General features: G+C 37.1%; 1 long non-coding RNA gene across 4 annotated transcripts; it reads right to left on the bottom strand.

The window, feature by feature from the left end:
* Window positions 1-14291: 14291 nt before the first annotated feature.
* On the bottom strand, window positions 14292-60949 carry LOC144291381 (uncharacterized). 4 transcript variants are annotated; one of them, XR_013358643.1, is made up of 6 exons: window positions 60781-60949; window positions 55503-55583; window positions 49702-49840; window positions 28931-29004; window positions 18608-18657; window positions 14292-14480 (listed from the first exon to the last, which is right to left on the bottom strand). It is a non-coding gene; the product is annotated as an uncharacterized LOC144291381 (long non-coding RNA). The 4 variants fall into 4 exon arrangements; XR_013358635.1 differs by lacking the exon at window positions 14292-14480 and adding an exon at window positions 51756-52094 and having other exon boundaries at window positions 18442-18657; XR_013358634.1 differs by lacking the exon at window positions 14292-14480 and having other exon boundaries at window positions 18442-18657.
* Between the last annotated feature and the right edge of the window lie 11140 nt (window positions 60950-72089).

Genomic DNA, 72089 nt, shown 5'->3' with positions numbered 1-72089 from the left:
ATAAAATACTGTAAAATGTTTAAGCTATTTAATCAAAGTAAGTGTGAACCCGAGAGTGTATATTTAGCAAAACTGAAGAGCATAAATAAACCAGATTAATATATAATAATTCAGAGAAAGCCAGAGATTTTTCTAAAGAATCAACTGAATTCAGAGAGCCATAATGACTAGAGCTATATCTACATCAAAACCAATGGTGATAATTAATTTTATACATAATTAATAACATCTATTTTATATGTATTATACATATGTAATTGAAAATAAACAAGAATTATAGGGGAAAGATTTAAGTGTTTAATGGATATGTGATCTGATAATGTGGATTTAGACAAATAATAAAAAGCAAGATTAAGGATAACATATGCAAAACAATTAATAGTTTTCAGTAATCATAAATGGTATGTTTACCTATTTATCTACCCACCTACCTATCCATCAACAGTGGAAACCACAGTAGTAGTAAGTATCTTTGAACCCAGATTTTAGTCTTTGTATACTATTTCTTAATAAAGTAATTTGACCCTTCTTGGAAAAATCTGGCTGAATCCAAGTTTAAAGGAAAAAAAATGAACAATGAATCTGTAATATCTTCACACTCAGATAGCAAAGAAGCTATCAAAGACTACTAGGGTGATATCAATAGACTCAGAAAAAAATTTAAAGAGGCCATCACTGACTACAGATGGGAAAAACTAAGCTTCAATAATGATAAGAATAAGAATATATCAAACATACTTAAATTCATGAGTTTATTATGATTAAAAAACTAATTCATCTTTTTTGATGATGGCAAGGAACCAATTTATTACCTTGCAAATTGAATAAATGATAAAAACAAATAGAACATTTACCTTTTCTTTCCCATATGAACTGTATAACTGATTAAACAAATAGAAAAATAGAAGGGAAGGGAGAAGAAATGGGTAGGAAATATCAGAAAGGGAGACAGAACATGAAGACTCCTAACTCTGAACTAGGGGTGGTGGAAGGGGAGGAGGGCGGGGGGGGGTGACTGGGTGACGGGCACTGAGGGGGGCACTTGACGGGATGAGCACTGGGTGTTATTCTGTATGTTGGCAAATTGAACACCAATAAAAAATAAATTTATTATTAAAAAGAAAAACAAATAGAAAAATTAAAAACAATTTAATAAAATCATGAAAATTAGGTTTCAGAATTAGAATGCCAACATTTTATAATCCCTAATAGAGTAATAAATTAATGAATTTAGACATTGAATATCATTGGCTGCTAACAAAACAAAACCAAGGCATTATGATGGAAGGATCGATCCATCTATAATTTTACCATAGGGATCAAACTTGAGTCTGATGGAGTGTCCAGATAGAGCAGACAATTTAAAGCAAATACAGAAATGAGAGGAATACATTGAATCACACTATGAATGTGAAATCAATAAAATCCAGACTGTGAGAAACTCTGTAAACAAAATGTCATGGGTAGCTAAGGGATAAACTGTAATGGAAAAGAAATAGAGTTAGGGGAACATATAGAAAGAGAAAAAACAGGGACACCTGGGTGGTTCAGCAATTGAGCACCAGCCTTCAGTTCCGGGCATGACCCCAGGGTCCTGGGATCGAATTCCACATCGGGTTTCCTGCAGGGAGCCTGCTTCTCCCTCTACCTGTGTCTCTGCCTCTCTTTGTGTCTGTCATGAACAAATAAATAAAATATTTGAAAAACAGAGAGAGAGAGAGAGAGAGAAACAGAGAGAGAGAAAACAGTATCAAGTTTTAAACAAAAAAAAATGTACTATTGCCTGAGGTGAAAGAATGGTCTGGAAGGTCTTGAAGTTACACATGACATCCATACTGTTACTAATTATAGTTTGACTTATTTCCAAGGAATTCAGTAAACAATGTAACTTTCTTAAATTAGGAGGTAATTTTTCACCTGTAAGAGTTGTTGCTGAAATATTATAGTGAAAAGTTTTAGGGGGAAAATGACTATGTTGCTATTTTCTAAAAGAAAAGAAAAGAAAACAAAAAACTATTCATTTACTTATTTGAGAAAGAGAGAGAACACATGCATGAGTCAGAGGAGGGGTAGAGGGTGAGAGAGCACCTCAGGTAGACTCCCTGCTGAACACGGAGCCCATTGCAGGGCTCTGTCTCATGACCCATGAGATCATGACCTGAGCCAAAATCAGGAATAGGACACTCAACTGACTGAGCCACCCAGACACCCTCATGCTTTTAACTTCATTTGGTCCTCTTTCCCACCTCTGTATTTGCAAATATCCTATTTTGTTTTATAGCTTGTCATCCGTCAGATCTGGGCCTGACACATCAATTCCTGAGGCACTATGTCCTGATCATCCTTTTGCACTTAAATATTTCCTAGCTGAAGAAATTTATATTCCTTGGGAAAAGAAATTCTTGTTTTGTTCACCCCTGGATTATACTATATAGAGTTGCTGATGTGAAAAGGGTTTGAAAATCAGGACTCATAACTCAATCAGCAGTAATTCGAAGGATCTATATCAAACCGCCATTTGTTTTATCCGTGGCATCTGAATATCCATGAATATGTCTGAAGGATTCTTGTGATTCCTTATTTTTAGCAGCTCTTGAAATATTTTTCTTTGGTGTCCTCCCTCTCCTCCCCTACATGTACACAGAATCTGAAAAGGCAAGACATTTTTATGCTGTATAGCATATATTTAAACTCATACCATCTCTAGATATCCTCCAAGTCTGCAATGATTTGTTTAGTCATGTTTTTCCTATATGATAACATTGGAGCATACAAAGAATTTTTCATTGCTTTTTTATATGTTCAATGTCTGGTCTCCCCACACATTAGACATCATGGTTCATGAAGATATTAACTATATTTTCCTCTTCATTAAACCCAGTGCCTAACATCCTACTTGAGACATAAAAGGCACTTGATATCTACTAAGAAAATGCCCAAGTGACTAAACAAATACAGTTTGCTAATATCTCCCTCTAAGTGCATCATCCAAAGTAAATACATGATTCTAAATGTCATCTAACTACTACAGAGTACAGTCATTGTGTATGGTTCTGGATCTGGGTATTTCATGGTCTTAATGCAGCCAGTAAATTACTGAATTGTTTTCTCCTTCCTTGCTAACAAGTGTGTCACAAAGTCAGCTCATACTTAATCTACTGCCGGTTAAGTCTCATGTCACAAAACTTGTACTTCTCTCTCTTCCCCAAGCAAGTTTTATTACTGACATTTTTAAAATATTGCAATTTGCTTGTAAGAGGAAACTTAACAGGAATAAATACTTTTTCCAGTCCAAGAATCTAACTGTTGAGATCTTTCTGAATTTCCCAAAACATAAGCCATCTTCCTCGGATTTACAGCAGCAATAATCTATCTTCTTCGTAAAAGGCATCAATCAAGATGTGGCAAGATGAAGCCCCCTACAGAACACTGAAGACCCAAGTGCCCATTTTCTCAGATTGATGTGGATCTGAAAATCAATGACATTTTGTATTCTTCCTTAGTACTGTTACTAAACCTACATTCTTCCTGTTTCCAAGCATAGCTTGATAAACCTTATAAAAGTTGAATCCTAGGCTGAAGACAGAGTAAGACCAGATCGAAAGAAAAAGAGCAAGTAGAGATGAAAGAGACTGAGAACCAAAGAGAGAGAGAGACGAGAGAGAGAGAGAGAGAGCGAGAGAACCATTGACTAATCCATCATTATCAAAATGATAAGAATCATTTGATATTGTTTATTTTTCAAAAATGTATTTTGACTTCTTGTGAACCCTCTTTTACTTATGAGTCCTCACAAACCATCTAGTTAGTATTTTTCCAGAAATTTGTAGAACCAAATTATTTTTCTTATTTATAATTTCTGAAATGTATAACTTTATAAATTTTAAAATACAGCTTCATGGATTACAATACCCTCTAGAGTAATAGGGTAAGTGTAGTTTAATAAAAAACAAGTATTAGATGCTGATTTTGTCAGAGTATTAGAAAACTAGTCAGGATCTAATGATATCACATTTAATAGAGATTTGATATAAAATGTTTTTGGAAGTCTACCTATTGTTGGATTTGATAGCATCTACAATTCTTATTTTAAATGATTCAAGTTAAAAAAAATCTTATATTAGCAAAAAAGTCAATCTGTGGAAGATTGATGGATGGAATAGACAGTTCCAAAAATGAAAATGCTTATATTGTCTCTGTAGCACTTAGAGAAAAAGTGGCTACAAATATCAGGGACTTTTTCATCAAGTCTAATAGCTCAGACTTTGGACTTTTTCATCTCTAACCATATAACTGTCACTTTCTAGATATGCAAACCTTGACACATTGACACATTGACACTTTTCTTAAAATCTTTCTGGGCCTTCCCCCTCATTAGTATTAATGAGATAAGAACACTTTATGTAGTACAGCTGGGGAATATTACAAGAAGGTGGTAGATTTAAAGCACCTGTGATAGTACTTGACATACAAAGATAGCTCAGCCTATGTTCCCTTTTCATGGGGGCTCTGATAATGACTAAGCATTCAACTGGCCCTTATTTTGCATGTGAACAATTCATCTGTTAATTGTAAATGAGCTATAACGGAATATAAAATCACAACAGGTATTTTTCTGTGTGCACATCTGTCACCCTGCTGAAACAATTTTGGATCACCCAGTGTAATTCAACCCAGATTTGACAGAGGCAAAGAAAAATTAGATTAGGTGGGGCCTTATAAATTTCATAACAGTAGGGGGGCTGTTTTTATACTATTATTTCCTTGAGCCAAAGAAGCCCAGTTCTGGAGGAACAATGGGATATGTGCTAAGACTTGGCCCCAAAGACAACAAGCTTCATTAATTCAGTGTCTTGACCAAAAACTCAGCAAAATAGGTTTTGTTACTTTTCCACAGAACTCAGAACAGTCTGTAACCATGCTTATGGGAAGTGGAAGAGAGACCCAGATTCAAATAGGAAAATAAAATGAAATATGGGAAGCGAAAGACCTGAACCAATTGTGGTTTATCTACATTTTATAATAAAGAGGCTTAAAATTACTGAGATTTTTTCTATCAGGAAGGACTTCACTGAAGTAGCTGAAAGAAACATTGTCATTAAAAATAAAACATATGGTGACCACATTCAATAGGAAAAAAAAAAACCCTACAGTTTCACCATTTCTTAAGAAAATGTGTCATCAGGCTTGATTTTGCCTCTTACTTCTGGATTATGGACTAAAAAGAGAAACCTAAGTATAGTTTATGACTTATTTTGTTTTGATATCATCTTTCTATTTTTTAGAGAAAAAAAATCAAGAAAAATGCCACATTGTAAAATTGGACGTCCCTTGAGAGTTCTCTGAGAACCCTCTATAATTCTATACAATCATACTCCAAAGAATACTTAACAAACTGTTTTCTCTTAGATGACAGCTTAGCCTGGCTATGATCAGAGTAAGTGGCTTTGATTCCCAGCTATATGACCTCCTAACTCTGTGATTGTGGATAAATTACTTAATCTCTCCGAGGCTTAATGTTATCTGCAGAAGGGTGATAACAATGTAATTGTGAAGGATAAATATGATAAGGAATGTAAAGTACTCAGCACAGGTCTGGTACATACTCTCTCAATAATACAAATACTAAACTTATATTTATAACATATAAATACATTATTTATGTAGTATGTATGCATTTTCAAACATAGTGTTGTTATTATTTGGAACCAGGCTCCCTAGTTCTAAATCATCCCGACTCTGCAACTTACCAGCTGAAAAATCTTAAAACAAGTGACAATCATTTTATGACTTGATTTCTCTGCTGGTAAATAGGTTGTAACAGGCCCTCCCTCTTAGAGCTGTTATAAGGATTAAATACTTTAAGATGTTCACGTATAAAACCTTGGCATTTAGTAAGTACCACGCAGGAGTTAGCAAGTATTATTGATATTGTTTTCATTACGGAATATTGCTACTTGAGATTTTCATCTTATCCTACCAAATCAAAGTGTTGATACAAAGTGGGAGAAAAGTTGAACAGGTATTATAATACACCTAAAAATAAATGAGTGTTGTTCGATTTCCTCTTTCAAAAGAGTTAGCTGCGGAAAGACATGGACAGACACTTTCCAAAGAAGACGTCCAGATAGCTAACAGACACGAGAGAAAGCTCTCCACATCACTCAGCATCAGGGAAATACAAATCAAACCCACAATGAGATATCACCTCACACATGTCAGAGCGGCTAAGATTAACAACACAAGAATCAACAGATGTTGGCGAGGATGCAGAGAAAGGGAAACCCTCTCACGCTGTTGGTGGGAATGCAAGCTGGTGCAGCCACTCTGGAGAGCTGTATGGAGGTTTCTCAAAAAGTTAAAAATAGAGCTTAAAGGGCAGCCCGGGTGGCCCAGCAGTTTAGTGCCTGCCTTCAGCCCAGGGCCTGATCCTGGAGACCAGGGATCGAGTCCCACGTCGGGCTCCCTGTATGGAGCCTGCTTCTCCCTCTGCTTGTGTCTCTGCTTCTCTCTGTGTGTCTCTCATGGATAAATAAATAAATAAAATCTTAAAAAAAAATAGAGCTTAGAGCTATCCTATGACCCAACAATTGCATTATTAACAATAGCCAAACTACAGAAAGAGTCCAAATGTCCATTAACTGATGAATTGATAAAGAAGAAGAGATGGAGTGTATATACATATACACACATATATACATGGAGTGTATACATATACATTCATATATATAACATATATTATATATATTTATAATTATATATTTTACATATATTATATATAATTATATATTATATATTATTTATACATTGTATATATATGCATATATAATATATACATATATATTGGAATATATACTTAGTGGACTATTACTTGGTCATCAAAAAGAATGAAATCTTGCCATTCACAATGACGTGGATAGAGCCAGATTGTTTCATGCTAAATAAAATAAGTCAGATGGAGAAAGACAAATACCATAAGATTTCACTCATACGTGGAATTTAAGAAGTGAAGCAGATGAACAGATTGGTGGGGGGAAACAAGAGAGAAACAAACCTTAAGAGATCTTAAAGATAGAGAACAAAATTAGGGTTCATGGAAGGAGGCGACTGGGGTTGGGCTAGATGGGTGACGGGTATCAAGAGGGCGCTTATTGTGATGAGCACTGGGGGTTGCATGTAAGGGATGAATCATTGAATTTCACACCTGAAACCAATATTGTGCTGCGTGTCACCTAACTAGAATTTAAATAAAAATTTTTAAAAAGAAAAGGAAAAAAAAAAAGCCATGTCTTGCCTCCAGAGCTCTATCGGATTTCCCTTCCACCTCCTCTCACCTTAGCTCCCTGAACTTGTCCATGTCACATCTTACTCTGGGAAGCCTCCCTGGACCTCCTCCTGTCCCACACACACCCTGGAGTGTCCCGTGTTGTACCGCCTGTCACGACCTTGCTCCACAAACCGTGGCCTGAGTAATTACCACTGCCTCTTACAAAATGATAACACCTTTGCAGGAAAGGTCCCTATTTATTTTGTTTCTCATTATATATCCTCCGTGATATAATACATTGTGAAAACACATTGCCTTGGTATTCACTAACTTAACAAGGGGAATTGGAACGGGTCAGTGTGTAGCATTTGCATGGCCTGGGACAAAAGTACAAGTCAGTGAATATCTCCATATCACTTTAACAAACATTCACAGGAACGTCTACTTTCTTACTCTGATATGCTTAAGGTTCCTGTTTTTCTATAGCTAAAATTTAGGAAAAAATTAAAAATTAATATATCATTCTAAATGTGTGGGTATTTTACCGATGCTCTGGATATATCTGGAAGAAAAACAAAAAGCAAAAAAAAAAAAAAAAAAAAGAAAAAAGAAAAACAAAAAGCAGTGGAAATATATATATAAAATCCTGTATTTTTATTTCAGGAAATCAGTATGCTGCTATAAATGACTTCATATCATGTGTGTTCAACTACAGATATTTAAAAGATGAAGGTAAAATGGAAATGTATCTAAGATGTTGAAAATCTGAATATATAGTCACTAAAAATAACAGCTGCTGCAAAAACAAAAAAAAATTAACTTTATGCTTTTCAAAAAAGAACTTTTCTAACAAAACGCAAAACTAAAAGGCTAAATACAGATGATCCTGGCAAATTTTAAATTAGACAAAACCGAAATTCCAACTTTCAATTTTAAATTGATTACTACATATTTTATATCATAATTATTAGAATTATACTCATATAAATATGTAACACATGTATCATGTATGTTTACATACGTATCCACGAAACACATATTGGGCCTTTGAGACATACAAATAATGGACATTCTGATGTGCAAGCGTATGTTCCATCCACGCCATCTCAGAGCAAGGATTTGACCAGTTAACCAATTTGTCTTTGCTCTCGTTTAAGCACCACGCGGTCAAGTCTTCCCTGAACTCAAAAGCAGACATCAGAGGCATGACGACGACAGTCTTTTACAGAATTCAGATGCGGTTGTCTTTCATTTTAAAGACAGAGGGGCAGAGGAGTGAAGAAATATTTCTCTAGGGCCTCAGTGGGTCAGTCCTGACAGCAGATGTTTAGGGCTTCTGGATTGTGTTTCCGTGTGCTGAGCCCCGCACCCCAAGTCACAGAAGCATCCATGAGTTCCTCAGTACCTGTACTTACTTTCTCTGTGATGACTACGTTGGGAGCCCTAAAGAAAGGAACACAAGGAAAATTCCTCTCTTGCCCAGACCTGAAGATGTACCAGCTTTATTCTGGTTTGCTGTGGAGAGAGTTGGGGAACATTCTGATTCAAGGAATTCTGAGAAGTTTCTCCATAGAAATTGTAGTTTAACTTTATCGAAGCTTTTCATGAATTATGCCTAGATGTTTCATGAATGTGCGTGTGATGGGACTTTCCAGCGTAGATTATTAAACTTCTTTTTGTAGCAAAATTCAGGTTTCGACGTCTTTGAGTGTGGTCCCAAATAGCCAAACTAGGCCAACAAGAAGCACCAAAGTCCGTGAACGTACTGCCTGCTCAGCAGAAATACTTTACGTTTTAAGGTCATCACCGGACATTTTGTATCTGATGACCTAGAGACAATGATAGGTCGTAAGTGAAAAACTAGATCGGCCGTACACTCACACGTGCGCGCACACACACGTTCACTAGGATATTGTACTTATCATTTAAAAAAGTTCACACACATTGCTCTGTAGTTATTGTGGCCAAATAGTAGTCTCCCATTCTCGCTCAGTCCTTCCCTCCTTCCCTCTACCACCCGCCCCCTCTCCCCACCTCTTCTTTAACTCAACAAATCATGCTAAATATGTGCCAGGTGTTATTTCCGATTCCAGGTGGCAGAGTGAGAATAGTACTTAGGATAATCAGGGCCCCTGACGTAAGGGAGTTTGCATTTGAAGGCAGGAAAGGTGGCCTAGTCACAAGGAAGCGAATTAACAGGTCAGGTAAAGTTAGGGAGTGATGGGCATCAGGAAGAAGATAAAAGACGATGGAGGGACAGAAAGTCACTTGGGGGACCCAGGGATGTCAGGTGCGATGGACAGGGAGGACCTGTCTGAAATGACAAGGACGTGCTGCTTCCTGTCTAAAGCTGATTGAAGTCTTCCTCTATTGATTTAGTACTTCCCTGACCTGTATTTTGACTTCTGTACTGCATTCTATTATTTTTATTTATTTTTTTATTTTTTTGTTTTTGCCACCAAGCCTCCTATTTTCCCTCCTCCTGGGAGCGCCAGCCATTGTACTGAGAACAATCCCTTCAGCATCTCTAATTGTTCCCATGGGGTTCCCAGGCACAGTCCCAGCCTGGCCCTATAGCGGTACATGTCACAGGCTTTCTCAATTACAGTTCACAATAGGCGGTGGCCCCCAGACAGACAGGTGAGCACAGTCTGGCCAGGCAAGGTCTTTCTCTAGGATTGTACATGCTGATGCTGACCGAGAGAATTTCTTTTTATGGAATGTGAAATGGTATCATTTGGACTCTCGACTCAGCCCCAACTCTGGATGTCACAGTTTGAGTTAGTATTTACATTTTCTTCCTAAAAGTTTTTTGATAATGGTCATTGTCACTTGCAGCCAGAAAAGTCCCAAATCCACCTGCCTGCTCTGCTGATTCCTTTCTGTTACGTAAATATACCCAAGCTTCCCTTGTTAAAAACAAGACAAATTACATTTTCTAATACCATGTCCTCACCCAGATACCATTTCTCATTCTTATTCTCTAGTCCTCTGTCTTTTTTTTCACTACCTCCTTATTAAATTGTATGCCCTAAATCTATTCTTTCTTTCTTTCTTTCTTTCTTTCTTTCTTTCTTTCTTTCTTTCTTTCTTTCTTTCTTTCTTCTTTCTTTCTTTTTCTTTCTTTCTTTCTTTCTCTTTCTTTCTTCTTCTTTCTCTTTTTCTTTCTTTCTTTCTTTCTTTCTTTCTTTCTTTCTTTCTTTCTTTCTTTTTCTTTCTTTCTTTTCCTCCCTTCCTTCCTTCCTTCCTTCCTTCCTTCCTTCCTTCCTTCCTTCCTTCCTTTCAGATTTTATTTCTTTATTCATGAGAGACACAGAAAGAGGTAGAGACAGAGGCAGAGGGAGAAGCACATTCCCTGAGGGGAGCCTAAAGCAGGACTCGATCCCGGGATCATGACCTGAGCCAAAGGCCAACACTCAATCACTGAGCCACCCTGGTACCCTGCCCTAAATCTATTTCTTTACTTTCCATTAACCAGCCATACTTCAGTCTGGCTCTGTTTCCACCACACAACTCTGAATTTGTTTTTAGCAAAATCACTGCAAATAACCCTGTTGCAAAATCCAATAGATACTGTCCATATATTGCTCGATATCACCTAAAATAGAGAGATTTTTCTGCTGTGCTGGCTAAACCATCATTCTGACTCGGTTTTCCACCTGCCTCTCTGATGAGTCTTCATCTTGATTACTATTCTGCTTTAGTATCTGCGTCTTTCTCAAATATTGCCGTTCCCCACTGGTGCTCTCTTTGGATCTCTTCTCTTGATGCTCTTTCACTCCAGCCCATCCTAGGCATTCTCCGAGCTTAATCGCCACACATTCCCAACAATTCCCAAGTCAATATTTCCTGTTCAAACTTGACATCAAAGATCCAGACAGACACATAGAGTAGCCCGTTAGACACTACCTGGAGTTCAACAGAACCCTCACAGTCAATATCTACCAAACTTAGATCACATTCTGCACGAAGCCCCCTCTACCTGCTGCGTTCCTCAACTCAGTAAAGAGTACCTTAAGCCACCCTGTGTTCCAAGCCAGACCCTGGCATCATGAGACAAGCAAGCGTGTAGGGCTATCCTGAGCATGAAACAAATTACCTAACACACTGGCCTGCACTGATCAACAAAGAGTAGGCATGAGAGACATATTCTTAAGGAATGAAGAGAATCAAACCCATTTTAAGGAACTGTGATATATACAACACATACATGACTTGTATACAGGGTAAGTAGGCACAGGACCCCACTACCTCATTTATTTATTCTTCTATTAAAAGGAAAAAAAAAATAAAACTCATCTTTACTTCCTCAGCACAAAATCCTCCCTACTGCTTAACATAGGCTGCAGGGGGCCTGAAAGATGTCTGCTCATACTTCCCTGGCATGTTAAGCATTATCTCCCCATGGAAGCCTCTGGGCATTGCTTGCTGCCTCCTGAGAGCTCCCCCAGCTTCCTGTGTATTCCTCTGCATGAACATTTATCACGTTGTGTAGTTACTACTTGTTTATGAGACTCTCTCCTCTATAGGCTTTGAACTTCTTAAGTTTGAGGGCCCTGTCTTAACCATGACATCTCTAAGTTTAATGCGATGTGAACTTCTCTGTGAAACATGCACATTTTAAATAACCTATAAAATCCTCCCTCCCCTAATTACAAACTTGTGAACTGGGAGGCATTCCCAGAAAAACAAATGACTACAGCGCTCAATGTGTTGTCTCCTTTGTATTTTGCAGATATGAAGCAAAGCAACATCAGCTTACCTTCCTCCCAGAACAATAAATATATGTAAATTTGGTGAATTTAACAATTAGTCTTTCCTATTGAATACCTGCAGACTTGTACTGAGGATTGGCCCCACCATCGACTCAGATTGAGAAAATTTGTTATGAGGAACATTCCCTTATCTCAGCTGTCTTTGATTTACTCTTTAGCTTAACTCCCAAGTGGAATCTTTTGATTTTAGTTCATTTCATGACTAATGCTGTAAGATGCTGATTGCTTGAGTTAAAGTCTCTTTGCTTCTCAAGCCATTCACATGTAATCACTAACCAAAGAACAAAACAATGTCGGCTTTCCAAGATCTAAAGCACTCTGTGTAGTGTTCCCAGGTTGGCTACATACGAAAGAACTGAGAGTGATAGTAGGAAGGTGTCTGGCCTCTTGAGCTTCCCTGAAGGGTGTGTTCTAGGTCTTGGTTCAGATTTTTGAACCTCTTTTGTAAAATTATCACAATATGAGAATAAAAGGCTGTAGCCTACTATTGCTCAATGACCACCAATGTCTTCATGAAAACATGAGTATTACTTTCCTACAGCTGCCATTAAAAAAAAAAAATAGAGTCTGAAAATCAACACTAACTTATTATCTTATAGTTCTGGAGGTCAGAAGTCCAACAAATCCTCACTGGACTAAAATCCAGATGTCTGAAGGGATGAATTCCTTATTGGAGGCTCTATGTGAAAATACGTTTTCTTACTTTTTCCAGTTTCCAGAGGCTGCCCACTTTCCTTGTCTCATGGCCCTTTCCTTCATCTTCAACACCAGCAGTGTTCAGCCAAATCACTTACACTTCCATCTTTCTGGTTCTCTCTTTTGTCTCTATATTTCATTTTATACGGACACTTGTGGTTACCTTAGGCCCACCTCGGTAGTCTCCCTGTATCAACATCAGCTGATTAGCAATCTGAATTCTATGTGTAACATTAGTCTTCTCTGCCGTATAACCCTACAGATTCTAGGCATTGGGACATAGACCTCTTTGAGAGGCTGTTATTTGGCCTACCACAATTCGTAAGAAAAATCTTGATTGAAAGTTGCCGGGGAAAATACAGGATGCCCCAACAAGTTTGAATTTCAGATAAAGAATATAATTAAAAAAAAAAAGAATATAATTTAATAGTCTAAGTATGAACTATGCATTTTTTTAGTAAATTTTAAATATTCCATGGAACATACTTCTATTTTTTAAAATTCATTATTTATATGAAATTGAAATTGAACTGGATGTTTTGTATTTTTGTTTGTTAAATTTGGCAACTCCACCAGGGATAGAAGTAAGTAATCCTGGTTTCTGTTCTAGCAACAAAAGCATCATAGGACCTAAAAGAGTCCACTAACTGACACTCATTACAGTGTTGTATTTAAAAGTGAAATATATGATTTCAACCCTATGGGAATTGTTAAGTAAAATGTAAAGGATCTTTTTGATGGAATAACTGTGCCAACTAACATGTTATCTTCTTAATTCTCTAACAGAAAAGTCATGTGACAATGTCATAAAAAAAAAAACAGAATACACATTTGCATACAAGTCATAACAACATACACAAAATAGTTTAGGCTCATGGAGATATTGGAAGCAAATGCTCCAAAATCTTAAGAGTGATTTTTTGCTTTCTTGGTAGGAATAAAGGTGATTAAGTTTTCTTTGTACTTTATTCCTCCTTCCTTATTTCATGTATTACTCTCATTATATACAGATATAATAATATATGATATGAGCAGATAATGGTAAAGTGTATCCTGCTTCTCCAAGAAGTATTATTTTTAAGATAGAGCTAGTTAGGCTACACGTATGCTAAGTATCATACGTGAACTTTGTTCACCATTTATGCGTGGAAAATATTACACATTTTGTATCGTGGCCATTCTTCAAGTTTTTTACACTCCATTCTGTCCAAAAGTAAACACCAAACTATAGTCTGTTTCTTTTAAATTAAATTTATTCAAATGCCTGTTGGCTTAATAACACTTGAGAAAACATATCACATTGGGGGCATTTAAAGCTGTGATACAATCATGCAGATAACAGCATCAGGAATCATTGTCACACAACTTCAATGCCTTTGTTAATTAGCAACATTTGTGAGAACCTGGTCATTTCCAGCAACTTGCTCTTTTGATTAATGTCTTGAAAGTAAAGCCAGCTGTTAATTATGTTAACAACCAATTCCTTGGGAATCATCATAATCCATTTTAATGGACTGACAATTATTATTAATCAAACCCAGAGACCTGAAGAAGTGTTACAAATTTGAAAATTCAGCTTTACTGAGCATCAGGGGATAAGACATGTATGCAAGCAAAGAATGACAGAAAATTTATTCTCATTTTTTTTTAATGAAGAAAGCAGGGCTTTTTTTCTAATTATGTGAGTCGTCCTTTGATTGTAGTATTCAGCTAAGCCTCCTTTCATGATGCAAAACAGCGAGCTACGGGGTGGAAAAAGTAATTCAGAATTAGTTGTTTGGCATGCTGAAGAAAGAAAAAGGATGTTAGACAGAATTCAGCAAGAAGCAGAAAAACAAAACATGATATTATGGGCATAAGTTCAGAAGAAAGGTCGTTGGAAGTAGTAATAAGCTAGAAAAGAGGACCAAGGGGAACTCTGGGCTTCCCTTCCTATCCTCATCCTCTATCACTCGCTACTTTTAATCATTTGTTTTGGCAAGTGGATCAAGAGATTTATGACTTTCAAACCACTGACATCATAGATAATGACACAGGCATTAATTCCTGGTTCTGGAGCCACAGGCTTTATTGATGATAAATATTTGGTACATTTGAAAAAATTAAAAACTCAAATGAAAGAACCTTAGCAATTCTGTTTTGCATTTCTGGGTAATAGATCTATATGAGTAGCATTCATTCATTCATCTATCCAGTGCTAATTATATAGCTTCTACTTTGTGAAAGACTCTACTGAAAATCCTGCAGACATTCAGATGAGCAAGACAGATAAGGCCTTGCCCTCAAGGAGCTTACTGTGTTTTGAAGGGAAAGCAAACATGTAATTAAATAAATAAATACATAATTTAAATAACTTTAGTTTGGTAATAAGAATTGTAGAGAAAATTAAGAAGGGTGATGCGATAGAGATTTAGTAATGGATGGGGAGGGAACCTTCACTTAATGGGATAAACAAGGGAAGATTCCCTGAGAATGTGATATTTGCACATAAACCTGAAGGACTGGAAGGACTGGCAAAGACCTGGCGGAAACAGTATTCTGGGCAAAGGGTGCTAGCACAAAGTTTCTAAGGTAGTAAGGGGCTTGGTGTCTTTAAGGAACCAAAAGACCCGTGAGCTTGGAGCATAATGAACACTGAAGTGAAGAATGGGAAAGTTTGAGCTGTAGCCCTGCGAAGCCCTTATCTCAGAGGAACTGCATGGCCGTGGGAAGGGTTTATTCTGATTGCACTGGAAAGCCACTGGCAGAGTGTTTAGCAGATCAGAGACATGATCTGAAGTCTGTTCCTAAGAGCAAAGTTTTTTTGGGGTGAATAATGACAGACAATTGATGACACAACCACAGGAGTAGATTCTAAAATCAAATTGTATATTTCTCACATATTTCCAGAAAAAAAAAAACAGTTAACATAACAAAAAAGAATTTGGTTTTGAATTGATAGGCGTTAACTCATTGAATACTCTTTTCTTTGTGAAGCTGATTGATTATTCCAAAAATTTCTGCCCTATTATAAATACCCAGCCATATAATCATAATAGTAATCCATCCTAATTTGCTTGTCTCTGAAGCTAGAAAGAAGTTTTCTGGTTATATATTTATTCAGGGTTCACAGCACAGACAGGGCATTGGAATATGGCAAAGACAAGGGCCCCCAGATATTAGGCAGGAACTATGTCCACTACAGGCTAGTTCTCCACTGACCACTGCCTTCTTATTGTGTTTGGTTTCCAACCTTACTCTCTATCTTTTTATCATTAGCTTAAGATCTAAACAGTCTTTGATAATTATCTGGACAGCCTGTTAGAAAGAGCCCCAGTGGGAAGGTTTGAGGAATATTATTACCAGGAGGTTTAAAAAAAAAAAAAAGATGATGAATTCCTATGGATTTTGTAAACAAACAAATGAAGAGCCTGATATCTGGAATCATAAAATAACTTGCTCTAGATACTTGAGCTAATTTGGGACAGAAATATAACTAGAATTCAAGTCCTCCATCTTTTATATCATTTACTTTCCAATGCACCACAGGGCACTTCCTGGTGTGTGTTTTCATGGAAATCCAGTCTTATCCACAGGGCTAGAGCTTCTTCCAGGAACTTTGTTCTTCTTTGCTAATATATACAATAAGCCACCTGAGCCTATGCCTATCAATCAAGGTTTAAAACAAGCAAAAAAAAAAAAAATTCTTTACCTTTTGCAGTTTTCAGGATTTTAGGAAAACATCTTATGTAAGACACACACACATACACTCAATACTATGTGTGAACTAGAAGTTTTAATCCTTTCATTGGCTTTGTTGTAGATCATTATTTCATAGGAAGATGAATAAAATGGATAAGAATCTCAGAGAAATTCTGAAAACAAGACTGAACACAATTAAGAAATTATGTGCTTTTATGATTGACAGTTACTTTCTTCTCCTGGTAGAACAAAAGTAGACTCTGACTAATATTTCAATAATGTAAAAATATTGGATCAAGTTTTACTCCGATACTGCTGGTACTAACTGTGGTGTAGATGAGAGCTAGACTAACTTCTTGCTTTTGCACGAAAAAATGTAATGACTTGGATGCAGGAGTCCTGGCTGCTCATTCCAGCCTAGTTCTAGAGAGTTCTGTGATCTAGAAGAAAATACTGGGTTATGCTAAGTCCTCAACTGTGGATTGTAGAAAAAGCTTTCTAAAGTCCCTCTTTATTTCTATAATTCTGAGAAGTTGCATAAATGGAAAAAATCATGGCTTGTGAGGCTAGTCTTAACTGCAGCACTAACTAGCTGTGTGTCTTTGTGCACATGTCCTTCCCTCTCTGAATTCTAGCCTTTTCATCTATATACATAAAGGACTATGACTTGCAATTTCCCGTATGGATTAAAAATTCAACTTAATGACTACAAAGAAGATAAGGCTTTTTGAATTATGTTGTTTTTCTGTTCGGAAGATGACTTTGTTCTGTATCTGTCTTCCCAGGCCTCTTACCCATTAAACATGTACGTTTATAGGGTGAGCAGCTGGGGTTTGTAGTACATGCTGTGATATAAGAAAAGATATCATAGACAGGATAATGTACAGTTTTTAAGAGATGTATGTATATTTTTTTCTAGGTTTGGAAAAGATAGCCTGAAAAGAATTTGAACTTCTAAGTATTCACATATTTTAACCAAATTGACTATGCCTGAATATGTAGGGCTTACATAGGTCCTAATGCATTTCTCATTGTAGAGCATTATCAAAGGATAAAAAGGCATATGGGTCTTTTCTACATATAATAATAATAAATATTTTGTTATGTATTTTAGAACTACAGAAAAATATAAAAGGCAGCGCAGTTCTAATTCTATTACCATAGCCGTATTGGGTTACTATAATATTGGGGTACCACTCTTATATTTGTGTATTTATAATTTGGACTGTAATATAAATGTTTAGTATCATATTGAATTTTTAAAATGTAAATTATTTTAAATATGGCAACATGGTTTTTAATATCTTAGAATTCTTTCTTGGCACTAAAGAAAAACTAACGCTTATTGAAATTTTTTTATTTTGTTTTCCTGATTCTTAATTATTTGTTTTATATTTCTAATCTTCCTATTATTTTATACTTTAGCTTTGCCATATTGTATTCTATAAAATTCATTCAGGCATTAAACAATAGGTGCTTTCTATGTGTCTGGCAGAGTGTTAGGTTCTGAGAAACCCAATAATAATTAGCACATAGTCCCTGTCTTTGAGGACTTTACATTTTAGCTAGGGAAAAATCATGCAAAGAATGTAAGAGATGTCAGTGTAAAAAACAATAAATAAACAAATAAATAAATAAATAAATAAATAAATAAATAAATAAATAAATAATAAATGAATAATAAAGACCTGGAATAACAGAAAATAGAGAACACTTAAATCTATCTTGTCAGAATTAAGGAAAGAAATGAAGTTGGAATTGCATCAGAAATAAGGAATGAACATCTATCAGACCAATTGTGTGAAAGAACATGTAAATGCCAGTACATAATGAAAAACCATGATAGGGGAAATTGTCTATAGTTTCCCAGACCAGCTCAAACCATGATGAGTGACGACTGGTAATGAGTTAATAAAATAAGCTAGGGTCAGCTAGAAAGCTGTACGTATTATGGGAATGGATTTTGAAAAATATCTAATAACACTAATGACAAAGATAACATTTACTTAATATTTGCTCCAGGCTATATACTGTACTAACCACCAAATACGATGTGGTATTACTGTATTCATCTTAGAAAGAGGTAAACTAAGTCACAAATAAAATTAAGTAACTCAATTGCACAGGTGTGGTGATGAAGCTGGGGCTTTAACTCAGTGGTACAGGACTCTATACGAGGTCTTCTCACCAATCTCTTAACCAGAGCTCCACGATACTTCACTGTAGGCCATGACATGCCTCTCTGTAGACATCAAAGAATTAGAAGGAAAGAAGTTAAAAACCATGCTGTACAAAGACCTCTCTATGGAGAAGGAAATATTTGTTTCTTCCTCTGGCAATCTCCTTTGCTTCCTATATTGTGGCATCCTTGAATTACAATAAAGAGAACTCCTTTGATTTATATTTAGCTGAATTTGCTTCCCAGCACACATCTCAAGAAAGTTCCCTGCAATTGTTTAAAACTCTTTTTTGAACACAGGCCAAGAAAAATACTTTTCTCACCAAATTCCCTCATTTATCATTTTTGTACTAGGTCCTCAAGCAAATATTCTCATTTTTTTTCTGTGATATTAACTTATTTATAGCAATGATAATATGTACGTAGTAGCTTCACCCACGGATAACATAGAATGTTCAGCTAATATTGATCATGTGCTGAATGACATAATTTCAGGACCAAGATTATGCCTTACATGTGGACCTTGTCTGATAAATAAAGGAGCCACTAGAAAGTCCATTAACATTCAGCAGCATGGCTGCAGTGGTAAGTTTGCAGGAAAAAGAGGCTTTGGGTGAATGTTTTGAAATCTTTGATCTGTTTATGAGACCAAGATATGTGAATAAAGCTTTATGAGTTTCCCTAAATTTCACCTCAACTCAGAGTCTTCTTATTCTTTCTTTAACTGCTTTAACCAACTGGATTTTTTCAAAAGCACTTGGAGTATGTGTTCTACTTTGTGAACCTATAGTTTATTGATATAGAGATGTGAATGACTTGAAAAATACCTATGAGGAGGTAATGGAAGTGATTAAAAGTTTGAGAAGTAGGTCATAAAGGAAAGACAGGGAAGCCAGGAAGAAGTAAAGAAGAATGGGTACTTAATAAATCTTTATGTTCTAGAAGAGATGGTGTACAGATGGAGACAGAGAATGTTTCCTCTCTTCTCATTTAGACCAAGAGAAAACAAGTTGTGCTAAAGCTGAAATATGAGAAATTAAGGTCTGACTTAAATATGTAGAGTTCATATCTACTTTATAAAACTAAGGAAGGGGGATGCCTGGGTGATTCAGCGGTTGAGCATCTGCTTTCGGCTCAGAGTATGATCCTGGAGTCCCGGATCGAGTCCTACGTCCGGCTCCCTGCATGGAGCCTGCTTCTTTCTTTGTGTCTCTCATGAATAAATAAATAAAATATTTAAATAAATAAATAAAAATAAATAAAATAAGGAAGGATATTATAGAATCTTCTCTTTGCAGTTTTTTTTTTTAAACATAGTAGTTCATTCAATTTAAGTAATATAATACAAATGTATGACTTGAACCCAAGTACCATGTAGAAACAAATAATCATCTATCTGTTTGGGTAAATGGGGGACCATAAAGAATAAGTAAATCAGTGCTAAAATAGAGATCACTAGATAGAAGAATGGCAGCCCTGACATATCTAGTATATAACTAGAAACTGGAGTGTAGCATCAGGGGCTAGAAATAAATACACAGAAGTCATAAGGTTATAGGTGATATTTTGAGAAAATAAAAGTGAGTGAAATCTTGAATAAATATTCATAACAACTGAGTGTTTTGATGAAGTTAATCATATGATCAAATCCTAGATTTTCTGTTTTGACTATAGAGATAAGTTTTCTTCTAGCAAACCCATGTATACAACAACTATTGTAGATGTATATTTTATTTTAAGTGTATTTTTCCAAGTTTTTTTTTGTGTGTGTGTGTGCAATAATAATAGGTATTAAGAGATAAAGAAAAAATAATGCTGTTAATTCTGAGTCGATTTATACAAATGTTTACATTGGAGAGCCAGACTGCATATGTTGAGATTGTTCTAAAGTGGAGCCCATGCAACATATGAAATGGTGGTAAAGCATTTGACTCAATGCTTTCTTCTAAGAGCTGATAATCTACCTGAGAGAGAAACACAGCATAAGAAGTGGGGAAAATAGTTATTTTAACACATGGCACCAGAATTTATATACTGGGAGGGGGTCTCTTTTATTTATATGGTCTAAAAAAGGAGACATCTACCTTTCAAATATGAGGGAAGGATTTTTTAACAATAGAATGTTTGAGATCTGTAGAAAACATGAGGAGAATTTGATTTTTGTTCCTGATGGGGAAAGGAAACAAAAAAGATATCCAAAAAAAAAAAAAGGAAAGGAAAGTAGAAATCTTAATTATCTGTTATCTATTATCTTAATGAAGATAAAAGCCAAGAAATGCGATGGTCTTTGTTAATAGTATGATGTTTAAATTGAATTAAAATAGTTTCTCTTGATAAAATCCCCTGTGTCTTCTAAGTAGACAAAATAGGTATACTCAGTGTGATCTTCAACCACTGTTTGTAACTAGGCTAAGCGTGATGGTTCATTTCATGTGTTAGCTCAACTTGCCAAATGATCCCCAGATAGCTGATAAAATATTTATTTTTAAGCATGTTTGTGAGAAGGTTTCCAGAAGAGATTAGCATTTGAATCAGTGGACTAAGTAAAGAAGTTCTATACTCCCTGGTGTGAACAGACATCATTCAAATGATTGAGGGACCAAATAGAACAAAAAAGTGGGAGGAAGGGCAGATTTTTATTCTCTTTTCTTCATCTGAGATGACCATCTTCTCCTGCCCTCAGATATCAGAGCTCCTGGTTCTCAGACCTTCAAATTCTGGGACTTATACCATCAAGTCCCCACATTATCAGGGCTCTTTGGTCTCAAACTGAATTGTTAACAACTGGCTCTCCTTGTTCTCCTTGTTCTCCATCTTACATAACCACATGAGCCAATTCCTAAAGTCTTCCCCCTCCACGCCTCTCTCAATCTTTCCATTCTATTCTATTCACTGTATTTCTGTGAAAAACCCTGGCTAATACACTAGGTAATTCAGATTAAACACCTGTTCACAATAACAAAAAATGACAGTCAAGAGGCTTTATTTTGCTCAAAGGTATAAAGAAGTTAACAAGGAAGAAAGGATTATGGGCCCAGAATTTAGGGGGTGATAACTCCATGCTTGTTCTAGGAGCACTTGCCAATTGCAGAAGAAACTGCTGAGAGCCCAAGAGGTCTTGAGATACTCATGAACCTCATAAAATGTAGAGTTCAAGGTATACCAGAGGTAGGGACATACTTTAGGACAGGACCCTGAAAGGTTACATTTTTAAAGAAGAGTTGACCTAGAAATAGAAGCCTCTGGCATGGATGAAAACAGCTCAACACATGTTAATCCCTAAAATTGGACCTATGTCATATGGAATCACTAGCACCTCTAGACACCTTGAGGAAACAAGTTTGCTTATTCTCTGAAGAAATATAACATTATTGTAAGTCTCAAACTATCTTTACAATTTGTTCACATACATTGTCTAGTAGTCAATAAAAAATCATCAGTAACACAAGAAAAGAAGACAGTATATACTAAAACAAAACAAAACACTCAAAAGGACTCCAGCTAGTAGAGATATCTGGAATAACTTAAAATATCTTAGTATGTTTGAGGCAATTAGAGATAAGATTGAGAATTTTGGCATAGAACTAGAAATCATTTTTTTAAGATTTTATTTATTTATTCATGACAGAGAGAGAGAGAGAGAGAGAGAGGCAGAGACACAGGCAGAGGGAGAAGCAGGCTCCATACCGAAAGCCTGATGCGGAACTTGATCCCAGGTCTCCAGGATCATGCCCTGGGCTGAAGGCAGGGCTAAACCACTGAGCCACCCCAGGGATCCCATAGAAATTATTAATTATTATTATTATTATTATTTTATTTTATTTTATTTTTATTTTATTTTTTATTTTTTATTTTTATTTTTTTTAATGAAGGAACCAAATAGAAATTCTGGAATTGAAAATAAAATATCAGAAATTAAGAACTCAATAGATTGTCTTAACAGAGGACTTGACATAGAAAAAGTGAGAACAAAGTAGAAATGGGCCAGAAGAAAAATTTTAAAAGGACAGAGAAATGCAAAAGAGGGAATAAAAAACATAATGAATACAGTGAGAAGAAATAGAATGTGTAATTGGAGTCCTAATGTAGGGGGGAGAAAAAAACAACAAGACAGACAATATGTTAAGGAATAATAACAGAAAATATTTATTAACTTTTAAAGACATTAAATCACTTCATCGAAAGATCTCATAGGGCTTCTGATTCTAGATACAATAGAAATACATTCCACCATAATCATTTCACAAACAACAAAATAGAACAAAACTATAGAACCAAGTTTTCTAAAACAGATGACAAAACACTCTGAATGTTGCAGAAAAAGAAGACTGTCCAGCAGCCTCAGGATCTGAGAACCACCACAATGGTATTTCTCCTCTGCAGCTTCAGAGATTGTAGACAGCACCCAGTCTTTCTGCACAACCGTGCAATAAGGGGGTAATACACACTCCCTCCTTCCCAACAATAGAGCTGAGCCAAGGGTTCCAAGGGGAGGGAGTTACAGAAAGAAATTTGCAAACTCTGGGCATGACTTCCTGAGCGGATCTCTAAGTGGCTCATACTTGAAACTGACACAAAACAACACAGCAAACCTTGAGAACTAAGGAGGGATCCGAAACACAACCTAGGATTCAGGTTAGCCTCTGGGAAACACACAACTGGAGCAGAGCAAAATAGCACTGCAAAGGCTTTGAAAACTAAATTGACATTTTAAATTTCACTTATTTATTCATGAGAGACACACAGAGAGAGGCAGACACAGGCAGAAAGAGAAGCAGGCCCCCCACTGAACAGGGAGCACAATGTGGGACTTGATCCCAGAACCCCGGGATCATGACCTGAGCTGAAGGCAGATGCTCGACCCCTGAGCCATCCAGGCATCCCCTAAATTGACATTTTAATCACAGTTAACAAAAATGTGCATTCTGGACCTGAACAGGTTTGACTGTTTGCTAAATAGATTTCAAGAGGAACTGGGGTCTCATAATATAATACACATAATATTTAGGATAAAATCTCAAATTACTCATCATAGCAAGAACCACCATGACTTCAGTATCCATGAGAAAAGACCATTGAAAATTGTTAACACTGAGCTGGCACAAATGCTGGAATTGTCTGACAAGGATTTAAGGCAATATATGGACTGAATGTTTGTATCCCCTCAAAATTCATACCTTGATCCCTAAACCCCAATGTGATGATATATGAAGATAAGACCCTTTGGAAGGTCATTAGAATTAGATGAGGCCGTGAGGGAAGGGCTCTACTTTGATGGGATTGGTGCCCTTGTAAGAGGAGATACCAGAGAACTTGCTCAAGCTCCCTCTCTCCTTTTCTCTCTCATTTCCTGTCATGTGATGACACAGTGAGAAAGTAGCAATCAGCTAGCCCAGATGAGAACTCTCACCAGAACCTAACCTCGATGGCAGCTTGATCTTCTAGACTCCAAAACTATGAGAAAATAAATTTCTGTTGTGTAAACCACTGTCTTTTCTTTTTCTTTCTTTCTCTTTCTCTCTTCTTTCTTTCTTTCTTTTTCTTTCTTTCTTTCTCTTTCTTTTCTTTCTTTCTTTCTTTCTTTCTTTCTTTCTTTCTTTCTTTCTTTCTTTCTTTTTCTTTCTCTTTCTTTCTTTCTTTCTTTCTTTCTTTCTTTCTTTCTTTCCTTCTTTCCTTTTTTGAAGCTGTAACAGACTAAGAAAAATAACCTTCATAAAAGTGCTCTAGCAAGCAATTGCAAATCCTATTGAAAATAAATAAAGAAAATAGAAATCTTCGGTAAAGAAGCAGAAGATATAACAGAACAAGATGAAAGTTTTGAACTGAAAAATATAGTAATGACAACCACAACAACAAAACATCACTGGATGAACTCAATAACAGAATGGAGATGGCTGGAGAAATTATCAGTGAACTGGAAGACCTATCCAAATGAATTGTCCAATCTGAAAGCAAATAGTAATTAACTGAAAAAAATTAAATAGACCCTGAGACCACAGATATCTCAGGAAAAATAGCAAATATGGTATTCATGTGATCAAAGTCCCAGAAGAAAAGGAGAAAATGTAAGTCTGGAAAAAATATTTGTGTTATATTGGCATAAATTAGGTATGTAGAGATAGAACAGTATAGATTCCAGAAATAGAGCGTACCTAAAAGACAATTGATTTTTGTCAAAAATATTAAAGTAATTTAATGAAGAAAGGAAAATCTTTTCCATAAATGGGATTGGCACTAGATATTGATATTTAGAAAAGATAATAATCTTAAACCATATATATATTTATATATTCATATATATATATATTTGAAATGGAACATGAACATAAACACAAAATCCGCAACTCTAAAATCTCTAAAAGAAACTATCAAAGGAAATCTTTGTGACCATGTGGCAAATAATGTTCTTCAGGCAGAGTTCCAAAAGAAATCATTATAAAGAAAAAAAAATAACAAATTACATTCAATAAAACATTTTTTAAAATTCTGACTTTTGAAAGACACTGTGAAGAAAATAATAAAAAAAAAGCCCAGAGCGACATATTAGGAGAAAATATTTTCAAAACATATTTGTAACAAGAGACTTTATCCAGCTTAGATAAAAAATTCATGGTAAGAAAACAACCCAATTTTTTTAAATGGGCAAAAATTTGAACAGTCCACTAAAGATGATACACAAGCAGCTAATAAGCATATGAGAAAGTTCTCAATAACATTAGTTATTGGGGAAAATGAAATTAAAACTATTGATTTACTAATTAGACAGCTAAAGAAACTTAAAAGACTTGCAATAGCAAGTTTTGGTAAAGATGTGGAACAACTGGAATTATTAAGCATTGCAAGGGATATAAAATGTGAAAACCACTTTGGAGTATCTAAGAACAACTTTGAGTGTTTCTTATAAATGTAAATAAATAATTTCTAAAGACAGAATTCTATTCCTAGATATCCACCAAGAGAAATGAGAACATATGTCCACATAAATATTTGCACAAGAATGCTCTTAGAAGCTTTATGCGTAATAACTCCAAATTGAAAAGGACCAAATTGTTTACCTACATGTAAACATGTAAGGAGGTAAGCAAACCGCACGCTATTCACTCAACCAAATAACTATTCAACAAAAGAGAAAATAACATGCAAAACTCTCAAAAACTCTATGATGAGTGAATGCAGAAATATGCAAAAAAAATATTTCTCTCTACAATTCTAGAACAGGAAAAATTAATCTCTAGTGGCAGAAAGAAGATCTTCATTTGTTTCATCTGGAATGAGATTATGGAAATGGATATAAAGGAGAACAGGGAAATTTGGGGGATGATGAAATGATGTATATCTTGAGTATAGTGATGGATGCAATGTTCTAAATATTTTTTTTCAAAATTTACCAACTTTTTATGCTTAAATGAATGTATTTGATTGATATGTATTAAACCTCAATAAATTGTATGTACATACTATTCATATTATACACACCATATGATACATATGTGTGTATATACACATGTGTTTGTGGTTTTTAAATATTTAATTTATTTGACAGAGAGAGAGAAGGAGAGAGCACAAGCAGGCAGAGAAGGAGAGGGATAAGCAGACTCACCCCTGAGCAGGGAGCCTGACTTGGGGCTTGATCCCAGGACCCTGGAATCAGACGTGAGCCGAAGGTAGATACCTAATTGACGGAGCCACCCAGGCACCCTGACATATGTTTTTGTGTAGATGTGCGTGTATTTTCTTTTTTTTTTTTTTGAATTATTCATTCATGAGAGACACACAGAGAGAGGCAGAGACACAGGCAGAGGGAGAAACAGGCTCCCTGTGAGGACCCTGATGGGGGACTTGATTCCAGGGCCCCGGGATCACAACCTGAGCCAAAGGTGGGTGCTCAACCACTGAGCCACCCAGGTGCCCCATGTGTGCATTTTCACAGAAAAAAAAAAAGAGTGAAATATTTATCAGTGTTCCCTAAAGAAAGATTTTATAGGAATATAATTCTTCTAGAAAGTCCACTACTATAATATAGCATGCAAAGTACGAAAGTTAAAAATAAACTCAAGATGGATTAAAACCTAAATTGAGACCTGAAACCATAAAAGTCCTAGAAGAGAATGCAGGCAGTAACATTTACGACACTGGCTATGACAACTTTTTCTAGATATGTCTCCTGAGGCAAGGGAAACAAAAGCAGAAAGTAAACTATTAGGACTACATAAAAATAAAAAGCTTTTGCACAGTGAAGGAAACTATTGACGAAACAAAAAGGAAACCCACAGAATTGAAGAAGGTATTTGCAAATGACATACCTGATAAAGGGTTAGGATTGAAAAAATATAAGGAGCTTATACCACTCAGCATCCAAACACCAAATAATCCAATTAAAAATGGATAGAAGACGTGAGCACACATTTCTTCAAAGAAGACATCCAGATGGCCAACAAACACATTGAAAATATGTTTATTGTTACTTACCATCAGGGAAATGCAAATTGGTGCTACAATGAGATATCACCTCACATCTGTCAGAATGGCCCAAATCAACTGCACCAGAAACAACAGGTATTGGTGAGGATGTGGAGATAAAGGAACTCTGATGCACTGTGGGTGGGAATGCAAGCTGGTACAGGCCCTGTCGAAAACAGTATGGAGATTCCTCCAAATGTTTAAAATAGAGCTACCGTATGACCCAGCAATCATGCTGCTATTCTTTACCCAAAGAATAGAAAAACACTAATTCAAAAGAATACATGCACTCCTATGTTTATAGCAGCATTATTTATAGTAGCCAAAGCATGGAGGCAGCCCAAGCATGTGTCCACGGATAGATGCATGGATAAAGGAGATGTGGGGTATGCATGTAATGGCATACTATGCAGCCATAAACATAATGAGATCTTGACATTTGCAAAAACATGGATGGAGCTGGAGAGTGAAATGTTGAGCAAAATAAGTCAGAAAATGACAAATACTGTATAATTCCACTCATATGTGGAATTTAAGACACAAAACGAATGAGCAGGGGTAGGTAGAGAGAGTGAGAGAGACAGAGACACAGAGAGACAGAGAGAAACCAAGAGACAGACTCTTAACTATAGAAAATGAACTTATAGTTACAGAGAGGAGGAGGTGGGTGAGAGGATGGGTGAGATAGGAGGTGGGATCCAGGAGGGCACTTGTCATGATGAGCACTGGGTGATGGATGGAAGTGTGGAACCACTATATTGTACATCTGAAATTAATAGTATACTGTATGCTAACTAACTGGAATTAAAATAAAAACAAACAAACAAAAAAGAAACTGAAAAAAAATTAATGTCCACAGAAGCAGACATCTTGAAAATCAGAAAAATAATGACTGCAACAGAGAACAGAGACTGCTGAGGTTGCCATGGGGGTGGTGGTGGTGGTGGTGGTGGTGAGGGAATGGACAAAATGGGTGGAGAAGAGTGGGAGATATAGGCTTCCAGTTATGAAATAATTAGTCCTGGGAATAAGACGTACAACATAGGGAATATAGTCAATGATACTGTAATAGTATTTTATGGTGGCAGGTAGTGGCTACGGTTTGGGTGAGCATAATATGTAGAAATGTTGAATCAGTATATTGTAAACCTGAAACTGAAGCAATATTGCACGTCAACCAGAGTCAAACAAAACCTTAAAAAAAAAAGATTCATTATATGACTATCAGTGATATACTCGGTGGCCTTCATAATGTTTTATCTTAAAATTAAATTAATCTAATTTTAATTAAATTCAGTAAAGTATGTATTGTTTAAAGACTTTGAATAGTATTTGATGGAATAAATACTGACTTTCTAGGGCAAACGAATTTCTCAATGTGACAATTTTGTAAAGCTAAATTATTATTTTACTAAGCCCATAAAATTCAAATATATTTTTATGTGTTATAGACACATCTGGAAATGATATATTTCATTTTCTTCTGCTGCCAGAAAGATGACTATCAATGCTAATTTCCTTTGTAAGAAAATTCGGAATGATCTCCTGGATTAGCTTTCATAAAATTGTTGCTTCACTATTAACATAGTTGTGATATTCTTTAACAGGCACATTTCTACATCTTAATTGGCTATTAAATATGGAAAAAAAGGGAACCTCAAATTTGATGTAAATGATATTTGATAAGTGTGTCCTTTAGTGACAATTAATTATTTTAGTCCTTGGTAATATTCCCAGGTCTCTAGAGAAAGATGGGGGGAAATCCAATTTCCTTACAAAAAAAATCTGTGTTTGGGTTAATGTTCCTTTCTGAATGAAATTGTGTTGCTTATTTCACAATCCCAAAAGTTTACGATTATTAAGAAAAGTAACTTGCATTTTGAAGATAATTTGAGATTTCCAAGACGTTGAATTTCTGTTTCCTTTTGTATAAATGTGGTAAGCACCTAAAGAACAATAAAAAATACAAAATGCATAAACAAAATTAGACACCTATTTTGTTTGTAGCTAGCTGGCATAGAGTCCTCAACTCTACTTCAAACAGATTTATTAACAAAATTTGAAGGGCTTAATAATTTTCAAAGAAAAATATTGCCTCTGGAAGTCAAGGGCCTTTTGTGTTGTGAGCCAAACCTGTCTTCTGTGTTCCAGATACTTCTCAACTTTCTGGTGGGAATTCTGCAACATGCCGTTTTTATTAAGGCTAAGAATTATTGGATCAAATGTGGATGTAAACCCTAATTTTAAAAATATAATTAACAATACATACTTGAAAATATGTATTTTATTTCCCTAGTACCATTTGTTCCTCATGTGAACAGGTCTAAGTTTCATGTAGCTCTGTAGAGAGCACTTTCTAAGCTGGCCAGTAATCATCACAGAGTACCCATTGCGTCTGTCCAGGGTTGTGTGTTGAGTGAATACAAATCAGAATTTTTTGTTTTTCCTCTGTCCCACTGACTCAGGAAAATAACATACAAAAGGTAAAAAATGAGTAATTTCACCCTTCTTGAACCTACACTTTCTCCTCACCTCGCCCCAGCCCCATCACAAATATTACAAATCCTACTGTATGTTGAATATCTTGGCCTTTTTCTAATTAAAGGCGGCTGCCCAATTCCCCAGGCAGTGCAAAAACCCTTCAGGTCCTAAAAAGAAATGACTTTCAATCGAAAAGCTAGTAAATAAGTCAGTTTGAAGCCCAAAAGCAATTATCATTACAGGGAGGTATTTTGTTAAAAGTCCATCTTGAGTTGGCTAGTTTGGGTTTTCTAGTAATTGGAAGGCAGACAGACAGAAATTTCAATCCCAAACATTCATACAATTTCTCCACATTATAATGACACTTAGGTAAAGATGTTTTTGCTAGAGTTGCCTAAATAGCAAGTGTTTGTCACTCTCAAAAACTCTGTGGAAAAGAGATGATTCTATCTTAGACTGCATTTATATAATTCTAATTATATCTATATCACCAGGAATTTTAACTGGTTATATAATGCAATTCAATTCAGGATCCGAGACTTTATTTGATGCAAAGCACGGCACTTATCTTCAGAAGGGAGATGATTATCAAGGTGGTTAAAGTACAAGAAATTTGAAATCTGCAACAGAAGGAGACAAAATCTCATTACACAAAGCGTAGGAGAAATCTTGTAAACAAGAGGCAAAGGGCCATGGAGATAGGAAGGAGAAAATGAAGCAGCTGGACCTGGGAAAAGGGTGAGGTAATGAAGAAAGATTTCATGGAGAAAGTGACATGTGAGGCAGTATTTGCAAGACAACTTTATTTCCACAGGCAAAGCTGGAGGAAGAGGGCTTTCTAGAAAAAGGAATGGTTAAAAGCCTGGAGATGGAAAAGCACGGGGGTGTGTTATGGAAGCAAAAACCATACGGTTTCAATAAAGGGGAGAACATGAATACGGTAAACGTAGGCAATGTGTCTTCACTGCAATCTGCAACAAATATGTGAGATTTCTCGTTTCTGAGACATGGACAGCCAATACATTATGTTTTGCAGGGAGTAATATGATAAGAGCCATTTGGGGAGAAATAAATATATCGACATGGAGAATAGAATGTTGGAGCTGGAGACACTCAGAGTAGAAGCTATGACTCACCAGAGGTGGCTGAAGCAAAAGAACTAGAGGAAATGAGGGCTGGATTCAGTCAGACGCCCTTGGCATGAAGAAAGGCAGCAAATGAGAAAGGTGTAGAATGCACAATTTACAAAATGCTCAAAAAGGGTGAAAAAAAGGGAGGGGTGTCATTATGAATCAAGGTTTAAGACCTCAACATTTGGCAAGATGATTGGCTAGAAACAAACTTATGGAATTCAGTTGGAGATATATTTAAAGGAAGTGGCAGTGAGGATAAATGAGCAAGAATTCCTCTCACTCTCATAGCATCAGCCAGCACTGCTATAAAGACAAGACACTAAAATAACATTCATTCATTCAGAAAGCACTTATTCTCATTGTGTGTCAACTATATTTCAATAAAATAGCGTCTCTTATAAAAGAGAAAATAATTGAAAATGTTGCATGCATTTTTTTTGGTGTTGCATGCATTTTGATGAGTACTTCACACAATGAAAATAATAGTTAATATTTATTTAAGATATTTTTGGAAAAAAATATATTTTTGTATGCCAGGGCCATTCTCAATTATGGAGTCATTTAACCCTTACATCTCTACCTGATAAAAGAGCAGGTTTAGTGGGGTTGGGACACTCAGCCAAGGACACCAAGCCAGTATATATCACAAGCTTGACAGAAATCATTGTCTGTTTGCTTCCAAAAAAATTATTTTAGTCTGTGTTATGCCATCTAAATTGCTATTGGGATCCAAGGAGTTGCAGTGGGTAAAATGGTAACAAGAAGGTATCTTAGAAGGCACTGAATATGTAACTGAGTCTCAAGGAATGAGGGAGGCAGTTGCATGTAAGGCATATCAGGAGTATCAGGAGATGCCAGGTGGGGAGGTCCTTCTAGACAGTGGTAACAGCCTATGCAAAGGCCTTGAGGTGAGAAGTAAGGCACATTTAGGGACCTGTGACTCATCATAGGGATTATTATTCTGTCCTAAGATGAGTCTCTGGGGAAGTGGATGCTATTTGGTCACCCTATCATTGCCATTACTCTTTGAAAATGATATCAGAAAATTATTAGGGAAGGAAAAATAAAATAAGATGAAAATTGAGAGAGAGATCAACCGTAAGAGACGCTGAACTCTAGGACACAAACTGAGGGTTGGGGAGGAAGGTAGTGGGGAATGGGGTAATTGAGTGAAGGGAATTAAGGAGGGCACTTGATGTAATGAGCACTGGGTTTAATATACAACCAATGAATCACTGAATTTTACCTCTGAAACTAATAAAAAATAAAAATTCCTTGCTCAAGAAAAAAAGTTATTAAACCAAATCTCAAACAGTTGCCTCAATTAGCTTGTGTCTTACAAAATATTATTTTTTTTCAATAAGAAAAGAATTAAAAGTGCTCAACCCTCTTTCAGACAGTCACTTGGGCTAGGGCATAACTGAGCCTCAATCTCACCTGTTAGGTAAGGTTTGGCAAGAACATCTCTGAGGTCAAATAACTAGAGGAAAATCTACTCCGTTACTCTGATTTACTGTTTCTTTTAAAGAGGATCCATGGCAGGAACTATTTGAAGTGAAATATGGAGGCTTTGACCTTCTCTTTTGTCAGTTATTTTGGGGTGGGGATGGTAATCAAAGGTTTATGGTCCGTGATACTGCGTGGTTAAGATAGGCAACAGGAGGTACTTTTAAAACTATTGATCCTGAGACATACTGCCTGGGTTGGGATCTTGATTTTTATGAATTGTGTGACCTTTGGCAAATGTAATTGTTATATCTTGCTGTGTAACAAGCTATCCCAAACTTGGAAACTTAAAATAATAAACATTTATCACACACCATTTATAAAGGTCAGGAATCCAGGAGAGGCTTAGCTAGCTAGTTTTGGTTTAGGATCTCTTATGAACTGGAGTCATCTGAACAAGTGCAAGAATCCAAGTTGGCTTCTGTGGCTATTGGCAGGAAGTTTAAATTCCTCACTATATGGGTCACGTCATAGAGCTGCTCACAAGTATAGTAACTGGCTTCCCTGGAATAGAGAGACAGAGACAGACAGAGAGACCAGGACAGAAAACAGAGTTTTTTTTATGACTTAGTCTTAAGAGGGACATCCCATCATGTCTGCCATATACTATTCATTAAAAATGAATTATTAATAGTCGAAAGAAAAATTGAGAAAATGATCCCATTGAAATTGAACCAAAAATAATAAAATATCTAGGAATAAACTTAACAAAATACTCTGATAGATATTATATATTGACGAAAAAAATTGAAGATGACATAAAGAAATTGAAGGATGTTCCAATGCTCATGGATTAGAAGAACAAATACTGTTAAAATGTCTCTACTACTCAAAGCAATATGCACATTTAATCCAATCCTTATCAAAATATCAAACAGAATTTTTCACAAAACTAGAACAAACAATCCTAGAATTTGTATGGAGCCACAAAAGACCTCAAATAACCAGAGCAATCTTGAAAAAGAAAAATAAAACTGGAGGTATCACAATTCCAGACTTCAAGTTTTATTACAAAACTGTAGTAATCAGAAGAGTATGGTACTGGCATAAAACAGACACATAGATCAATAAAACAGAATAGAAAACCCAGAAATAAACTCATAATTATATGGTCAATTAATGTTTTGATGGAGGAGGAAAGAATATCCAACGGGGAAAAGACTGTCTCTTCAACAAATTGTGTTGGGAAAACTAGACAGCGGCATGTAGAAGAATGAAACTGGACCACGTTCTTACACCAGACACAAAGTTTGAGAGTATTATGCTAAGTAAAGTAAATCAGTCAGAGAAAGACAAAAACCATATGATTTCCCTCATGTGGAATTTAAGAAACAACACAAATGAGCAAAAGAAAGGAAAAGCAAGAGAAACAGACTCTTATTTAAATAAAAGAACAAATTGATGGTTACCAGAAGGTAGGTCGGTGGTTGGGAGGTGGGGGGGGGTAGGGAGGTGATGGGGATTAATGAGTGATGCTTATCATGATGAGCACTGAGTAATGTACAGAATTGTCGAGTCATTATATTATGCAACTGAAAGTAATATAGTACTATTTTTATTTATCTTGGAATTAAAAAAGAACTTAATAAAAATAAGAAACTAAAGGGGACAAGACTTATCCTTCCTTTCTTGGGATAGGAGTATCAAGGAATCTATGGACATACCTTTAAACCATCACAGAAAGTTACCTATTTTTTTTTTTTTTTTTAGTATGGGTTTCCCTGTCTGTAAAATGGAGATACCAGTAGTATCTACGACACAGGTTTGGTATTAGCCAGAGAACAGAACCAATAGGATGTGTGTGTGTGTGTGTGTGTGTGTGTGTGTGTGTATGTGTGTGTGTGTGTGTAAGTAGAAACTGAGAGGGAGACTTTTGTTTATTATCAGGAATTGGCTCACACAGTCATGGAAGCTAATAAATCACAGGACTTGTACATGGCAAGCTGTAAACTCAGATGAGCCAATGTTGCTCTAGTCCAAATCTGAGGGTCTGAGAGTCATCGGAGAAAGTCTAGTATGAAAGCTTCAGGCTAAAGACCCAGGAAGAGACCATGTTTGAGTCTGAGTCTGAAGGCCAATGACCCAACTCAACACTGAAGCAGCAGGATCCCCCTTAATCTATCTTTTGTTCCATTCAAATCTTCAACTAATTGGATGAGAAACACCTCCCAACACCACCACCACCTTTCAGGAGGCCAAACTGCTTTACTCAATGTCCTAATTCAAATTTTAATCTCATCCAGACACACCCTGACAGATGCACCTAGAATAATGTTTGACCAAACGCCTGGGCACTCTGTGGCCCAGTCTAGTTGACATAAAATTTACCATCACAGGATTGTGTCATAAATTTAGTTCATTGGGGGAACCTGGGTGACTCAGTTGGTTAAGTGTCTGTCTTCAGCTCAGGTCATGGTCACAAGGTCCTGGGATCAAGCCCTGTGTGAAGTTCCCTGCTCCATGGGGAGTCTGCTTCTCCCTCTTCCTCTGCTCCTTCCCCTGTTTGTGCAGACTCTCTCTCTCTTTCTCTCTGTTAAATTAATTAATTAATCATTAAAAATATTAATTTCAGTTCATTGATAGTTGAAAAATGCCTAAAACAATGCATAATGAGCATTCGCTGCTCTCATTTTTGGATGAAACTAATTTCTAGAGAAGTAAAGTGACTTGCTGTTTAGCAAAACATATAAACTTTTAAATCTTAATTTTTCTTTCTGTTGCCATTCCTTTTTCCACGACTTTAAGGGCAGAGAATTCTAATTCACTTGCCCTATAAGCAAAGAGGCATCTGCATTCATTGATGGTGATACAAGATGTTGATGATATTTATGCTTTTTTGTATTGATCATAACCCTTTCCAGGTGATTCTCTTGGAAATGGACAGGCTTCATTAAAGTATATTAATAAATTGCCAACATTTGTTGGCAATCATCATATATGTCATCATATATGAGCCTAACATCCAAGGAGGGAAATGTACTAGGTCAGGTTCACCAGGGTATGTAACAGCTTCACTGGGTTGTGCTCTCCTTTGTAAAAGCACCAAGAATTTCAGAGACGGAAAGGAGCCATAAGAGATAGGGATAGAAAGAAAGAGGGAGCTGGACATAGCAAGCCTTCAACTTTCCCCAAATTAACTCTCTCTCAGAGCGTGTGGAGAAAAGAGAAAGCTCTGTAAACCAAAGGAACAGTTGAAGCTCAGCTCCTGTGTTCTAACCGCTGGTCTGTAGGCTTCCTCTCAATAAGGCTTGTGTGGGGCCCATTAGCTGAACATGAAGAATCTACCCCGACAGTTTCCCACTGCACAGCTGTTTCTGAATGCCTTGGTTCTGGTCTCTGAAGAGGATATAACCTAGGGAATATTCCTTCAAATACATAAAATCTCCACAAACCCCAAAGTGCAGGTCCCTCTCACTTTTGGCAGGCAGTAAGATGTTTCAGCTTTCAAGCTAGAATTGCCTCTTCGAGGTCACCAGGTTATTGAGGAATTGCAGTAAAACAAAGACAAGCTTCCCATGGAGAGTTTTCAATAAAGTCTTCGTGTACACCAGGAAAATGCATCAACATATTAGCCCCCATTGTCTTCTCTGGCTCTTAGTTGAAGGGGAAAGGACAATAAAAAATAGAGGGGGGAAAAAGGAAACAGATCTTTGAGTAGCAAATGGATAAAGTTATGTTCCAGGGCTTGAGAGCAATGTCAGGATATGCTTTTTAATTTTTTAAAAAATATATCATGTCATTTAAATAAGTTAAGGCCACATGGAAAACAGAAAGCTATGAAGAAGAGCAGAGTGTGATGCCTGGTACATAATGTGTGTTCAATAAATGTATGGTGAACAAATACGTTGATCAATAAAAGATGAAACAAAATAAAGTTATCATTTGCATGAATTAGGCTCCTTAAGTCTCCCTCGCTTCTCAGATTCAAATTCTTCTAAACCTGAAGAGACTTTGACAATCTGCTGGCCAGGATGGAAAAGGCGTGACAGTTTAGCTGGGGAAAGACAGGACGGTCCATATTCGTGGTCCTCTACTTTGACGGGTTATAACAGTATCATGTGGAGGGGTGTGAAAACAGACCACTGAATTCTATCCCCGGAGTTTCTAATTGATTAATTCTAAATGATGCCCATCAATCTGCATTTCTACTAAATTCCCAGGTGGTGTGATGTTGCTGGTCCAAGACCACACTCCCAGAACCACTTCTGTACGGGAAGAAATAGTGGTCTGAAAGTTCAAAAATGGATTTTTTTTTGCTTTGTTCTCTAATACCAGGATGTACTAGCTTGGATACTTCACACCTTGAAAATCGCTTATATGTAATAAGCTGTATAAATCTGCTGCATATACATGTACAGTTTTTTTGTAATTGAGTTTTCATGTATATTATCAAGTTTGCTTCTCCAAATAGTTTAGTGAGATGAAAAGGGCAGTAATGATATATTCAATAAATGAGGAAACTAAAACTCAAATGGCATAAGAGTAAACATCTTGATGTCAGTGACCATATCTTATTTATAGTAGTATCCTTAAATCTTAGGAACGTAAGAAATAAAAATAAAAAAAATAAAAAAAAATCTTAGCAACGTGAGCAGAGTGTATACAGGTCAAGAAGTATTTCATTAGTTAATTAATTTCATCCATAATGGCTAAGTAATGGAACCAGAGAGAGATCAGAGTCCTAGGACTCAGAGTGCGGTGTTCTTTGTAATTTTCCATAATATTCTCATATCAGAGTTTCTCTGCTCCTAATTCCCCTTCTAGTTGTTCAATGTATGATAGATCAACAGCAGCAGTGAATAAGCCACACAACTGTAAGCTACTCCAGGGAGGAGACAAGAGCATCTTTATCTCCCTCTTCATAGGAAGATGTCTGACACATAGTAGGTGCACCACCCATGTCTTTGGGGGTGAATTGCATGTTTATCTTCCCCACCAGCTACAGAACCATGCCTGTATGTGTCTGCCATCAGAGAATCTCTGGCAGGCCTCAAGTCTGGAGAATAAGTTTCAGGGGAACCACAAGCCGTGGAGGAGAGCCACCTGGGGTTTGGGCCATATGGTTCTGGCTTCTTCCTTGTGGGAGGGAAGCAGCCTCTTTAAACCAAAAAGCTTAGGAGGGGTGCCTGCCAATTCTGCTAACTGGCAGCTCCAGTCTGTAACCCTTGAGCTTGCTCTGCTATGCTTCCAAGTCCCCAAATGTGTTCAAGTCAAGGGAATGCTGCTGAATTGAAATGGATTTCCCCATCACTGCAAGGAAACAAGGCAAGCCTTAATTTTGACTTCTAAGCAGAGTCCCAGAGGGAGTATGCCTAATTAGACCAAGGATCAAACTCCTTCATGCCCTGCCAGAGAGGCCCACTGAGTTTCTGTGGGCCGGTGGCCATAGAATCTGTTTTCTGCTCACAGTGGCCTGGCTTCCCAGAAAAAAAAAAAAAAAAAAAAAGAAAGAAAGAAAGAAACCCAAAAACACCAACCAAAAAACACATAATGCGTGTTATCTTATCCAAATAATTCATAACATTGAAAGATGTTTCCTATATCAGTAATAGACTAAACTCTTTGTGTTTCTGGTATTTTAACAGAAAGTAACAGCTCTCATAAATGTCCCGTTAATCATAGTTATACGTTTTACTTGACTATTTGAATAATTATATGAAAAATAAGAAGTTAAGCCTTCTTTGCAAATTATGAGCAACTTTAGTGTCCACAGAATCTGAGCCATGTGTCTTTATTTACAAAGTTATCTGTAATATTAATATAAACACCAATCCCCGTAAACAACAGAAAGTTTGCTGAAAGTGTTTGAAAACTAAGAATCAGATAACATTTCTTGAAAGAACTCCTTCATACCTTAAACAGACACAAAATTATCTTTAGTAAAAGCTAGACATAATTGTACAAATATTCTTCTCCCAAGGGGTCTCAGTGACAACGCCGTGTGTTTATAAATCAAATGAACACACTTGAGCACTCTATTTGTACTATTAAACCCCACGAAATAGAGCTGTCTGGACATCTTTATGTTCCAACCAACTTTAAAAATCCCAGTTGCCCCAGGAGAAGGGCCTAAAATCCTGAGGATTAGAAAGACATGCCTCCGAGGGCCAGATGCACGGAGCCAAGAGCAGGATAAGCAAAAGTGAGGACAAAAAGTGAAGGTTAGAGGTGATTTGTAAAGGGCAGCTGTAGCTGATGCAACATCAAGTTATGAGAAAAAATAAAATAAAATTTAAAAAAAAATTACCAGGGGAACAGGGACAGAAAGAAGCCAGATGAGAGAAAGGCTGTGTGTTAGGAAAGGGGATTGGACCGCAGTCAGGTACTCAAGCAGGGCCTACGGACAGAGTGACGAGGTCTAGCTGCTGTATCTTGCCCCTTTTGTGGTTTCAACTCCTCTGATATAAAAAGACAATAAGCACAGGCTCTTGCCTGACATCAACATGGTTTCTAGGAAACTGTCTTATAAAAGGAGATGAATTTATGCAACAAATATTTATTAAGCATTAATATACACCAGGCACTATACAATGTGCTATTTATACATTGTGTTTGCACTGCTAAAACTCATAACCCAGTGGGGGAGACAAACATCTAATATTATTTGAATTCAAGTAAATGTTTTCTAAATTATTGATTGTGCGTGCGTATGTGTATACGCGCATACACAAACAGCCAAAGAAACCTAAAATTGGAATAATTTCAGCAAAACAGCCTGAAATAATACCAGAATGAATATTCAACAAAGCAAGGCAACCACTGAAATACTTCCAAACCGATCAGAAATCGCAGATCGGTATCTAAGAATCACTAAGCCTTTGGAGCCTGGAGGTTTGTGTTTCTCTCTTCTTACTCTCCCTAGTTGAATCGCTTGAACTACTTAGAGTCTTTTTTTTTTTTCTTCCATGGAGTGGGGATGTGACGGGGAGGGGGGGCTTCTCTTTGTTGCCTCTCCATACTCTTTACGCTTACCTACTTACCACAAGTCCTCCCGTCTGCCAGGAGCGGAGTGGCTTCACTACTTTATACCCCCCAACCACACATACACACAGCAGAAGTGATTTTTCTTTCTTCTTTTTTCCTTTTTTTTTAAAGATTTTACTTATTTATTCATGAGAGACACAGAGAGAGGCAGAGACCCAGGCAGAGGGAGAAGCAGGCTCCTTGCAGGGAGCCCAATGTGGGACTCGATCCCAGGACCCCTGGGACATGCCCTGAGCCGAAGGCAGGTGCTCAACCTCTGAGCCACCCAGGTGTCCCAGGGGTGATTTTTCAAAGATCTAAGTTAATACATATGACCACTATTGTCTAATTTCTGCAATATCATTTCTGCCTCCACAACTGAGCTTTTCTGTTTCCTTTCAATCCCTCAATATCTGAGGAATAATGTGCTTAATTAACAGTGAATTCTAGAGCTGGCATTCCAGTTCAAGGAGAGGACTAGAATCTCCTTGGTCTGTTGGAATAAGGATGGAAAGCAATGCCTCAGGTGTCTGAAAAGAGCATCCAGTTGATCTTCTCTGTAGAGGGAAGCACATCATTTCCCTTCTCCAGCCTCACTGAGGCCCACTGAGCTCCTTGGCAGAATCTACCAGCCTTGAACTCAGGCTAATTAGTGTGTCTTCCTGAGTACAGTGTCCTCTTTAGTAAAATCAAGCTAACAATACCTGTTTTGTAAGGTTGTTATGAGTATTTACAAAATGAGGCATAGGTGGTGCCTGGCACCATGCCTGCATGGAACAGGCCCTCAAGGCCTAAGATCTAGAGGGCCCTTTAGAATCTGGCTCCAGACTAACAATCAATTTATTTATCTCTTCCTTATTCCTCTCATATACCATATGCTCTAGTTACACTCTCCAGGATGACTTTTACTTCTCCTTGTCTTGCTTAAGAATATTTCTCTGTTTTCTACTGTTTTTAAACCAGTGGGCTCCTACTCATCCTTCACTGTCCAACACAATGTTAGTTCTTCTCCTTAGCTCTTTGCTGGATTTACCCACCAAAGTATAGGGGAATTAATCCTGATCTATGTTTCCTGTACTCACAATGAATTTTATGTATTCCTCTATGATCACACAAGTCATAATTCTAGACAGAGAGATAGATTCATGAATTATAGGAGCACATAGATGATAGATGATGATAGATAGATAGATAGATAGATAGATAGATAGATAGATAGATGATATGACCCAAGTCACCAGGGGCTCTCTAAGATCAAGGATATTTTCTTATTCATATGTTTTTCTTTTTAAATTAATAAACTTTGGCATCTTTAGAGCACATGTATGCTCATAGGAAAACTGAGGAAGGCGTAGAGTTTCCACATACTCCTACCTTCCCCCCTTACACATTCCCTCCACTGCCATCCACGTTCCATTGTAGTGTGCAACATTTGTCACGATTGATGAACCAACCTTCACACATAATTATCAATGAAAATCCAACGTTTATATTAGGGCTCATTCTTTGTGTCATACACTCTCTAGGTCTTGACAAATATATGGAGACATGTATCTATGACTACACCATCTTACAGAATAGTTTCAGTATCTAACCTCCCCCACCCCCCGCTCCTCTAACCATGGATCCTTCCTTCCTTCCTCCTCCTTGACCTCTGGCTGCAATGATTTTTTCACTGTCTTCATTATTTTCCTTTTCCTCGATGTCATACAGTTGGAATGATATAGTATATAATTTTCCAGATTGACTTTTTTCACTTGGAAATATGCTTTTAAGTTTCCACTGCATGGTTTTGTGACTCGATAACTCATTTCTCTTTATTGTTGAATAGTATTCCCTTGTTGGATATACTACAGTTAGTTTACCCATTCACCTATGGAAGGATATCTTGGCTACTTCTGAGTTTGAGCAACTACGAATTGTATTTGTGTGGGTCTACTTTAGGGTTCTTTTTTATGTTTCACTGGTCTATTTGTCTATCTTTCACCAATACCACACTGTGTTGATGATTCTATTTTTATAGTAAGACTTAAAGTTTAGGATCTTTTGCCTTTCTGTATAAACTTTAGAATTAGTTTATCAATATCTACAAAATAACTGGCCTGGATTTTGACTGGGATTTTTCTGAATCTATAAATCAAGTTTGTCTTTATACTGCCTGAAACCAACACAGTCCTTGATACATTTTTTAGGGTACTATTCATTGTTATTGATGCCAAATATCCACTGAGACTAATTAAAATTGATAATTTTGTACCTCCCCCAAATCTTAAGAAAATATGTTTTCAGTGGTTGCTGTTGCAAAATTATCAACTCCTCTTCCCTATGTGGTAGGAGGGAGGATGGAGGACGGAGGAGGGAGGAGGGGGAGTGGGGGACTGTGAAGACAGACTGTGTCATATGCTCCGCAAGGACAAGGAAACTTCTCTACTTTGCTGATGGTCATACCTTAACACCTGGAGCACTTCCTGCTGTTTCATAGAACAAAAAACTGGATATTTTTGAATGTTGAATGAATATGTTTTTTGGCCAGAGACCAACATGCTGAAGCAATTTCAGTTCCCCAATACACAGTAATTTCTCTGCTCTAAGTCCTTGGCCTGAGCTATTTCCTCTACCTGGGATCCTCTCCTTTCTCCTCTTTTCACCTAACTTCTACTCAACCTTCAAGTACCTGCTTCTACATTGCTTCTTCCTTGTCTCTATCTCCCATGTGCTTTGTTCCCCATTCTATTTCCAAGGATAAGCACACTTCGGCGTGCATTAGGTCCTCACACGTAATTACTATTTAAAATAGTATATTTAACCCTGTTCAGGGATTCACTCAATATAATAAAAATACATATTTAGACATTGTAATTGCTGAATGAGTTATTCACACACAATGACCCAATCTACACTCTAGATTAGAGTCCATAACATATTTTTGGATGCAGTATCATACTCGTAAGAGTATTTGGCATTTTCATCTCCTGGATCTATGGTGTAAACAGAATGGACATTCTGGATTTAAACTCTCTTTCTTATTGGAAAAATTGTCTCCAATCTAGGAAGGCATCTTGCATCTCATCACCTTAAAGGCAGCTGTTATCCATTTCCTGACTGTTCCAGTTGCAGCTTCTGGTCTTCTGCTGAAAGATTTCATTCCATTATTTATTACTCGTCCTATTAAATGTCAATGGGAAGATTCCCTGGAAAGGTGTGTTACTGTGGTTACCAGGAGCTTCTCTCATCCCAAGAAGAGTCTGCTTTCTGGGGTGCAGAGCAGGCTTTAAAATCAGCAGGAGCCACACATGCTGAAGCAGAGATGTATGAAGGACACAAAGAACCTGCTATTATTTTTAAAGCATCCTGGGAAATACCAGGAAGGATTCTGGGGTTTTCTTTCAAAATGATAACTTACGGACAGTTTGAGGCAAAGCCATGGAAATGAAAAGACTTGATTCTCCTGCCATAGATGGAACAGTGACTTTTTATTCTCTTGCTATCTTCCCCCACCTCAAAAAAATGCATTTTTTATGAGAAAGTCAAATTGGCCTTGTCTCGCAGGCAAACACTCCTCACAGAACAAATGAGCCCCCCCCCCTTTTTTTGGTTAAATTACAGAAACAGTGAAAGATTTATGATTCTCCTGGACAAAATCCTTTTGTTTTAAATAGTTGCCATTTTTCCATGAAGAAATCAGACACCTTGTTGGTGTTTTCTTATAGTAAACATAAGGTCACTGAAAGAACAGGCTAGATGAAAGATCACCCCAGTATTAAATTACTTCCATCTGCAAACACTGTAAATCCCGTAGACATAAAAAGAGAAGTTATGGTTAGAGTTCTGAAGTGTCATGTTTTTGGACTTGAAAAAAGTCCTTCTGCTGAGGACTTTATTCTATTGCCAAGATTAAGAAACATGAAGTCGTGACGCAGTAACTGGACCATGTCAAAAGCATTTTGCAGTAGAAATCTCGCTTGCTCACTCTTTTTCTCAGCCCTTTCCTCCATTCACGTCTGGCATTATCTAACATTTGAGGTTATATTGGAATAAATTGCTGCCAATTAAAGTCCCATAGTATTGGTTCTCAACAAGTTTTAAAGAACTTATTCAAGGCATACAATTATTCTCCTCAGCTTTTCTTTTTACTGATTGTAAATTGTTTATGTTTGGGATAGAAATCAAAATGGTCTCTTTTAGAAACAAGGTCATTTACATTTGTTATCAATTAATGCTATCCACAGTTGCAATTTGACTAAATTGTATAGTAATCTTTACGTAGGTCTTGATTTTTCATCCAACGTTATTAGTAGTTACTGTAAGCGAGAACAGTGACTGTTGTGCTCTTTTGGCTTCTAGGCATCTGAACTTCTTTCCTAGTTTTGAGAAATATGTTATTGCATGAGTGCAACCATCTGAGGCTGGATAGTTGTTTCTCGATCCCCTGAAGATAAGACATGGACATGAGATAGCCATACCCGAGACCTGAATCTGGAATAAGAGGTGCAAAGTGGTAGCCAAGAGCCCAGTGCCCAGGGGCAGTAAAGATGTTGGTGAGAGAAGTGCTTCATGGTAGACAGTAGGAACTGGCATCCTGAGAAGGATGTTCCTATGATGTGGTCTTTACTGTTGTCCCAGGTCTCCCATTTACTAGTTCAAAGTTTTTGGACAAAAACATTAACCAGTTTTTTAATCTGAAAAAAGAAAGAAAAGAAAGAAAAGAAAGAAAAGAAAAAAGAAAAGAAAAGAAAAGAAAGAAGAAGAAAAGAAAAGAAAAAAGAAAAGAAAAGAAAAGAAAGAAAAGAAAAGAAAAAAGAAAAAAGGTATATTAATAGTTACTATCCCACAATACTGATTCAAGGGTTGAATCTGTTAATGCACATCAAACAGTGTCTAGCACACAGGAGGGTCTTCACTAGCATTACCTGTATGAGACATTATTACCTTCCTGTGGATGTACACATAGACTGAATCACATTCCTCACCCTTCTTGTTTATGTTCTCTAATATTATTTTTCTTAACCAGAATACTTTTCTATTTTTAAAGTTTTTTTTTAATTTATTTGAGAGAAAGAGAGAGAGAACACAAGGAGAGGGAGAGGGAGAAGGGGTCTGCCCCCTAATGAGTGGGGAACCTAAAGCAGGACCCACTCCAGAGTCCTGGGATCATGACCCGAGCCAAAAGCAGGTGCTTACCCGACTGAGCCACCCTGTGCCTCACCAGAATACTTTTCTGCTGAATAAGACCAAGAAGCCTGACTGAAGTCCACCTCTAAGCTGATTTATATTTTTCAACAATAAAACACTTTGACACTAGAGACTCATTTTAAGTTCAAAAGTGGGATATTTGTGAAAAAATTGTTTCCCTGGACAGTGCCCTATTTGTTCAATGCTATCACATCAAAACTCTGTGTTGAGCAGTAGCTATTTTGGCAATATTGTCATGTTTATTTCTTTCTGTGATATCGTTAAAAGGCAATCCAGATTTTTGAAACAGAGAATTTTTGAAGTTCTTATGTCAAAGTTGAATCATTTTTAAAGTTCTGCAGAAAGTAGAAAGATGGGTAGTTTGCCTATTTGTATTTACCCGTGAGTGCACAAATACGCCTCTGGGAGAGAAGAACAAGCAGTATTTATATGCTCATAAGGATGACATGGATCTTCAACTCCTGAAAACACAGGGCATAGGTCAAAGCTCTGTTTGGCTTTTGTCCAACATAGCCTGAAGGTATTATGGAGAGATCATCGGGGAGCAAACACCAGTGCAAACCACATCGTGACTGTCAGAAATCTGGTTCCCTGTTTTAAGAATTCCAGAAAGTAGTCTGGGAAATAGTAACACAAGAAGCTTCCTTTGATTCCCTCTTTGATAAGATCTCTTCTCAGAGGGCTTGAAGGGAAAGAGAGAGATAAAAGATGATATTGACAAAAGTTCTAGCTGCTTCAAAGGAAATCCATGTGGTTTGCATGCCTTATATAACTCTTCCTAAAAAAGGAAGACAGCTGTTTGCTGTACGAAGTTCCAGACTGCTGTGGCCAGTAGCTTCAGGCCACTAATTACAGTCTCAGGAGGCATGAGAGAGGCACACTCTTTTAAATCCATCTCATATCCTTCAATATCCTCAATTTCTTCTAAGTATGGACTGCTTCTCATGACCTGAGATTAACCTAGAAGAATCAGGTATTTCTCTAACTTGCTAAGGAGTTGTTATTACAGTTCTTGTTGATGAAGGGTAAATGTACGGCTCTCAATGGGCACTTGCTGAGTTTCCACCCCACATCGAGTGCAGAGCAGATGTTGCACACATTTGAGTGACCACTTAGCTGGAAAAGCTTTTCTCTAGCAACAATGACTTGTTGGCAGGGCAGCAGCAGAGTGGGCTGGAAAGCACCAGGGTGGGACTCAGGCCACCCTGGCTCTTGCTCTGGCTCAGGTACGAACTGCCTGTGTGACGTTAAATGAGACCTTGTCCCTCTGTTGCCATTGGTGCCCTTACTTAAATCATGAGAGAACTGACTGAGATCACATCCAAGACAGTGTCCAAGTCTAAGCCACGCATACAACACTTAATTTCAGAGAAAATTTTTCCCTATTTATGACAAAAATTCACATGTTGCCCATTCAGGTAGGTCACACATAACAGAAAATGAGATACCAAAAAAAAAATAAAAAATAAAAAAAATAAAAAATAAAATGAGATACCTGACCTGTAGTTACACTCATTCAATTTATAACATGGATACATAATATGCTTGACCTATGTCATGAAAAACGTTTTACATAGAAAATATCGGCAAATATTTTATTAATAATGTCTGGTTATTAGGGAATATATCGAGCCATTCATAAATATCATATAATACAACAATAATAGTAAGAATGAAGGTAGTGTTTACAGAGTTCTTATCACGTGCCAAGCCCTGGTATAAAGGTTTTAGATATATTCACTCATTCGGTCTTCAAACCAGCCTCGGTATTAGAATTTATAACTCTTATTTTAGAAATTAGAAACTTGAAGAAAGATTACTGAATAAATGTGTAGGAGCTAGGGTTTGAACTCTGGTAGTCCAGCTCCAGACTCTGTGCTTCTCAGCATTCTGTTACTTGAAGTTGTAGGTATATCTGGAGAGCAGGTTAACCCAACAATTTATTTTGTGAGACTATCATGAGAAAGTTCAAAGTAGAATTAGTTCGCATCCTATTTGTATAGTTTATTACCTCTGCAACCTGAGAAAACTATTTGATCTTTCTAATATTTAGTGCCTTCACCTGTAAAAGGAGGATGATATTATGCAGAATTGTCACAGGGGTTTGATGAGTCTAAAAAATGTAAAAATATCCAGCTCAGTTAACAAAGTAAGTCATTTATTTATTTAGGGGGTATTTATGGAACACCTACTATGTGCCAAGCACTGGTATAAAGATTATGGCAGTAAGCAAAATGAATGCCATCATGGAACTGACAATCTTGTGGGGAGACAGAGACTTTTAAAAACATTAAGATAACAAGAAAATTGCAAGTTGTTATCAATAAGTGTTTTAGCTCTTTTTTGTGTTTAACAAACCTAGGAATTTTGTAAGTCAGGACTTCTGAAAATGCGTAGATGGCTCTTTGCTCCATGGAATAACATGAATGCTTGAAATATAAGGCAGGACTGGAGGGAGGACTTCCAGGATTGCTTCTTCACCTGCATATCTGGTATCAGGACTGAGATGCCTGAGACTCGGCCTTACCTGGGCTGCAAACATGTGGCATCTCCAACATGTTGAGATTTACGCAGAGAATTAAAATAGGATGATATAATACTGAGTGACTGGGAGATTAATTTGGGAAATGTTCAAGGAAAGCCTCTCTGGGGAATTAATGAAGTTGACACCTGAAGATGAAGAGGATCCCAGAAAGTGAAGATGAGAGGGAAGGATTCCAGGCAGAGCTCCTACAAAAGCCTTGAGGAGAGAGCAGGGAGCACAATGGGATATGGAATGAGATAAGGCCATTGATATGGACAGGGACCAGGGTAAGTATAGCTCCCTAAGCCAGGTTAAAGGGTTAGGATGTCATTTATAAGACTATGGAAAACCACTGGGAAATTTTGAGTTGGAGAATGATAGAATATTAACATAAAAAGAAATGGGGCAGCCCCGGTGGCTTAGTGGTTTAGCACTGCCTTCCACCCAGGGCATGATCCTGGAGACCCAGGATCTAGACTCCTATCAGGCTTCCTGCATGGAGCCTGCTTCTCCCTCTGCCTGTGTCTCTGCCTCTCTCTCTCTGTCTCTCTCTCTCTCTCTCCCTCATAAATTAAAAAAAATCTTAAATAAAATAAAAGGAAAGAAAAGAAGAGAGAAGAGAAGAGACGAGAAGAGAAGAGAAACATAAGAAAAGAAACAATAACAGAATGGAGTCCTACTTCACTTTCTTCTGGTCATGTCCACAGCAATCCACCTCTAGTATCTTCACACTGGCTCCTAATTATTAACTTTGTCTCGTATTCTGATCATTTATGAAACAGAACATTCAAATCTCTTTCCTTCCCCAACAATATGCATAGATGATGTTTGCAGAGTTAATAGACATCTAAATGGGGACAGGATATTTAGGGACTGCTGAATCTAATAAAAAGATGCTGCTTTCACTCCAAATCTAGACAAAAGCATGTCATTCGTGTATTATTCATTCAGGCATCTATTTACTCAGCTGCCTTTCCATTGACCACTGGGTTTCAATAAGTACTATTAACAGAAAAATGACCATGATACCGTTTCTGTTTTCATAGCATTTCAATATCACAGAGTATATTTTTTTGTAGAAAGTTGTATTGTAACACAAAGGAGGAAAAACGGTGTCTGATACCCCAAAGTAGAAAACACTGAAGATTGTTAGCAAGCTCTGTGCCTGGCAAAATACACTTTAATTAAAAGGGAATTTATGTCAACTGCTTATGTCTTGACCCGAGAAGCTCCTGTCATACTTGTAGAAAACACTATATTTGGGTGCTTCTATCAAGATTACTTAAGCAAACTGAAAATGGAAGTCTTCCTTATGGTCTTTCTGTGCAGTGTTTGTCCATCATCAACAGTCCTCAGGAGCTGAATTCCTTCCACATGAAAAGAATTCCAAAACTCAACACATTCCTTAGCTTCCAAAGCAGAACCAAAAACTGAGACAATTGTTCCAGATGAATGGCACAAACCCATGTGCACACATGCGTGTGTGCAAACACACACTCACAGACACTTATTTTGCAGACAGCAGACTGGTGAGAAACACCTTAGCAATTGCTTCTTTCAGTTTATCTCTTATCTTGTACTTACCTGTAAATAACTATTTTTTTTCTAGATAAATATATTTATCCAGACTTCAAAGTCATGGTTTTTAAGGCTAGGATTGACCAAAATAAACATTTCAGACTTGAAATTCTCAGTCTCAGGATAAATTTATTCTCTGTAATCTATTACTGGCTTTCCAAATGGAATGGATCATCTCATTAACACATTCACCCCAAAGTCAAAGATGGAGTCAGTCTCAAAATCAAGATCATCAGAAGTTTGTTATCCATTTTTGGTTTTTCTGAATCAGGTTTTAAATATTTAGATCTAAATTATTTTTCCTACGCTATCTTTATTAAAAACGTAGAAGTAGAATTGATACAAATACCCATCCTTCCATAACTTACCTTCCGTAACTCATGCAGGCACCCATTGTTATACCAATCTTTGTATAAACAGCCATAAAAATCATGTTATTGCATTTTCTCTTTCTATGGCCATAGTGCTCAATCATTCGGAACATGATGTCTAGAGTCAAATTCTTGGATCCTAATCCTGTCTCCATACTTGCTATGTGACTTGGTCAGAGTTACTTAAACTCTGTGTCTCAGTGTTTTAATGGGAACATGATACTGATAGCTTCGCAGAGAGCCCAAACATTTCCAGCAAATGAAAACTAAAGAGCAAATCTGAGAGAGGAAGTATACACTAGAAGTACAAGAGTTGTCAGAACACCAGGCACTCCGTTATAATTAATAGTTCACTGTCATAGAGGTATCTGACCAGTTATCATAAAGACCTTCAAACAGGCTTCTACTCATTGATTTATCAATTCAACATTAGGGTTAGAGCAACAGGAGGAACAAAAATATAAAAGATAATTCTCTTAACTCTAATAAATTTAGATGAGTATGTATGAAGGACAGGGATTGTTGAGAAAATGGAAAATGACAAATCAACTTCTTAAAAATTGTTATTATTCACACTCTCCTCAGGGAATACTAGAAGGATGAGAGGCAAGGAAAATATAGCCTTTTAGAGATAGAATCAAGGAAAGAAAAACTGAAATATCTAAGGAATAAATTTCATTTACCAATCTGAGTATTAAGGAACAGTGGAAAGACATTGGTAGAAAGGGAGAGTAAGTTGGGATGGTAGTGAAGCAGGCCTCAAAAATACAAATGTCCTGATATGGAGGGTCAAAAATCCAAAGATGAAGCTCTCTTAGCCAATTATAATTATGACAAAAACTAACTTTGAGAACATAAAGCTAGAGCTTTTAATTTAGTGACAGTTATTCTGACCTTGCTTCGGAGTCTAGAGAGGTTCACCGATTCTCATTTTCAAACCAGATGTAGTGTTCCCACTTGGGTAGCAGCGAAGTATGAGATGGTACCATAAATGTCTTCCACAGCGATGTTGACCAGTATAAAAACAGGTAGGCTGGGAAAGAATTCATATTCTTCAGGGACTAGTAACACAATTAGTCCTTAATCACAGATTAATACACAGGGGACAGATTTTGAGTTCTAACTCTCTACCAAGCCTTGTATTGGAAAAAAAAAAATGCAATAATTAAAAATGTGGCCTCACACATTTGAATGGCCTGAAATCAGATGTCCAATCTTGAATTAGTCTCTCTGATATCATAATTTATCTGCCTATATTTAATGTGATCATCAGTGGATTATTAACAAAACATCCTACTTTTGATGCCTATGTTCCCTTCTCAGAATCTTCTAACTGAAGAATGGGCCAAGAGATGGATTTCTAGAGCACACATATATTTGATTCATCTTTGCCTCTCCAGTACCCAACATAATATATCAGGGGTCGGATATTCAGTGCAGCTTTGTTGAATGAATGAATGAATGAACAAATATACAAATTGATTGTTGAGAAAATGGAAAAATGAATGATTACGTGAATGATGAATGCAAAAATAGGTTTGTTAGAGATCCTTAATAAAATAATGAATCAATGAATCAGTGAACTAATGAGTTTTACATTATCCCCATAATTACTACTCCTTGTAGCTACTATGCTATGGAGAATAAACTCTGTATTTTGTACAGTTAAGTCAGGTACAGTCAGCTGACTACTTTTGTTAAGTATGTGTGGGCTCGGCATATTTTTCTGCCTCGTTGAAGACAGCTTTGTTGTAGAAGTTAGCTTTAAATTGATCCTTGAAGAAGGCCGTCCAAAAATAGCCCAGCATGAGAAGTCCGGCATGCTGTTGCTTTCACTTCCCTAGACTACTCCCCTATGAAAAATATTTTGATTTAGTTGGTTCATTTCATGTGATGGCAGTATGAATGATCACTTTATAGCGGACATCAGCAAAAGGATAGGAATTTACCATTAAAACAGAGTGAAACTGAAACTATTTTGGCCTCCCTCTGCTTTCCTTGAAGATAAATGATTATGATGTCAGTGCAATTTGAAAGAATATTAAATCAGAAGCTGAATATACCTAGCAGTTCCAACTCCCTTATGTCACAAGACCTGGATTCTCTTGAACTCTAAAACTAAGATGATTCCCTCATCCTCAAAATCCAAATGGTGTTCTGTAACTCATTTCAGGACACACTGAGTGAAAAAAAAATTGCTTATACTTTTTTACACTTATAATTGACTACATAATCTGGTTTTCTTTCAGATGTTTTCCGAACATAACTCGGATATGTAGAACACACCAGACCCTAAACACTCATCAAAGGAGACAACAAATATACACCATAAGACTTCTATCTTACAGTTTTTAAGGTTTTTCCCATTTTACTCTGAGAAGATCCCTTTGGCATTTCTTTTTGGACCTCTGAGAAGAGTGTTCAAGGTGATGGTAAATTGGGGGAATGAGCCTCTGATTCTGATGGGAAGAGGAGACAGGGACTGAACTTTGTTGCATGCCTGTTTGTGCTAATACTTGTGCTAAATACCTGTGCTGGGCTGCATCATAGCCCTGCAAAGATGGACACTCTAATTTTTGGAAACTGTAACTAGATTACCTTGTGGACTTTTTTTTTTTTTTCAGTTGAAGGAAGATTCCTTATTTATTTATTTATTTATTTATTTATTTTTTATCGGAGTTCAATTTGGCAACATACAGCATAACACCCAGTGCTCATCCCGCCAAGTGCCGCCCTCAGTGCCCGTCACCCAGTCACTCCAACTCCCCACCCACTTCCCTTTCCACCACCCCTTGTTCATTTCCCAGTTAGGAGTCTCTCATGTTTTGTCTCCGTCACTGATATTTTCACTCATTTTCTCTCCTTTCCCCTTTATTCCCTTTCACTTTTTTTTATATTCCCCAAATGAATGAGACCATATAATGTTTGTCCTTTTCCGATTGACTTACTTCACTCAGCATAATTCCTTCCAGTTCCATCCACGTTGAAGCAAATGGTGGGTATTTGTCGTTTCTAATGGCTGAGGAATATTCCATTGTATACATAAACCACATCTTCTTTATCCATCATCTTTCGATGGACACCGAGGCTCCTTCCACAGTGTGGCTATTGTGGACATTGCTGCTAGAAACATTGGGGTGCTGGTGTCCCGGCGTTTCACTGCATCTGTATCTTTGGGGTAAATTCCCCGTAGTGCCATTCCTGGGTCATAGGGCAGGTCTATTTTTAACTCTTTGAGGAACCTCCAAGTGGATTATTGTAGTGGATGTGATGTAATCACAAAGTTCCTTATAAAAGGAAGGTAGGAGGTTAGAGAGGGCCAAAGACAATGTGATGAGGAAGCAAGGATTGGAGAAAGGTGGCCACAAGCCAAGGGGTAACAGATGACAGCCTCCAAAAGCTGGAAGAAGTGGGGAATGAGTTCTTTCCTGGACCCTTCAGATGAAACCCTCTCTGTTGATCCCTTCATTTTAACCTTGTAAGGCTAATTTTTGGACTTCTGATCTCCAGAGATGTTGGACAATAAATGTGTATTGTTTTATACTATTATGTTTGTGATCATAAGTTACAGCAATAATAGGAAACTAGTGTAGTGTCTTTGCAGTATTTTATGAAGGATTCACAGCACTACGAAGGAAGAATACCTTCTCCATTTTATAGTGACATCAAAGACTCAGAGAGGCTCCCTTGAGTTCTCACTGCTACTTAATAATGGGGCTACAGCTCCAATCCAGATTTGTCAGCCATGATTTTTTCCCCAGGATGATGTAACCAATAATTTGGCCCAGATTTCCCCCTCTCGCCTATGTAAACCAGATAGATTGTTCGCACGTATGAGTTACCTAGGAGCCCATTCTGCCCCATAACCCATTGCTTCCATTGGATGAACACCACTCATAGTGGATTATCCTGAAATCTTGCTTTAATGTATTTCTTCCTTCACCCAACTATAAATTTTGGAACTATTTGCTTTGCAAGGGGAGGCAGGAAAGAAGGGAGAAAAAAGTGAAAGTCAAGACAGATATTACTATAAGAATCATGGCCCGGAATCTGTTTCCCAGCATCAGAGTATGGAGGAATGACTTTAGGGCTTTTATTTTTCCTCTATAATTTCAGCAGGAAATTACCCAACACCCACCCCCTCCTGCCAAAAACACTGGTTTTGAGGGATGTTCTTGGACATGATTGAAATGGATCCCTTTTCCCTAAGCTACTAAGGAGCTGTACCTAACATGTTTAAGGGCAGCTTGGCCTTCTTCCAGAGGAGATGCTATCTGATTTACTGCAATGCCTACTGTGATGCCTGCACAGCTCGACTTCCCACCTGACCAGTGGGAAACATCTGCAGGAGAGTGCCTCCCTTGGCAGCTGTGTTCCAAGGAAAGGGAGGAGGCCAGCCCAACAGCTGTCTTTATCTGTTACTGATGTGCACGAGAGTGCACGTTTCTTGGTTGTTGTTTGTCAAAGAGCCTTCAAGCATGGAAGTCATTCCTACTCCACTTCTTGTTGAGATCCTTCTGAAACTCATTTGGGATTCTCAAAAAATAATAATAATTCCTCCTTCATGGAGCTCAACTAGAAGATGTTAAAGCAGATACACATTTTATGGATTAGTCCCTCCTACTATATTTCCACTGTTTTCACTATAAAAATGAAGTCATAGGGCAAAGAACTAAAACATGTGGATGCACAGCATTTCAGCCACCATCAAACTGATAATGAGACTTGGCATGTTGGCAAGAGTGAGATCGGGTACTAAGAAGTGCAACGGTAACTAGTGTTTCCTTTACACGTTTCTTCTATCAGTTTTCCAAATTCTCTTCCTCCTGCCATCAAATATTTTCATTTGAGAATGGGTAAAACAGTCTTCAACAACTTTTGTAATCAATACCTAGCCTGTTTGATCAGTTTCAAATTTGGCTCATTTTACACAATCCTGTTGTTCTGCAGAATGCATGTGGAAAGGGAATGGGAAGGTAATGTGGAATAAGGGAGACTGGGGAACAATATAGAGGGCCTGATATGTTTCAATAAAACCTATTACTAGGTATCACAGTTTTGGTTGGGTTAAAGTAAAGCAAAACTCTAGAATGAGTATCTTGAGCCTAGTGGTGTTTTCTTGTTTGTGATATTCTAGTTCTTTACCAAACAGAGGAGTGTAGAAAGAAAAGTCTGTAGTGCATTTTAAGAAAAATTGTAAGTCTTTAAATAGATAATGTGAACTTGGGGAAGAAAACACTGGTGAGAAACATGTAGGGGTTAGATGGTAAAGAATTTTTTAAAATACCAGCCATTGAGAAAGTACTAAAAGGTAGCATTGGTTGTTTTGATTTTTAATTTTAAAAACATGCAGAGAGAAAAATTTGGAAAAAAAGTGGAATTTATCAAAACATAGATGTTTTTTTTTTAAAAAAAACATACATGCTTCTATGTATTGTAATATTTTAAAATAAGTATAAAGAAATTAAAATTGAAAATTTACATTGATTTCCAGAGCAAAGAAATCCAGTGAGGTGAATTTTCTTAGAAGACAGAATTGGGAATGTTTTCATGCCCATTTTTAGTAAAAATTGAAGATGATAATGCATACCTTTGAGTAAGACTTTGGAGAGTATGCTGCAAATCAGCTTATCCTATGAAACTTCTAGTTTTCAGACTCTTCCACTAATTTCTTAATAGAACAACAAGAAAGTTTTGTCTGCTTTGCTATCTCAAGGGCTTTTCCATTCTATTTGGTTACACTTAGTTGCCCTGATGAGTCCACAGTTTCACTTGGACCACCTATTGAATTCTTGTCTGGCGAATCCTGATCCGCTTTCTTAGCCCTCATTTCAAGCACCATCATTTTTCATGTAAGTACCTCTCCTTCCTTAGGAACCCAACATATGTTGTAACTATGAATGTCAAGAAAGGCACTTAAATAAGTCTACCTGAAATTACATTTATCTGCATTATTTACACTTTCTTTGGTTGACAAATTCCTTGAGAAGATAAACGGTGCTGTTTTTATCTTATATCATCTCAAGTAAATCCTACAATGCCTAGGACAGAGATGAGATAAAATACATATTTGTATTTGTTACAAAGTAAGAAGTTGATAGATTTTTTAAATTTTCTATTAACTAATTGCATATATATTCTTAAGTATGAGACAAATGATAGAAAAGGACCAACGATAAATGATAGACACTTTTAATTGAAGGTACTATGCTTCAAGGCTCTATGCCAATCTTATTATTTATATTGCTTCATTTAATCCTTTCAACTATTTGTTCTTTCAAGAAAAAATGAGCACCTACTATGTGCAAATATCAGTACACATTATATGCCTACTTTTTCATACAAAGAAAATAAGACCTAGAAAAATTAAGGTCACAAAGCGCGTAAATAGAAAGACTAAGATTCAAATATGGGTATGTTTGAATCCCCATCTTTCAAACTTTTCATTAAAGGACTTAATTAGACATGAGCTATTCTTAACTGAAACAAAAAAATGACTTAAATTTATTCTTACCATATCACAGGCACATTGATATGTATTTCTTTTCTAAAAATATTAGAGGAAAAGCATTCTGAAACATCCCTCAAAAAATATTTATGGTTTTTAATTACCAGAATCTATTTTATAGACAACAGATTCTAATCCTTAATAAACTGTCAATTCCTTCTTGCAACTAAGAAGAAAACATGATCACCTGCGGTCAATATTTTGTGACATCCATTTTTTGTTTTAGGACTCCTTGATTTACAAGTAACAGAAAACCAGCTTCAGTTATCTAAGGAAAGGAAAAGACAAAAGAAAGAGGTAGTTTATTGGCTTATGGTACTAAAAAATATCTGAGGTAAGTTTATTTTAGTCACTGTTGAGACCGAGGGGTTCATATGCACCAAGTCCCAGTGCCTTTTTTTCATTCATATCTTCTCTTTCTTGTTTCTCTCTCCTCTACTTTTATCTTGTTCTAACTCTAAACCTTTATTTCTTTTCTCTTGCTTCTATTCTCAGACAGGCTTTCTCTGACTTTAGGAAGTTTGGAAGCTACCTAACTCTAGGATTCAATACTATCAGCAAAAGAAGGCACAAAGACCTCTTCCTAATTAGCTCAAACAAAAGTCCATGGAAATACAGTCAGTTTTATTTATCCACATTAACTATGTTCTATACAGTTGCCACAAGCACTGAATGAACCAATACTAAACCGTAGCTCTTAGGTGTGATACAGGAACATGGACTCTGTTCCTGTGAGCCTCTGGTCATGGCATTCTCATAAACCAATCAATACATAACCTTGCTTTATGTGTGTTCTGTTTAAACACATCTTATTTAATATGTGTGTTGATTCATAAACATTAAACTCATAGCCAACAGCAATGTATCTTATGCTCAAATGAAGACTAACTTACATTCACATTTTTACATAAGGCACCGCACAGCCTTTTTGCTGTTGGGAACACTAGACAGCATTTCAGCTACTGCTTGGGGTCATTTTTAAACAGTAAAGCACAAATCAAAAGCACAAAAATGTGGAAAATCTTGGCATTAACTAGACCTTGAAAAGGAAACTTGTTTATAGTGGAAGAGCAGAAATAAAAGTCAGAGCTTCACCATGTTTGACCTCAGCTGGGGATGTATACATCGGGTAAGAAGTATTTTGCTGTTATATGAATGTCTGTAAATGACTGGAGAAACATCGGGATGGCTTATTTGAGTGTTACAAGTACACTTCAGAAAGTAGAGTAATTCAAAATATGGAGTCCATGAATAAGGAGGATGAACCCTAAATATTACTGGTTGTGTAAGACTAAGCTAGAGTTGCCTACTAACTTCTGGACTAAAAGAGAATATGTCTATTCCCTCTGAGCCAAATGGACAATTAAGTCAATTCAGTACAGTCACCTAAGGAAAAGAAATGTGACAAGCAAAGAAAATGGGAGATTGGATGGTAGGTGGGAAAAAGATCTACTAGATAATCCATCACAACCCCTCTCAGTCTTCTCGAATAAGAGACATCATTTCTTAAGACTTTTACCTTTTTGAAATTCTCTCCTCTTAGCTTCTAGTTTTCTATATATGTAATTGAAAGGTGTGGCCTAAGTACTATTTATTAATTATAAAACATCAAATTATCCTACATAATAGTATATGTTCTATCAAAAAATTTTTTTGAGAGAGAGGGGTGGGAAGGGCAGAGGGATAGGGAGAGAGAGAAAATCTTAAGCAGACTTTACGCCCAGCACAGAGCATGTAGGGGCTTGATCTCATGACCCTGAGATCATGACCTGAGCTGAAATCAGGAGTTGGATGCTTAACCAGCTAAGCCACGTAGGCATCCCTATGTTCTATCAACTTTTATCCATAATTTCCCCTAAAGGATCAAATTTAATTTGGGGGTTACTCTGCTCTTATTTCTTTTATTGGAGGTTAATAACTAGTGAAGTTGCTATGTTATCTGAAAAAAATTCATCACTTCATACTAAGGTCAGGCCAAATTAACCTTTATTATTTCAAAGATAAGGAAAAAATGCTATTTTGCCTTCTTCTGTATCAAGTCCTGGACTTGTTGCTTCTATAGATAGTGCCTTTCATCTTCAGAAATACTTTTTTTCTGAGACAAGGAAACTGAGGCTTAGTTTGGTAAAATATTTTTCCTCATTTATATAAAGATTCAGTGAGCACTGCTTGAGTTTCTTCTTGATATTAGGCCTGTGCTTGGTGTTGGAGATGCAGTGTTCCCAAAGACAGAGAGGTAAATGGAGGGTTAATTATTGTATCCATTCAGGAAATAATTGATTCTTAAAGGAGCCTTCATACTAACATTGGACTAGCTCGAGGGGACAATAAAAAGGCTCTGCCTTTTAGGAAGTGTGCAGTCAAGCAAGAAATACTTCAGCACAGTATGAAGAGTGCTAGTCCAGAGGTGAGCACAATTTATATTAGTAGCACACATATGGAAGCAAAGATGAAGATTGGTAAAAAAAAAAAAAAAAAAGGCATATTAGTGACATCTTAAATGATGAGCAAATGTGTCTGATGTGATCAAAAGATTTGGAAATCATTATAGCAGCTTACTATATTTAGTAATATATTTATATTATTTGGTTGACTCTAGTCCTCTGGGTTTATACAAGATGGCACTTCCCTTCTCTGTTGACCTGAAGCCTTGTGAAATGTGAGTGGAAGTGGTACTTCAAGGTGAAAACTTTCAGAGCCAACATGCTAGGGGAACATCAAATGCTCCCATGCATTGAAGATCATCGCTTCTCATGGGAATACAGGACCACTCAAATATTGCTCATCAAAATAATAATTCCCTGGAACATTAGGAATTTGTACTTTGGGCAAATGGTTCTGGGACCGAATAAAGTACCAAAATCATTGTGTTAAAGTGGTTAAAATGTGTTTCTTTACCATGGTGTTTTCTGCTACTCTCGGTATGCTGGTAAGACCTGTGAAATTACAAAAGGAAGCTCATATATGTTGCATTCTTGATATTTGTTTTACCTACATCACTAAATCCAACAGATATTTTCCATTTTCACCTTATTTGACTGTTCGGGGATATTTGACACTATTGCCCTCCTTGACTACCATGTCTTGGTTTATTTATTCATCCAAATGTGTATTGACTATTCCAATAACTAGTTGTTGACCATGTCACATGTGCTAGACTTTGTGCTCATCGCTGAAGATAAAGTGTGAACACAAATAGGTGTGAACCATTCTTTCAAGGAGCTTGCATCTACTGGTCTACTGGTGAAGGTGGAGTTTACATCAACAAAAGGATGCTTAATTTTAAAAAAAAAGTGCTTAATTTAGTTCAAGACCAGTAATCTTGAAGGGAATAATCTTATAACCAAGGAGACTGATCTATCTAAAAAGGTGATGAAAAGGATTTACTAAGGTTAAGTACTTGCGGGTGACAGGACAGGGGAAGAAGCATTTCAGAGAACCCAAAATGGATAGAAAAAGATCAGAGCAAGGCTAAGAAAATGTTAGTAAGTGTAGTGTGGCTCAAGCACAAGAAGAAATAATTACTTGACAGTAACCACAGGTCATGAAGACCTGATGTAGGTGTGTTACGATTTGGCTCTAAGCAGGTTGGTAATCCCTTGAAGAAGTTTGGGATGGAGGGGGGCTTGTGGAGATGGGATGCTCTTTCTAACCTTTATCACAGTTCTCATCGCACATTTATATGGGATTCCACCTGTAAAAGTTCACCATTTTGTTCCTAGAATCCACTCAAGCAACTAGTCCATAGTATTCTACATATTTTTATTGAATGATTGATAGAATGAAATATGTAACACTTTCTGTCTTAAATCCGTCCCCATAGATTCTCTACAAATTGAAAAGCAGTTCTCTGATTTACAATTTTTCCAATTCCACGATTTAAAAAGCAACATCCTAATTGAATGGTTTTCAAACTTTAATGTGAATGTGAATCATCTGAGGATCTTGTTAAATGGCAGCAACCGTAGGGGTGGGGCATAAGTTTCTTCAGTCCCAACAACTCTTGGGTGAGGCTGATATTGGCAGTCCTGGAATACACTTGAGTAACAACGTCTTGTGCATTGAATCCAAACCTGTACATATGGAGCAGAGTGAATTCAGCACATTACCCTCTCTGCCAGTGGTTCTCCTAAATGAATGCCCATAAAAATAATCTGGAAAGTCAAAAAAAAATATGGCGTCTAGACCCCATCACTAGATATTTGGAATCATCTGATCTAAAGAGTGTGAGCATTGAAAGTCGGAAACAGTTCCCCTTGTAAGCCTAATGAGCAGCCATGGCTGAGACTTAGTGTTTTATATGAAAGTCCACCTCTGGATTGCTTGGAGTTAAAGCCAGCCACCTTGCCCTCTCCCCTCACTGCCAGTCTCTCGCCAGCCCCTACTTACTTTGCTCATTAGCCTAGCTCCTGCACAGATGGTGCTTGTGGGCATGCTGATGAGTTCCATCACCATCAGGCTGCTCATTGCCTGAGGGTGCGGCAAATAAATCGTCTGTGCAGGTGTAATAGGGAGAGGAGGAACGTCTCCTCTTGTGATATATTCTATCAAAATCAAAATCCCCTTGGCTGACTTGCAAGGAAGTATACTTTGTCATGTTAATATGAAAGAGAGCAAATGACACCTACATATATTTACTTTTCTTTTTTTCTTCCTTCTTAAAAAAAAAAAAAAAGCCTTCCAGATGTTCAGAAGCTCAGCATTTAATATCCCATCTTTGACCTTTGAGTCTTTTGCCATCTGCCACAGAGGGTGTTTCAGCAAGCAGACGTGAAGAGGTATTTGATAAGATTAACTCAGTGGTGATACATTTTGGATGACCCCATGTCAAGGTAAAAATTTCAATACTAATAATTAATCAAATAAGGGTTCTTATGTATCTCCCCAAAATTTCCTGACAGCATAAGCCTCTTGCTACAATGTGAGACAGAATAACATCCCAACACAGTCTCTTAGGTTTTTGTTAAATTATACATTTTCCCTCTTTCATTGGTGCCAAGGATGGCTTACTTCTAATTTAGAAGCATAACTACATTTGGCCTTTAAAGAGTTAACAAAATTCCAGAAAATGCAATATCAGTAAGACCAGTCATAGAATATCAATAATGAAGATTGAATATTAAGGTAGTTATAAGTTAACTTAACCAATCAATAGAAAGGTACTGCAAACAATTGCACATTTTTGGAAAAAAGGAAAACAAAGCCCCAGAAACTAGAAGAATATTGTGTCTTCCTACGATTCTTACTCTTGAGCCTGTCTGCTTGGAACACCTAACATATTTTCAAAAGTCTCATTGACAGCTCATCATTAACATTGTCTCATGCTATAACTTCTATTTTTTTTTTAATTTTTTTGCATGAAGTGCCCCTCCTTTTAGACTGGGGAGTTTTTAAATTTCCTATTCATTTTAAATTTCCTATCTTCTCCCCTCTGATTATTCATTCTGAGCAAACAGAGATCTCACCAGGCTTACTGTTTGCTCTTCAACCAGCACATGGACCTTTTTACTTTCACTTGGATGCTAATACAATTCACATGTCCTTGAGGACAAGTTCAATTCCAAATTTTGTTTCTGGGTGTAAGAAGAATTTAACCAGTGCAGAGACAGCTGGTGGTGGGTGTGTACTAATGAATCTCTGGCCCATTGGGTGCAAGAAGAATTAATTTATGAGATCATAAGGGAGGTTTGTGACTCAGAAAGTAGTTCTGACAACTTAGTGGGAGTGATAGTAAACTTTTCTAGTGGGACTAAGACTGGGGTCTCTTAGTCCAGAACTATCATTGAGATGTATAAATGCCTTTTTCTTGAGGCTCAAGCCTTATTCTGTTTCAGGACTTAGAGCCTGAGCTGTGGACTGGTGGTTCCTCAGTCATCCTCTTGTCTGTGCTCTCATTAACAGGAATGCCTCCTAGAAACTGGAGTATTGATTAAAATTCTTAGATGCCAACTCAGTTGCTATTTGGAGCATTTTTAGTGTGACTTGTGAAACTAGCTGGTAAGCTAGGTTTTGAATGAAACCTTCCCGAGAACTTATATCTTAATAGTTATCAACGCAATACATGTCAGTAATCATTGATTTGCAATACTTCAAAATCAGGAGGGTACTAACGAAATTCTTCTATAGTCAAAATAACTAGTTACCTCACCACAGAAAGTCTGAAGGAAGTCTTCCTTGGGAAAGACACTTCTTCCTTCTTATAGACTCTCCCTGAAGGCATTCTTCTCCCTGAAATGGCTTCTAATTCTCTAATTTCTTTGTAGTGTCCTTTCATCAAGTTGGAGTTAGCTTATTTGTTCTAACATATCTTTATACATACAGTTTGAATTAGAATCAGATTCTGAATCTAGATTTGAACCCTATTGGATATGTGTAACTTTGGGCAAGTTTTTTCTCTAATTGCACTTCTGTAAATGGAAATAGGGAAACACTTTAACATGGGGCACCTAGAAGGCTCAGTTGGTTGAGCAACTGAATCTTGATTTCGGCTCAGGTCATGATCTCAAGGTCATGGGATCTACAGAACCCTACATCTGGCTCTGCACTCAGCAAGGAGTCTGCTTGAGATCCTCTCTCTCCCTCTCCCTCCACCCATGCCCAACTCCTGAGTGCTCTCTCTCTCTGTGTCTAAAACACATGAGTAGATATTTTTTTAAAAGAATACATGTTAACTCATAATATCATGATGTTATTTTAATTATTAAATGGTAAGAGGTACGATAGATACATTGCCTTGTACATAATGAGTCCTAATAATCATTAGCTATTATTATCATTATCATTACTATTACCATATTGTCTGTAACTGTATTAATATTTTAACAGCCTGGCATTATTCTGAGACATATAAATGAAGATCACAGCAACTTAAAATATTAGGCAGTAGATTTATTTATATGAAGGGAGCTTTCTTCATGTGCACAGGTACTAAATGTTGGAAATGCATTTATCAAAAATGAGAGAAGCTGATAGATGATCAAAAAGTGAATACATACATATAAAGATGACCAGAAACATGTTAACATGCTAAATTATACTGATTTTCTTGTTCTACATATCAGGCTCTTCCAATCTTTTCTCAGCTATGCTTTTGGATTTAGATAAGCATGACAAATGTTATGAAAGAAAGGGCATAATAGTTAGAAAACTCATTGCATTAAAAAAGTACCCCAAATTTGTCACACGCATATCAGAAACCCTCCACCACCAAATAAATAAGTAAATAAATAAATAAATAAATAAATAAATAAATAAATAAAAAGAAATCCTCCACCAGAAGCATGGACACATTTTTTTAAATGTTCAGGCCTCTAGATGGAAACTCTTCAAAGCAATGGCCTCTTTTACTTCCATTCTTCAATCCACTGTTAGCTAAGGGTCTCTAGGCTTCTGACACTTGCCTTATTCCCTTCAGACATCTTTCCATTTCTTCAGCTATCATTAATCAATAGGTACTCCAAGTTAAGTGTTCTTAATCATGGAGATGGATAATTCATATTCTTTTAGGACATACCAGCCTGGGATCCATAATACCTACATTTATCTGACTCAGGCTCCCCACAAGTCACAAAACCTGAGCCTTCTTCTATGTTCTGAGTGTCCTACAGAGGCAATTTTTATGCTCTTAGGGTCTGCATATTACTGAGTTGACTCATACTTTTCTATTCTAGTTTTCCTTGAGGGAGATCATTGTCACCGGCAATAAGACAGCCCATGACTAAGGCACCATTTCTCCTACCAACCTGCTAATACCAACATCAAAAGTTCTTTGCCCCTGCAAATGCACTACTAGTAGAGCCTTGCATCTCTAAGGTGTGGCGATGGATGTTGAAGCAACATTCTCTTATTATAAACCTCCGTAAGCACCTTGGCTCAGGGGTTAATCTGAATGTCGGTTATTCTGCAGTTCTAAGAACCCCTGTCTAATTCTGACCCACGAGTTTTAGAACTTGAATACTTCTTGGCTTTCTCTAACTTTAAGGATAAATTATTTCTGGGCAGCTTCCTAATCCCTCTTCTAAATAGTTTCCTAACTGCCAATTTCACTACCACCAATCCCAGCCAACTGGCATACCAGACGTTTCTGATTATCGGGGGACATCTAACTGACATTCATTTAGATGTTCCCCAAATTAAGCCATGGTCACGTAAATTAGAAGTATCCAAAAGCCCAGCTATCAGTACAATCTTAAACTCCATCAGTGTAATTTGGGTTATAAAATGCACAGACATGCGTGGTGTAGTTATTTATTCATCCCGGTGTGGTGTACCAGAAAGAACATTGAAGTGAAAATCAAGAAATGGATTAGGGCTTGTTGGTTTCTGAATTAGCCTTATAAGCTTGGGCAAGTCTCAAAATTCCTAGCTCATTTAAAAAATTAGGGGGTTGAACTCAAAATCTCTAAGGTTTCTTCCAAGATTCCTTTCAGATCCAAATGAAAACACTTTAAGGGAATCTATTTTTGAGGATCAATGGGGAGTATGCTTGACAACAGAATTTGGCGTGTTTCATTTAATACTGGGGCATCGGTTTGCAGGGTCCGTGTTAGCACAACCAGAGGAGGAGGCTCGTCAGCCAGATGTTGTACTATACAGTTTCAAATTTTTGTTTCAAAGCTTGTAGGAGGAAACAGGCCTTAACATGGCTTTCAAGTTATATTTGTATCTATACAAGAGAAAATAGGTCTTCAAAAGAATACTCAGGTCTGAGAACTGTCACAATGCAATTTAGGGCAGATTGCAAGCAAAACAGTTTAAGAATACAATATAGAGAGCCAAATTCAGGGAAGAAAAAGCCATTTATAAGTTTAGCAAGAAGACGTGGTCACTATTTATTCAATGAATATAAATCTTTTGAAAACCTCCCACGGAGATTCAAATCACCTAGACAGAGAACGAGAATATATAAGTTATTTAGGGCAGTGTTACCGAGGTAAATGCAAATGGCACTACAAAATAGCTGTGTTGGTAATGATATTACATGTTATGTAATTTTTTTTTTCCCCTAGCATCTACTACAGGATTTAAAGGTAAAAACTGCAATTACAATTTGAATTGAAGAATGAGAAGTTTTCCTACCTGGAAAAAAAAAAAAGATTAATCTCTCTTTAATTGACTCTTTGATCACAATAAAGATTTATAAGAAGAAAATGCAATATGCCTCTGATAAGGAATTAGGAATGATGAATGAGGACTTCATTAGCATTATGGGGATTCCAGGAAAGCCTGTTTCAAGATGAAGCAACCTTTATTGAAGCAAGATAATTGAAGAAGTGAACTTGTTGGTTAGATTTGAATTTATTTGCCAAGTACTTCTTAAACTTCATAGAAACAAAACCCCCCTTCTTGCATTGCTACAATAGCAATTTAGAACAAGTTCTTCTCCCCTTTATTAGGTACTTGACAAAGGCTCAGAGTAGCCTGTAAAGCTCCATAAAAACAGGGAGAATGTTGTTTATATTTTCCATAAAGGTCTCAGCTCACCATGAATGCTAAGTGGATGCTAAATCCTAGTCATGAAAATGTCTCTCTAATGAGTACTAAACAATTCCAAGTAGGATAATGTCTTTGTAACCAGTATCAAAAACCAACCTTTCCTGTTTTTGCATCAAAATTGTTCTCAGAAGCTCTCTGCCCATAATCTTTTATCATCCACAGACCAGATACTAGGTAAATGTTGATTAAATTAATTTTAGAGATTTTGTTGGAATAAGATGGTCCAACAAAGAAAGACCTTAGTAGAACCCAGATTTCCAGCTCTATTACCATAATGAAAAGTTGTGTTTGTTTGGTTTTAACGCTATGACACAATAATAGTTAAGACCTCAGTTTCAGCTTCATGGATAATCATTATAAACAACCCCTGCACACATCCCAACCATTCCCCCTTTTGTTTCTTCATGCAATTCACAATACTAGCCCAGGTTAAATTTTACCTGACATCTTCACCCACACAGCCAGACATGGCTGGAGACTACGCTGGCTGGTCTCCTTTTAAATTCATGACCATTAACGTCAAGTGGGCCCCGAACACCACCCTGTGATCAGAAAACATTTTCTTAGTCCGATTAGTTTCCCTCTCCTAGATAATTATGTTACAACTTCTCTTCTCTCCCCAAGCATCCCCCATATTGGCTCCCAATCTCACTTTCTGCTGATGACCTTGTGTCTTACTCCACCCTTAAAAGTAGAAACAATCTCACCACCACGTCTACTCACGTAATGGCATCAGCTCAACATATTCTGCTGGGTCTCCTAACACCGTTGGTGTAATTTCCCCTCAAGGACATGGTGCTAGGAAGTCCCCTCCCCCTCAATCCTGCAACAGTTTTTTTCTCTTTCTCTCCTGGAACATTTGTGTCAGGATGCAGATGTGCTGTCATGTGTCCCCTCTTAAAAAATATATTTTAATATTTATTATTAATTCAATAATAATAATTAAATAAATGAATATATAAATATAGATATAAATAATTTATAATTAATTATTTCATATTTTAATATATATAAAAACAAAACAAAAAGCTCTCTACTTATCTTTCTTAAAAATTTTATTTATTTATTAGAGAGGTGGAGAGAGGACAAGCAGGGCAGGGAGGAGCAAAGGGAGAGAGACAGAAGCAGACTACCCGTTGAGCAGGGAGCCTAATGTAGGGCTGGAACCCAAGACCCCGACACCCTGACCTGAGCTGAAGGCAGATGCTTAACCAACTGAGCCACCCAAGTGCCCCTTTACTTCTCTTAATCTTATTACTTATCCAATTGCACGCCTTCTTTCTCCTTGCCCTATGACAGAAAACCTCCTTGAAGGAACTGCCCATGCTTGCATCTCTAATGTCTCTTCTCCGCTTTCCTTTGAACCCAGCCCAAAGAGGTTCTTGCCTCCTCCATGCACTGAAACAGCTTTGTAGAGGTCACTGTGACCTTCCTATTGCTAAGTCCAGTGATCAGTTCAGTCCCCCTCTCACTTGACCTGTCAGCATCATTTGGGAGTCACCCCTCCTCCATCTTTATTACCTTTCGTCCTTTGTCCTAACTCTCCTCACATCACTCCTATCTCATTGGCTTTTCTTCTTCAATATTCTTTTCTGGTTTGTTGTCTTCTCTCCAATCACTTAAAGTAGGAGTATCCCAAGGCATAATTCTTAGGCTTCTTCTCATGTTTATTTATGGTTCTTTCTCAGGGAGCCTGGGTGGCTCAGCTGGTGGAGTGTCGACTCCTGATTTCTGCTCACGTCATCATCTCAGGGTCGCGAGATCAAGCCCGGTGTCTGACTCTGTGCTCAGTGTGCTCTGCTTGTCCCTTTCCCTCTACTCCTCCCTGTTTGTGCTCTCTCTCTGAAGTAAATAAATAAAATCTTAAAGAAAAAAATATTTTCTGTATCGTTCCAATTTTAGTATATGTGCTGCCAATGCGAGCACTCAAGTATGTCACTGGCATGGCCTTCTCACCTACTCCAGACTCATACAGAGAACTGCACACTTGATATTCCTACATCCATGTCTAACTGGCATCTCAAAACTAACATCCCCCAAACCAAAGTCTTGATTTCTACCACTTCTGTTAGCTGCCAAACTTGCTCTACAGCTTATTGAACAAAAATTTTGGAATCATTCTTGACTCCTCTATTTATCTTACAGCCTTATAGATGTTGATCTATAACATCTTATAGATCTACAGCCTTATAGATGTTGATCTATAAACAAAATGTATTACCTCTACCTTAGAAACATATCCATACCTTAGAAACATATCCCCCCTTTTTTTAACTTTCATATTTAACTCCCCGGGTCCAGGTGCTCTACTCTCATGTAAGGATGATTTTGCCAGTCTCCTAACTAATATATCTAGTTTTACTTCTGTGCCATCTATTTTTAATACAACAAAAATAGTGAGCCTCCTAAAATGTAAGTCAGAATTTGACTACAATAAGAAACTTGTATTAAATACTTCTACAGCCATCTATTACTGCATCACAAATTACATTAAAATATAATAGCTTTAACTGTGAACATCTGTGTTAACTGGTCTCAGCCAAGTGACTCTGGCTGGGGCCTTTTATGCAAATGCTGAATGGGAACAGTGAATGGGGATGAAGTCATCCGAAGGCTTCACTGGGCTGGATGTTCAAGATAACCCATCCACATGGCTGTCAGTGGATGCTGGCAGTTGCCTGGGAGCGCATCTAGCTGTTGACAATATTGTCTACTATGGTCTCTCTATTTGGGTTGGGCTTCTCAGAGTATGATGACCTCCAAGAATGAGTATTCCAAATGCCAGGAAGCATAGGCTGCCAGTCTCTAAAGACCTGGTCCCAGAAACTAGCAAAGAGCCACTTCTGTTGTGCCCTGTGAGTCAAAGCAGTTGCTGAGATTCCTCTTACAGATTCAGAGGGAGAGACATACCCCCAACCTCTCCATGGAAGGCACAACAAAGATTTTATGACCATGCTTACTCTGCCACAGTTTCCATTTCATCCGCAGTATAAAGGTATATTCTTACAGTGGTCTTCAAATAACTAACTACCTAATAAAAACTCGAGTTACTTCTCCGATCTCATCTCCTGCTAACTTTCCATTGTTCCACCATGCTTCAGCAACATTGACCTCCCAGCTAGTTCTCAAAGTTTTAATGTTTGCAGTTTTCTCTTTCCATATTCATCAGGTATTTATATACCCATATGGTTTGATCCTTCCTTTAATCTCTGTTCATATATAACCTCTGCAACGAGGTCTTCTCTGACCACTCTCCGTCTCTATAAACACATATTTGGTTTGTTGTCTGCTTTCCATCACTAGAAAGCAAGATCCAAAGGATAGGAATTTTTTTTTTTACTGTTTTATTTACTGCTGCATCTGTTGTGTCTAGAATAGATCTTGGAACACTGAGGAAGTGCAATATTTTTTTTTTGAATGAGAGAACATATGCCATATTAATTTAATTCCTACTAGTAGTTTCATTCAATTGCAATAATTTAGGATTTGGCCTACTTGAGTTACTTTGACTTCATTAAAGAACTGTTCATGGAAAGGATGCTCATCCTCAGCTATTTGATCATGCTCAGTGAACAACTCTTGGTATATCTGGCATCGAAGATTGACTTATTCTGAACACATAATGGTTAACTATGGAAAACAATAGAATGAGATCTCATTAACAATCAAACATGGTGGTTGAAGATAATAAATTCACTCTCAACACCACCTTGGAATTTGAAAAATCCAAATAATTAAAATGATTGTGTGCGGTATTTTATGATCTGCAACTCTATTTCCCAGGGTTTGTATGTACATAGATTTAAGTCAGGTAAATTCAGGCTAAATGTTGTAAGCTGAAAAATCATCTACTAAAGATTTTCATTTTCTCCCAAACTTCAGCCAATCCAGACTTTCTCTGTCCATCCATAACCACTTCTCTATATAGGACAGAGATCGATCTTTTTATATGGTCATGATCTATTGTGTGTGAACTGGCCCCTGTCTACCAGATTAGCTTAATTTCAGACTATTGCCCCCTGCCCCGTCCATCCAGTAATATTACCTCCAGCAAACAAACCGAGGCCTTCATAGGTGAGCACTCACTTTAAGCCTTCATTTATAAGGCTGTGCAAAGTTTTCTCACAAGCTCAGCTTGATGTAAAACTGCAAAATGTATAAAGAAATCATCGAATTGCCAAGATTGTCCTTTTCACCATGGACAATAGTTATTATTAGAAATGGTAAATTCCACAGTTAATTCAAATTCTATTGTGGTTGTTGCTAATTATTTTTCAGAGCTCTGCTGCCAATACACCATTGTTTAGAGCATGTTCATTAGTTAACTTATCGATGGTGCAGCTGTATTATGGAACACAAAATGAAGTTGTCCAAAGGCACTTTTACCTGAATGAAATTTGACCCTCCCTGAGGCTTCAGCACGTATGTCAAGGGGATTAAAGAGGAAGCTTCTAGGAAAAAATGTGTTCTTGAATATAGTCACTGGACTCTTAGCAACAGGGACAGCTGAACCCAGGAAATGCATCCTACCTGTTATCTGTGGATCAGCATAGAACAGCAGCCCCTGCTCCATCTGTGAGAGGTTACACCAGTGCAGAGGCAGAGTGCAAGTTCGGCAGGAAAGAGTGACCCTGCAAAGAATGTCATTCAAAATTGGTTTGAAGGATGCCCAGAAAACATCCAGTGGGTCAATTCTCCTGGTATTAGGAGACAATTATTCACCTGGCAGCAAATCCCAGTAACTATTTCATATTCAGTAAGTTGATATGTTTCAGGATCTTATGTTGATTACAATAATTATGTTTTTGTTAATCTTTATCGAAGACTTACTCTGTGCCAGAGCAATTACTGAACACAGGTGTTATGTCATTGGTCCTAAAATAATGCTAGCCCCTTTAATGCTTCCTTCCACCTCATATCCAGGTGGCTCTCCCTACTTCCATTCTCGATAGCTCAATCACTCCTCTATACAAGACAGAGATTGATCTTTCTACATAGTCATAATCTATCATGTGTAAACTGACCCTTGCCTACCAGATTAGCTTAATTTCATACCATTTTGCCCCTAAGTTTCTTTTTTCTTCCCCTAAGTTTATTTATTCCATTTTCATCAGTCTCTTAGGTAGCTCCTTGAATGTGCCATTTCTCTTTGTCACTTACAGACGCTTTTATAGTGGGCATATCCTTTAATGTATCCTTACCCATGTTACCTGGCACATTTCTGTTTTTCATTTCCCCAAGTCCCAATCTTCCTGTTAGACACTTCCTTAAATTCCATCTCTCTTTCATAGCATTTACTGTAACTGAATGAAAAGAGTCCATTTTGCAGTTGTTTTGTGTCCATCCCCAATGTACTAGAATACATTCCGTAAGGGCATGGGCAACATCTTTTTGTGAATTTCCATTACGTCTAGGAAATGAAGGCTACATGGCTCTGACATGATTAGTACTACATATAAGGTGTTTTTGTTTTTGTTTTTTCTTTAGAGAGAGAAGTGGAGAGGGGGGCAGAGGAGAGAGAATTTTAAGCAGGCTCCATGCCCAGCACAGAGCCCAACCGGGGGTTCCATCTCATCACTCTGAGATCATGACCTGAGCCAAAATCAAGAGCTGGATGCTTAACTAACTAAGCCACTCAGATACCCCTAAATATACGTTTTTAAAAGAAATAATGGCCTTTTATGCCTATAAGGAGGAATTGACATTTTGAACAAAAAGCCCCTCTTTCACAAAGAAGATACAACATACAAAAATTGGACAAAAGAAAGTATTTGGGAGGCACATCTTGCTAATATGATGGTCAATGTGAGGTCATAGCAATGCCCTCAAAAGAGGATGGCCATGGAAACTGAGGCTCATTTCACATCTAAATGTGAGTTATTGATGCTGTTCAGTTCACTTTAAAGGGATAACTGTTTCTTTTTATATAATTAAAAAATACATTTATATCAATATATGAGACAAAGATTAATGATTGTTCACACCTATTTGACTTTTCTGAGGATTTTGGTTGTGTCACTTGCTCACTTTTACTTAAAATGTTTTCTGCCCTTAGCTGAATGTGCTGTTTTCCTCTGTTGTTCTTGTACTTGCTTCCTTGACATCATTCTCACTTTCTTCTTTCATGCAGTTGGCTTTCCAAGTTCTATCCTTAGTCTTTATTTTCATATTTTCTACTCGTCTTATCACATATTCTACATTGGCTGGGCTTTAATCATCAAAAAGTTAGAGCTTAAAAAAATCGTACTTTCTTCTTTATGCCAGCACCTCAGATCCCACTAAAACTACTTATAAGTGCCCATTGGGTTGACTGCTTGGACTAAAATGGAGAAGATCTGTGTCTGCATTGACTTTCTTTTTTTTTCTGCATTGACTTTCAAAAGCACAAAAGAAAGGCTTCAAGCCAGTAAATATAAAAATATTAATAAAAATTAGATTGATTATGATTATGAGAGAAATGCATAATATGTTACGAGAAAGCAAAACCCAGGAGACATAAATTTAGCTGGGGTCAAGGATAATCCTTCTGATAAAGAGGATTTTCAGCTGATTCCTGAGGGCACATATTCTTTAGGCATGCCAAGAACACGGAGAAGAGAAATCTGGCCCAAGGACAAGAAGAGGATGTTATCTGAGAAAGAACAGGAATTGTTGGGCTAGGGAGATAAACCCAAAAAATCTTTGGTTCCCCAAATCTCTAGTCATTGCTTAATTAATCTGGGGCATCTGAGGTGGAAGTAAGGGAGACAGGATGCCTTATGACTAAGAGAGAGGTATGATGCTCTAAGAGTTGTGAGATCTCCAGAGTCCTAAAGGAAATGTGTGCCTCTGAATATGAATGAATCTAATGCCCTGGAGGTGGCAGAAACTTTGATAGGTGGGTGGCTGGATGGACGAGGCACTAATTGCTACAGCCTTGGAAGACTTGGTGAAGTTTTCCATAGTATAGCTTGTCATTGAAAGGTTAAGACTATGGGAAGAATTGTTCAGATATCTTATGGAAAAGAATTCACTATTACAGCAATTGGTGAACTACAGTGTGAGCCACATTCAGGCCATTGCCTGTTTTTTCACATTTAGTCTTAGTGAATACAACCACACTCATCTGAATTATCTATAGCTGCCTTCATGCTGTAGTAGAAGAGTTGAATGTTGTATGGCCCACAAATCTTAAAATATTACCTAATTCTTCTCAAACGTTTCTAAGCACTGCTGTCATCCATACTTGCAGTACCTTCTGTGGGTTGGCCTTTATGTCATCTTTTTTACCTATGGATCT

This window comes from Canis aureus, chromosome 2 (assembly GCF_053574225.1).
Source record: "Canis aureus isolate CA01 chromosome 2, VMU_Caureus_v.1.0, whole genome shotgun sequence".
In the NCBI taxonomy this organism is placed as follows: Eukaryota; Metazoa; Chordata; class Mammalia; order Carnivora; family Canidae; genus Canis; species Canis aureus.
Note: the sequence above shows the minus strand (reverse complement) of the source record. Positions and strands in the feature narration are given on the sequence as shown.